Source organism: Atractosteus spatula, chromosome 4, assembly GCF_055471065.1.
Source record: "Atractosteus spatula isolate fAtrSpa1 chromosome 4, fAtrSpa1.hap1, whole genome shotgun sequence".
Taxonomy (NCBI): Eukaryota; Metazoa; Chordata; class Actinopteri; order Semionotiformes; family Lepisosteidae; genus Atractosteus; species Atractosteus spatula.
Genome location: NC_142709.1, coordinates 34,842,245 through 34,914,333, shown reverse-complemented (window position 1 = coordinate 34,914,333; position 72,089 = coordinate 34,842,245). Strand labels below are relative to the sequence as shown.

At 37.6% G+C, this 72,089-nt stretch overlaps 3 protein-coding genes across 6 annotated transcripts in view; 1 reads left to right on the top strand and 2 right to left on the bottom strand.

Annotated features, from left to right (window-relative positions):
• The window catches only part of LOC148836288 (interleukin-20 receptor subunit alpha-like), a 9,765-nt gene extending 6,564 nt beyond the window's left edge, over positions 1 to 3,201 (bottom strand). Inside the window, exons 1-4 of one of the 2 annotated variants that reach the window (XM_088914069.1) lie at positions 3,160 to 3,201; positions 2,928 to 3,033; positions 1,748 to 1,845; positions 11 to 137 (exon numbers count right to left, since the gene is read on the bottom strand). In XM_088914069.1, the coding sequence (XP_088770195.1) occupies positions 11 to 137; positions 1,748 to 1,796 (176 nt within the window). In that variant the 5' untranslated portion in view covers positions 1,797 to 1,845; positions 2,928 to 3,033; positions 3,160 to 3,201. Of the gene's footprint in view, positions 1 to 10; positions 138 to 1,747; positions 1,846 to 2,927 lie in introns of both variants that reach the window. The other variant, XM_088914068.1, reaches the window with a different exon arrangement.
• Positions 3,202 to 17,805: 14,604 nt separating this feature from the next.
• On the bottom strand, positions 17,806 to 45,522 carry LOC148836287 (exosomal polycystin-1-interacting protein-like). The gene is made up of 2 exons (XM_088914531.1): positions 45,367 to 45,522; positions 17,806 to 20,622 (listed from the first exon to the last, which is right to left on the bottom strand). Exon 2 carries the CDS (start codon positions 20,570 to 20,572, stop codon positions 19,931 to 19,933), a length of 642 nt encoding a protein of 213 aa, XP_088770657.1. The 5' UTR covers positions 20,573 to 20,622; positions 45,367 to 45,522; the 3' UTR covers positions 17,806 to 19,930.
• On the top strand, positions 42,080 to 61,939 carry LOC148836286 (butyrophilin-like protein 10). 3 transcript variants are annotated; one of them, XM_088914528.1, is made up of 9 exons: positions 42,080 to 42,219; positions 44,325 to 44,478; positions 44,747 to 44,810; positions 53,479 to 53,829; positions 54,519 to 54,845; positions 55,093 to 55,200; positions 57,373 to 57,423; positions 58,197 to 58,255; positions 60,474 to 61,939. In XM_088914528.1, exons 3-9 carry the CDS (start codon positions 44,759 to 44,761, stop codon positions 60,552 to 60,554), a joined length of 1,029 nt encoding a protein of 342 aa, XP_088770654.1. In that variant the 5' UTR covers positions 42,080 to 42,219; positions 44,325 to 44,478; positions 44,747 to 44,758; the 3' UTR covers positions 60,555 to 61,939. The 3 variants fall into 3 exon arrangements, with proteins under 3 accessions (XP_088770654.1, XP_088770656.1, XP_088770655.1); XM_088914529.1 differs by lacking the exon at positions 42,080 to 42,219 and having other exon boundaries at positions 43,763 to 44,478; XM_088914530.1 differs by lacking the exons at positions 58,197 to 58,255; positions 60,474 to 61,939 and having other exon boundaries at positions 57,373 to 57,607.
• Positions 61,940 to 72,089: the final 10,150 nt, after the last annotated feature.

Sequence of the window (72,089 nt, the reverse complement as noted above, 5' to 3'; positions counted from 1 at the left end):
CAGAACATACCCGCCCTTCATCTTCACTCTATAACGCACTCCTGCCGGAGTGCCTTCTCCTGGTCCCCATTTTAGGATGTACTTAAAGTCGTAAGACTCAATTGCCACATTGACAGGAGCTGGGAAAGCACAGCAAACTGAAAAACAGATTAATTCATTTATCATTCACTGTGGTTTATTTCAAGGCAAAGACAATTCAGTAATAAACTATTCTCAACTTGTCTTGGCCAAATTAAACAGACGGGCCAATCTGCTGTCAGTAGTTGACTGTAATTCCCCATGCAAACAGAATCTAGTTGTTTTTTTGCCACCAGCACTGGCTGGGCTTGAGGTGGTCAGAGGATCGTTGGATAGTAATGAATCCTGTGACTTATTGGTGACCTGTGATGGTTGCAGTTTTATGTACAGGGGTGACGCATGCCTGTTTTTCAGCCCCTCTACACAGCAGATCAGGTGGAGTAGTGAGAAAGTGCTTTGCCAAATGAATGAGAGGGGATCTTGAGGCGTGACTGTCAGCAGGGTCAGTGCACTCCTGCATTTGATGTTGACTCTGAGGAGGCTTGTTGTGAAAAGAAACAAAAGAGAAGTAGCAGCACATATTTCAGAGGGCAGCACCAGAGATCCTGGCCCATTCTGTGTACAGGAATAACAGCATTAATCAGGGTTGACTGACAATTGATTTCTTTACTTGAACTACTCTCAAAAGAGTTTTTTTCACTAACATAACACAATTGCATTTAGGTAGTATAAAGGCAAATGGCACTTCATACCATCCTCAGTTTAATTAATAAATCTTAAGAGCTCAGCTGGAATGAAAACTGGGTGTACTGGAATACTGCAATTACAGAATAGCCCATGGCTCTTCCAGTCCACTTGATTGTACAATTTTACTAGAATACTTTATTTATTTGACAATTTACCAGTATAATAATTGAACCAGCAGATATTACTGAATGATAGTCCTGTAATGGAGCATTAGTTGTACCTAAATAACCTGGCCAGGGAGATACTAAGGTCATAATTTTTTCTGCTTAATTATAGATCACATTCTATTATACCTGATTCATACCTGTGATGAGAAATTATTTACTCAAGAAAGGAGAACAAATCCTTGTGTGCATGTTGTACACAGAGCAATTCCTTGCTGGCCTGAGCCCCTGGGAATGGGGCAGAAGTGGAAACTTTATAAACATTCTGAGAGCTTAATTCCATTTTTCCCTGAGATTTTAAACATGTATTTTCATACTATTGTGTGTGTAATGATGTGAGATTACAGTAGTCAAAGGAAAACTTGCCTACAGTAGTAGTAATCATCACCATCCTTATATAGAGCTTTTCTGGAAACCCCACTCAAAGCACTCCACAGGTGATGGGGATTCCTCTCCACCACCAATGTGCAGCCCCACCTGGATGAGTCATAGTGCACCAGTATGCTCACCACACACCAGCTATCAGTGGGGATGAAAAAACAGTGATGAAGCCAGCTCATAGATGGAGATTATGGCAAAGTCCAGGACACCACGTTTAACAGCCCTGGGTGAGTGCTTCCTGTCACTGTTAGACTACCACCTCTTCCAGCAGCAACCTTAGTTTTCCCCAGAAGATGTCCAATCCAGGTGCTGGCCAGGCTCACACCTGCTTAGCTTCAGTGGGTTGCCAATTGTGAGTTGCCGAATGATTATAGCTGCTAGTTATACAGTAAGTTAAAGACAATCTTCTTGGTATAATAAAGAAATGTAATATTTACCCAGTGCACACAGCTGCATTAAATAAATTAAATTGATTAAATATCTCATCTTTTCAGAAGATCTTGCAGTTGCTTGTATTTTCTTCCATTTTGTAGCCCTAGTGAGAGGAAAAAAGAAATACAGAAGTGCAAGTACCCACCAAAAATTGTAATGAAAATTAAAAATAAGGTTCTGAAGGAGCCACACACATCTGTTGCCAGATTTCTTTTTAAAAGGGAAGTAACACATTCACACCAATATTTTCCTCTTCTTCAAGTTTGACTATTCAAAATCCACAGTAATTGTTTCTTGTGGTCCAGATCTTTAAATTGTTCTTGTGTGTGTGTTATCTGTCCATGGTGTGGTCCCACTTTGTACCCTGTACCTCTGAGTTGCTATGATCTGTACAATGACCCAAATAAGCAGACTCATGTGTTTGCAAAGTGAAAAAATCCAAGTCCAGCACAAGATGGATATGTAAAATCTGATAATTACTGTAAACCTTTCCTAACTATAATTGCCCTCCGTTATATTTGTATGTACTAAATAAAAAATATAATTGGCAATGGAGCTCATACAGTATGTATACTGTATACTGTATATTCATGTTTTAGCGAGCCCAAAACTTTAGAATTGGATATATAAGTAACATGTCCATAAATGTCTTCATTTAAAATTTAATTTTATCTTAATCAAAGATAAAAATCTTAATTTAAAATTCATAACTCTTCCTGTACCACAATTTCAGTGAAGTGGTGTATGTTACTAAAGTAAAAGCTTTATACCAAATCGAGAAAGGACGCTGCCCTGGCCTTTAAGGCAAAACTAGGTAAGCGCAGACCAGATATAAGACAAAAATACTCGTTCCACCTTTAATTAAAACTTTTACTGTCATTAACATAATATGAAGCTTATTGGTTTTGATATTCTTTCTTTTTAAAATCAAGTGTAGGAAACCGTCTGGGCTGTGTACAGAAAACACCGCGAAATATCACATTACAAAACTTGTTTTCTGTTAATATGTTAAACAGTTAACAAACATTGCACATCTGTAACAATTTTGGATTAAAGTAACTGCATCTGCATTAGGGACTGTTCTGAAGTGCGATTAGTTAACTCGTACTGTCAACGTCTACAAAGAATATCGTTAAAGTCCAAAACGCAATTTTACTTACAGTAAGTGTTAAAATATTGATTTACCTTTCCTCAGAGTCCAGAAGTTCACACGGAAGTCAAGTTCATTCTTCACAGGCACAGACAATAGCAGCACATGAAATATGAAACATGTCTGTACAACCACCCCACACTGTATAAAACAAAGAATCGAAAACAGAAATATCTAGTTGTCTATCTAGTTTTCTTGTAAATTGATATTCACACTATACAGGTGCACCTCTCCTGCTCCAATAAAATCGTGTTTTTCCGGACATACCCTGCTAGACGACCTCCTGATTTCCAAGAAGCGCTCCGGATCACGTGATTTCCCCGACGTAAGGCTTGGTGTCTGACGAAGTATGTGGCAGCGAGCAGTTTCTGCTTTTTATTAACAAGCGACTGAACGAAATCGCAGTGTATGTACTGAGCATCAAAAGAAACATTACTGGACTCGAAAAGCAAAATATTCGAATACGGAATACTGATTAAATGTTTTGGCGTTATTTCATTAAATAATCTTTAATGACTTACTGTAATACTTACTGTTTGCACAAGGACGAAATTCCTTCTTTAGTGAGTTAAGTGGACACAGGGGGTGAGACGATTTATATTCCCCACTTCTTCATCTTCATCAAGAGGCTAGGATGTAGGAGCAACACCTCTGCTGGACTTGCCTGCCCTCTTTAGAGATGAATTACGGATTTGTGTTGATCACCTTGACAGGTGTAAATGAGTGTGGTGCTGACGTTCAGAACAATACGGTAATTACAACAGGCCTGTAGATGGGGAGGTCCAAGTGTGATGGCCAAGGCAGGGTGTTGCTACACCTCCACTTGGAGTGATTGATGACAACCCGACCAGACATTGCTACACTGATTATGGATTGGGCTCATCTTGATGTGACAATATTCCTCCAGACAGGGGTGTCCATCAGGATACAATTCCTTCCTGGAGGGCCTAGTGTCGCCAGTATTTTTTCCAACCAGTGCCATAAATTAAAACAATGAACCTAATTATTTTCTTAGACATATGCAGTGTGTTACTTAACATTGTTTTTCAGTTGATAACTGCAATACCAAAATACCAAAGAGCCAAGCTTCAGGTGTTATGGTTATGCAGTTAATTAAATGTGTTAGAAGAGTATGTGACTCAAATCATTAAAAAAGTGTAGGAACTCAATCAGAATTGCCAACATGTAAAAAATCAAATAGTCTGATATGTCAGTATGGTATACCAGACAGAACCAGACCAACTGCAAGCATTGGCTTTGATGTTGTCTGGTATTTGGGGCTCAGAGACTAGTGAACAGCTCAGGCTTGCCCAGGCACTATGAGAGAATCCAACAAAACAGCATCTGAATCTCTTGAGAAGTATTGCAGATTTCACATTGCATTGCGGTGCCAGATTGCGTGTATTGTGGTGGCAGTGGCCTTTCACTGTAGAGTCCATGCTGATTTACCTTGTGGATGTCAGATATTAATCAATATAATGAATATACCTGTCAGGTCTGTTCAATAAAATGTCAATGCCCTTGCTAAAAAAGGGTCTTTCCTTAAATAATCAGCAAATAACTCAACTTCCTCGCTTGCACCACCAAGGACAGCAGTCAAGGGAAATGTGTACAGTACATGGCAGGCCTTTTGGGTAAGCTTAATTCTAGCAGTTTGTACACAAAGTTTAATTTTGCACTTCAAATAATGTCTAAACTTTTTAATTTAACACACTGCTTTAATCATGTTAAAGCACGATTTTTCTATTTTGTTATGAATTGATTTAACATGTTTGAACATGTATGGAAAAAGGATACCGATGGAGTCTGGTCTATACTGGTGGATTTTTATTCCCTTATTATTAAGGGAAATTAAGTAAGCTCAGGGACATAGAGTAAAAGAACATAAAAAAACACTAAGCAGACATGACAATTATTTCGAAACAGCCATATAACTCAGTACATTGACACAATTGATCACCATGCAGTGCACTATTTTTAAAACAAGAATAGTAAAAAACAAGAAAAAACACAGAAAAAGTCTAACATAAGAAATCTCAGAATGTTTTGGAGCTTTTCACTGCATCGATGGCCGTGGGTAAAAAGGATCTCCTTGTCAGGGAGCTAAAAAAGACCATTGAAGAGGTGTTTTCGATCCAAGTCACTGTGTGGAGAGGATGCCACACATTCCCCACTATACATGTGGCATTCTTCGGGATCCACTTTTGTCCTTCCACAGATTCAAGTGGCCCTACAAACATTAAAAGAACTAAGCTTCCTAAGGAAAAAAATTCTTGACTGGCCCAATTTACACACAATCCAAATTTGTGCCCCAGTCCAAGTTCTTACCGTAGGACTCTGCAATCTCTTCATCAGTAACCTGGATGTTAATGGGAACAGTTTGTGGTCTTTTCCTTCGTTTTGCAGATGTTAAGCTGTAAACAGTGTCCTTACCCCAAGTCACAAGTCTGTGAATCTGCTCTCTATACTCAGTATCATTGCCTTTGGTAATGAAGCCAACTATTGAAGAATCATCACGAAAATTCTGATGGAAGGATGGTTGAAATCCAGTATACTGGTACAGTATATAAGGTGAAAAGAAAAGGGCAAGGATGAGGCCTTGAGGTGCTCCTGTAGTATAGTGAAGCACATCAGAAACTGAGTTCTTAAGTCTCACTTATTGTGATCTTGCCTCCAGGTAGTCCAATGTCCATTTGATAAGAGCAGGGCAGACCTGCAATTCTGTAAATTTCCTTAGAAGTACACAGGGCTTAATGGGACACGTAATGTTCTCACATTGCCAAATTACTGGATTCATTCAGAAGGTTCATGTGATCCTCAGATGGGGTCCTATCAGAGATTGGTATAACAGGATCATTGAAATAAGTTATGGTGATATGTGCAGGAGCTCTGTAAGCCACTCCGAAACTTTATCAAAACCAAGAGATCGTCATAGGTCAATCACAGGTTCAGTACCCAACATCAGGAATAAAGAGACAGTGCACTTCTGTCTACCAAACACAAATCTTTAATGAGGATGACTGTTAAATATATATGGTTCTTATAACTGCATATGTTACTGCTTATACACTAGCAAATGTCTGGAAAACCTTGGAGTAAACGATCAAATCATTGTTTGCAATAAAATTATCCCTCACACTTTTTCTCCCTAAAGCAGAGCAAACAGCTTTCATTCCTGGAGGTGTAATAGCTGGGAAATTCTCTTGCCCTCCAAAACTCACTAACTCCATTTGGTTTGAATTTGCAAACCTTCTGTCTATATTATTTGAAAATTATGCCAGGATTTAGCTACATAGATGTTTTAGTCTGAATGTTGACATTGAATCATATACTCTGGCCATGGTTAATTTTTGCTATTGATTTTATTTAATCATTTTAAAGGAAATAGTTATCATACTTTAATTTTAATTACTTCTCTTAATTTCTGACTATTTCTACATCTTATTTTCTTATTTGAGAGTTCTTTGCCTTTAACCTGAGGGTCTCATTCATCTTGTTAAACATTGGGATGTCTCAATTGTGTCAATTGACAGTGTTAATTACCTGAAAGGAATGCAATCATTACCAATGGGGATGTGGTTTGTCTCTGATGTCACACTCAGATCTTTAACTACCTTAATCCCATGGGGATCCAGTCACATCATCCCAAACAGAACTCTTTCTTCTGAAGTTGCGATGGCTTGAAATACTCCATGCATTTTTTACTGAAAGGCAGGCAGGTCGACTGATTTGCAAAGTTTTACTGATTCCATTTTAGGGTGCTGAGGTTGAGAAATTCCATTCCCAGTGTACCCTTTCGATACAAAAGGCAATCATTGCAAATGGAGATGAAATATCCAAACAATCTTGAGCAGGCTACTGGCTGTATTAGTCATTAGACGGAGGAGTTCTTTGGGAGGTGGGTTATCTCCTAATAACATGTAATGTGCAATCTAGTAAATTTGGGTTGTGCAATCTGGTGAATGAGGATGGAGAGGACTACTTAGTTGCCATGCAGATCTCTATGAAGATGTTGCCATGGCAGTCTGAAGGGCAGAGATGTAACACCTTGTACCTTGGCCAAATGGCATCCATGATCCAGTGTGCAAGGTGTTTTAAATTTTACCTCCAGACGTGATGAATGGAATCATCATAGGATAAACAGATCGCAGGCATGGAGAGATCAGAGGAAGTGCAGAAACTGGTCTAGATTTGTGTCTTCTGGCCTATGGATTGTGAGAATAGTTTTACTATTTAGAGACAGAGGTGGAGGGACATGTGGACATGTTTTCTCCTACCATCAGGGTTTGAAATTCACTCACTTGAGAGGTTGTGATAACTGCAGTAAAGCAGTCTTTAAGGCCATGAACACAGCTGTGGAGTCTAGTGGCTTGAAAGGGAGTTGAGTTGTGGTGGGCTTCTCTAGGACTGAGGGAAGGTCTGACTGGGGGCTGCTTGTTAGGCAGGTGGGAAGCCAGACGAGCCCACAGTGTCACCAGAAATTGCTGTAGTAAATACTGTATATATTGCTGCTAGGAGGAAATTTGATGTGATAAGTAAAGTCCCAACTGAAAAGAGAAGAAAAGAAACATAATGTTTGGCTTTCGGGTGACACCCGAAGACAAATCCACAGCCGAAACATTGTGTTTCTTTTCTTCTCTTTTCAGCATGGAATAAACCTTGACTTTGTTCCTTTGCATATTCTACACCAGTTAGTAACAGTTACAGACTGGTCCAAATACTCTTTAGTAGGATACAAATAGCATGATGTATAATACAAAACACAGCACTGCATTCAAATAAAAAGATTAAAATAGACATGACATTTCAATAAGTTCAAGTAAGCAGCTGCATCAGCATGCGTAGGCTGCAAAGGAACAAGTAAAGGTTTATTCCTCACACCTGAAGAAGGCTCCACAGCCGAAACGTTGTGTTTCCTTTCTTCTCTTTTCAGCATGGAATAAACCTTTACGTATTACAATTAATGTATATCACTGGGATGCTTATGCAAAACACAAATTAGTGGCCTTTAACTACTACTGGCTAGACTCAAAGCTACTTTTTCACTAATTACAATTTTAAAAAGTCTATTTTTTCACATTCTCAGTCACCTCTGGTGGGTACTACTGCTGGGAAATGTATCTTTAGTTCTGTAATATTGTATTGTAAAGAAACCTTAACGGTGGGTCAGTGGCAGCTGTAGGGCTGGAATTATACAAGTCAGGGTAACAAGCCTTAATCTTTTAAAAGAACACTGTGCAGAAGTGAAAATAACAGAGATATCTGTCATTATGTCATGTAAGAGGAACAGAAATTCAGTTTGGTTATGTACTTCTTCAAATCAAGATTTCTACCAGCAAGAAAAGACATATGGATAAAGACATATGTAACAACATGCAGCAACACATTTCAAGTCAGTATATAATTGAATTAATATACAAAAAATTACTAAATGCTTATTACAAAATTAGGGGGAGTGGTTAAATAAAATATAGGGGCGGAGCGGTGGCTCTGTGGCTAAGAATCTGGCCTGTGGCTAGAAGGTTGCCGGTTTGTATCCCATGGCCAGCAGAGGAATCCTACTCCGTTGGGCCCCTGAGCAAGGCCCTTAACCCCAACTGCTCCAGGGGTGCTGTATAAATGGCTGACCCTGTGCTCTGACCCCAAGCTTCTCTCCCTGTGTGTTTGTCTCATGGAGAGCAAGTTAGGGTATGCGAAAAGACAAATTCGTAATGTAAGAAATTGTATATGGCTAATAAAGTGATCTTATCTGATCTTATCTTATCTATCCAAGTGGTAAATTCTGAGGCATGTGTTTTTTGTATTCTCTGTGAAAGTGTAATAAAATCATTGTCAAAACATGTCAAACAAAACAAACAATAACAGAGCTACATAACACAAAATGTTAAACAACATGCACCAGTTACACTCTAACATGTACATCTATATAGAAGTCTATGTCTCAGAGCCCTGCATTCCAAAGACCCAGAAACACAGAATTCTGTCCCTGTTATCTGTGGCACTATGAAATACCTTAAAAGGCCAAAAAGACAAATCCAACCTGTATCAAAAAAAGGAATATGAGTATGACTCAGAAATCTCCTTTCTAGACATTGATGCCCAAAGATGAAAGGGAATCAATCTCTCTGTCCTAACAGTGCATCACCAAACTAGGAGAGAGTGATTTTAATTTCCTAAAATAAGTAAGACAGCAAGGGTAGCACCGTGGCACATTCTTAGTATTACATAGTGGTTTCCCCCCACAGTCCAAAGACATACTGGTAGGCTAATTGGCTTCTGGGAAAATTGGCCTAAGGTGTGAGTGTGTCTCAAAAACAAACAGGGTGTCTATTTTGGTGTCTGAAAAGATAAAATCTATAGATATAATAATATCATTGATCATGTAATCTTAATAGCTGATCAAGTGTGCACATGTACAGTAAATGCTGAATAGTAGGGAGCTCAATATCGATCTCTGAAGAACACCAGATTTAAGAAATCCAACTTCAGAACTGAAACCCCCAAGGGAGACAAATCAGTAAGAGTTGACTCATTTAAGAGCAAGGTCAGAAACTCTAAACACAGTCTCAAGATGTGAAAGTAAGATGTCACGGTTAACAGTGTCATAAGAAACACTGAAGTCAAGGAGAATGAGAATAGATAGAGAATGGGAATCAGAAGCCATAAAAAGATCATTAGTACCCTTAATCAGAGCAGTTTGTTTAACTGTGTGAAACCAGAATGGAAGGATTCAAAGAGGTTATTTGCAATGAGATGGCTGTTTAATTGAATTCAAAATTTGAACTAGATAAGGTAGGTTGGATATAGGATGGAAATTTGTTTTGATCATATTTTTTATGGCACAGGGGTAATTGCAATTGTTTTAAAGGCCATTGGTACCACTCCAGTGCTCAAGGAGTCATTTATTAGATTGAGGACAACAGGGAAGAGGGCCAGAAAACAGGATTGAAATTAAACAGTAGAAATGGGATTTAATAAACAAGTGGTAGGTTTCATATGCAATACAAATTCACAAAGCATGCAGTGTCAATTTTAGAGAAACTGGAGAAAAGGGAATGTCGTGGAATTTTATCAAAGAAGAGCCAGGAGAGGTATTCTCATTCACTCAGTAAGGTCTTTTTTCATATTGCAATATGGAAAAAGCCATCACCCGTCTGTGCAGAGAAGTGAAAGCTGATTCAAAAGCAAGCAGGGAGAGCCCTTGTTTTATATCTTTTTTAAGCTGATGCAACACTTCAAGGACAAGCAAAGTAGTAATTTTCCATTACTTATAGGTTTTTGCTTTTAGCAAAGAAGAGCAGTTATTCAAATAGTTTCTCATACTCCCTTCTTCAAGCAGCAGAGATAAACATTATTAAAACACCCCTTGCCCTTGACGAGTTGGGTGCTATCACACTTTGTTCTAAGTATCCAGCTGCTTCTCCTTTCCTTAGGACAAAACAGATTACATCATAAAAACAAAAGAAGGAGCACCAATATATATTTTTGCAAAACTTATCAGTTACCTTCGGCTAATCTAATAACCCAGACAGTACATACTATGTTGATACACTGTCTTCTAAAAGAAACCTAGACAGTGCGTACTTTGTTGACACACTGTCTTCTAAAAATCTGCACGTAGCACAGCAGTTACATCCTTGTTATATATTTTCCTAAAGCTCTCTACATTTTAAGAATCAATTTACTTATTAGATTTCCATTTCAGGAATCAACAAAACTAAGCATGCAGTGAGGAGGTGTGGTACTGACATGCATTGTACAGACAGTGATGTCCTATGTTGTCAATCTCAGAACTAAATAACATTAAGAAAGTTGGGAAGAAGCAGGTAATGTAGTAGGGTACTTTGGCTTAAGCAGTATATTGATGGCTGAGAACAGGTATCTAGGATTGTTCTCAATGATAAGGGAGAAATAACTGGATCTAGCAGACTAGATGCTCCTTCCAAGACTGAAGATGTACATTCAGGCCAGGAAGACACCACCTATATTCTAGTTTGTGGGATACTGCCTTCATTGAGAGCAAGTGGTCAGTATTCCATGTGGCAGAGCGGGTAAATGAGATGGTTCATGTTTTAGGAGAGGGTAAGGTGTCATGAATAGTTAAGAGAGAGCCATTAAACACTTATACCTTGCCTTCCAGAATAACAGAGTTAGAAAAACAAGGCAATGAAGACCAAGCAGAATCAGCACATCTAGTCTGGTCAACTGATCACCAGTTGCAAAAACTTACAGAGTGTGAGACAGGACATTCTAAATCAAAGAGAATTGCATGGTGATGAGATAAAAAAGGCCTAGTTCCAGAAAAGATGGGAAACAAAAGAGTCATTTGTAATTACTAAGTCCAGGGTGCGGCCTTTGTTAGACCTGGGGGTTCTAGATTGGGGAACAGGGACATTTAAAACAAGACATACAATACAAGAAGCCATTCTCTGGATACACAGTGACTTCCAGGAAATGCAGGATGGCAACTGAGGAAAATCTATGACACTAGAAAGACAGATGAAGTCCAGGAAAGACTGGTGTGGGTGTATGGGATCAGCAACCTCATGCACAGCACTCACAACAGGGCACCAGCAAGGTTACAGAAATTGGGGAATATCATCAGAGTCTCTCAAGAGGAAGAAGAATGAGAAATTCTACAAGACAAAAACTATGGTGAATGCAAGGTATGTAAGAACATCAGTGGGTTGAGGATACATCAAGCAAAAACCAATTGTGGGAAAGTGAAGGCACAGGTCCAGCACACGGTTGCAATAATTACTGGTGAGATGACGGAGGACTCCAGTCAGGAAGCATCCCACAGTATTGGAGATCTCCCAGCACCTATGCCACCTCCAAACCATGAAAGGAGGTCGATTGATGCTACATTAGAGACCCATTTCCAATCAGGAATCAGAAAAAGGATCAACTGCCCCAAGGTGAGCAACATCACAAAATGGCAACAATTGGATGAAGACCCAACAGGATACTGGATGCAACTCTAGGGGTTAGTTGAACATCAAGTTAATACACTTACAACAAGTCTTACAACTTGACAAAGGAACGCTTTGGTATAGAAGTAAAGAAAGGTAAGATTGGAATAGGAAGGCAAATTAATAGAAAGGAGAGAGACATATGAAGCTTGAGATCAAAATCATGAACAGATAATTTAAGAGAATTGCAGGGAAGTTCCAAAGGAAGGAAGTTTAAGGAAAGAACCCAAGGATTAGTAGAGTAAAAGAACCAACAAAGGATTAAAACATCAGTGAACCGTCCTGGAAAGAAGTCCAAGAAGTGGTGAAAGAAGCAAGATCAGGATCCGCCCCAGGCCCAAGTAGGATCCCCTTTAAGGTATATAAGAACTACCCAATGTTGCTTTGAAGGCTGTGGAAACTATTTCCATCAATATGAAAGAAGGGGACTGTCACAGATGTCGGAAAAGACGAACTGTGGAATGGCAGGAGAGTGGAAAAAGACCCATATGTGTAGCGGCGGAACGTGGAATTAGCCTGGGCTCAGCAGTTCAGGGGTCGTATAGAAACCAATGCACTCAGGCAGCGGACGTGGGGCGACCTGGTGCTAGGCGGGTCTCAGGACATCCAAACGTCAATGCTGAGCAAAGGTGAATGAGAGACCCGGAAATATATAGCCCCAGACAGAGAGACACCGGAACGACAGCAAAGCACAGGAAACTAGGGACAGGACAGAGTAGGAGCGCCCTATGGCTGCAGAGTGTGTGACAGGGACGATACATCAAGATGGAAGAGGGCAGAGGGCTGCTTTGTTCTAAGGAGAAGGACTCCTCATGTATTGGACAGTCTACAATGATCTCACTTCTTGGCTTGGAGGGGAAGATCTTCTTCTCAATGTTAGCCACAAGGTTGTCAACATACATAACCAAGAACAAGTATGTTGACACATGTATACAGAAAGGGGGAATCCCAGGCTTTTCAGGAGACTTGGAGCACCTAAGTTACATGATCCAGGAGGTGCAGTCCAGTAGAAGAGACCTGACAGAAAAGACAGGCTAGACCTGGCTAACGCATATGGATCCATCCTGCATAGTTTGATTTGGGTTGCATTGGAGCACTATCATATCTTACACCACATCAAGGAAATAATTATCAGCTACTAGGGAGGAATCAAGTTATGGTTTAAGGCAACACATTTTACAACATGCTGTACTATCTCCCCAATCTAAATCATAATAGGAATGAACCTTATAATAACAACAGCAGGAGATCAAGCCTTGGGACTTCAATACAATTGGGTACTCACTTTCCTGCCCTTAGGGGAATCATGGTTGATCTTATGGTAAAATTTACATCAAATTTAAGTCAAGATGTATGGTGATCTGGAAAGGTGGAGTGACCAATAGATTCAAACTCCAGATCCAAGGTGAAGCCATTTATTCAATAGAGGCAGATGCAGTCAAATGGTTGGGTAAGTGGTTTGGCAAGACATTATTGGACAGGGTAAATGTCAGCAACACAAAATCGCAGGCAAGTGAGTGGCTGAGGAACACTGGGTTTATCAACATGGGCTACAACATAGACTCCTGTGGCTGCTAACAGTACATGACATACCCCTGACAATGGTGGAAAGAGTGGAGAGAAAGATGAATAAGCACCTCCGAAAGGCTGGGAATCTGTCCAAACTTCACATCAGTGGGGCTTTATATAAGATCAGGACAGCTCTAACTCCCCCTGTCTTCAGGTGTGGAAGAATTTAAGGTGGGATTCAAAATGCAGGGTGGAGATGTCCTTTAGAAGCTCCAAAGACAGCCTGATCAGAGGGGCAGGAATCATTTCAGATCAGGAAATAAGTGGGCTGCTGTGGACTCTTTGACCCAAGCAGAGAATACATTAAAGCTTCAGGACATCTTTAGAAACCCATGTCCTGACAGGCAAGGTCTGGGAACAACACATTTACATCAGTGGGGAAAATCTAGATTAAAAGAGAGGAGAGATATGGTACAGGAAGAAGTGAGGAATCAGGAGAAGAAGAGCTGAAGGTCCAGATCAGTGGAGATGGGAGTGCAGGAAACATGGACAAAGTGGAATCTTTCTGAAAGAAGAGTGACGTGGACAGAATTGTGGAGCCCTTTTGCATCTCTTTCCTGGTGGTCTTAGGCAGTCAATGACACCCTCCCATCACCAACAAAGTGGGGTATGAAGGAAGATCCATTGTGCAGGCTCTGTTGAGAGAGGGGTACCATGGCACATATCCTCTCATGATGGTTGGATGCTCTAGATTGACGAAGGAAAGCATCACCAGATGTACAGTATACAAGAAGCAAATATGCAACATAAAGCCACTAATAGAATGCATCCACACAACACATTCACAAACCATCATAAACACACACCAGTAATAAAATAAATAACAATGAGATAACAGTGATGCTTGATATTGTAAGAATATGCTATGCAAACATTTCAAAAGTTAAAGTGCAGAGTTTATGCATCTCACAGTGTCTGGGTAGGTGTTGTTACAGAACTAAGCAGTCCTTATCTTAATAGACCTGAGCTGCCTACTCGAGAGGAGAGAAGTAAACAGAGATTGGGCAGCGTGGGAAGGGTTGACGAGGATCTTTAGAGCTTTGTGTTTCAGTCTAAAGAGGTTGAGTGTATCCACATAGGAATATACTCTCTCTGTGTGCTTCTTGTCCTTGACAGAAGTGTTGCTATACCACACACTGATGGAGTGATGGAGAAGGTCAAAACACTCCCGATGACAGATATGTAGAAGGTCATTGTTTCCTGTGACACTCCAATCTTTCACTGTTTAAACTGTAATGACAATGAGGTGTACCTTAAAGGCATTATGGTGGAATCCAGGATGACACAACAAAAAATGGAAAAAAAACAGGATATATCAAATGGTTTTGAAGTGCACCTCGATTCCGAAACAAAGCAGATAGGCTGTCAGAAATAGAATTAGAATCATGGTAGTAGTCCGATTCCAGGGAAATAGTAATAATTAATACAGCTACAGTTAGTGGAGAACATTATGATTTAATCGTAGGAAAATGAGAAACAAAATAAATGAATACAGTAAGTAAAAACAAGAAAACTGAATTGGTGAGAGGAGCCAAATGCACCAGTTTCACCTTCAACCAGAAAAGACTTGGGAAAACCAGGTCCTCCTGTCTTCTTTGTTAGAGAAGCTAAAAGTTCAGTTCTTTTAGGTTAGCAGTAATTTATAGATCTTTACAACACTTGCCATTGCTTGCTTTGGCATCAGGGATAGTATAGCATAGCATCTGTGTCTTGGAGTTGTTTAAGCCACTATAAGGAGAGGGAGAAAGAAGTTAATTTGCCATAAATAAATAAATCCCATTCTTTTCCAATAATCCCATGTACATTGGGATTCTTATTCTCACTGTTTTCTCTGACATGCACAATACAATAGACAACACAACATAATGTACACAGTACATTACAAAACAGTAAATAATAAGTGATGAGAATCACACAGAGATAGTACAGAACAATTAACACACAGTACACTAGATATATGACAGCCAGTAAAAAGCACAGAGTGCAGAGGTACACTGAATTCTGAAGCATTACACAGCTGGCTGATAATTATGTGGTATCACTTTTCAGAGTGTAAGAGGGAGAACAGCTTGTGGCTAGTATTTTGGGATCCTGAATGATAGATCGGGCAGATTGGTGGAGATCTGCAGTCTGAGGAATCTGAAGCAGCTGACAGTTTCCACTGTTGTGCCATTGATACTGATTGGGGCGTGACTCCCTCTGGGTATCCTGAAGTCCACAAGTCCACATTTTTTTTCTCTCGTTGACATTCGGGTTGCTGTCATGGTACCACCTTCTCAGATGCTCTACCTCACTCCAATATGTATTCTCATCGTTGTGGCTGATCAGCCCATTAACTATGGTGACTTCAGAGAACTGGTTTCTGCTGCAGATGGCTGGACAATCATAGGTGAACAAGGAGTATTGCCTAGGTCTGAGACAGCAGCCTTGGGGAGCTCCAGTACTGAGGATTACAGTAGAGGAGATATTGTTGTCAATTGTCACAATCTGAGGTCTGCTAGTCAGGAAATCCAGTATCCAATTGCTGATGGAGTTGCATGAGCCTAGATTCCTGAATTTATGGGCCAACTTGGCAGAAACAATTGTGTTAAAGGCCAAGCTATAATTTATAAATAACATAGTTGCCCTGTTTATCTAAATGTTTGAGAGCAGTATGTAGAACGAAAGATATAGCATCAACTGATCTATTTGAGCAGTAACCAAACAGAAGTGGACTTAAAAATATCTGTACAGTACATACAGGGGATAAGTAATCTGATCAGGTTTTAAGGACACAAGGGAAACAACATATGGACTGGCTGCTTTGCAGGTTTTCACTATCTTAAAAGCTCTGTACACCTCATGTTTAGAAAGCTCTAACTCCCCTGGTTTGCTGGCAGCCTTGATAGTAGACTTTGTATCCTGAGCCTCAAAGTGGGTGTAGGAGGTGTTCACCTCATGCATGATGAATCAGTGGAGTTTGTGAGTCTTAAGTCTGATGATCCTTGGTGATGGCTGCACACATATTTTTTTACATAAAAATTGAAAAATATGAAAATAAATAACATAAACAAGAGATACACATGAGGTGTTACCATGCATTGCTGCCATCTTAACCCTAGAAGTTGGATTTGAGACACTGTAGAAAATTATGAGTGCTAATACCTGCACAAGGATGTAAGAGGAATCTAATGTAGCTGCTTTTCATTAGGTTCTCTATAAATATGTAAGTCTTGTGAATAAATCAGGCCAGTCTGGTCTTGTGTGGTTAGAGATTAGTTTTGTGTTGTGAGTCTTTGGTTGGCTAAGTTTCACAGTTACTGATAAAGCTTATTTTCCCATCAATCTTAGACTACCACTGTCGAGGTCACTCTCTCTAGGATCTGCTACAGGTAGTCAGTCATGGAACCTGGATTTTTTGCCAGGACTTTCTTTTTTTCAATCTAGAAATATATCCAGCAATGAAATTTAACAAAATATATTCCAGTACCAACTCTTTCACTGTCAAGTTTTTTCATAATTCCACAAATGTATTTTCCATAGTTTTTTTCTCCTCTTTAAAGTGTGTCCATCATATTTTAACATATTGCTCAGTTTGTTATTAAATAATAGCATCAGTCAGGACAGGAATGGTGGGAGGTAAAGTAAAAGAAGGAGAAAAGTGTGATAAGAACTTACAAAGATATAATTTATATACCAGGAATGCACATATATAATATAAAAATTGATATAAACTCTTGCCATTTCACAATGTTGAAGGTGCAGAACTTTATAAGGAGAATTCTAGTGCTGTCACAGACAGCTCCTGTCGGGTACAGACCTGACTCTTACACATGTGTCCCTCTAAAATAAATGTAGTTCTATTGCTGAAGGACTCAGCAACAGTAAGCATTTCAAAATTATACAGTTTATTGAATCAATCACCACTTGCAGGGCCTGTTTTCTTACATTTCTGGAGAATACCCAGTGTTTCCCGATATAGCACTGCAATTGTTATTACACTCAGCTCTATTTAAACTTTAAGTCAACTTGTTTCTAAACTCAGCTCTGAGTTTCAAAAATATATCAAGTGTTTTGTTTCCAACAACTTCAGCCCTCAGAACTTTAAGCAGCATCCCTTCAATCTGCTTGCCCTTGTTTCTGGTTAAACAGCTATTAATGTTTACCGTTAATTGATTACCCACATTATTAATCACTCCCACAATGAAAGTAACTGGCAAAAGGTTACTCGTCAGGCAACACACCTGAATAAAGGCATTTTAGGACAACTCAGAAACTGGTACAGTGTTGATACTAAGTGCAAATCCTATTTAATTTTTTTTTAATTAAAGGCTTTGGAAGCTGTCTGGTTAGACTTTGTCCCTTTCAACTTTGTCCTTTTCAAACAGTTCTCTGTTTCATAAGTTTATTGTTTTCCATTTCAACAGATTAGTAACATGTTTTGTTCCGCAAATTGATAACATTTACAGTGGTTATCAAAAGAATTCAACACCCTGGATTTTTTTACATTTTATTTGTTTCAATATGGAATCATGATGTATTTAACTGTGTGTTTTTGCCACTAACTGACAGAAAACACTCCATAAAGTGTCTCCAAGTCTCTTGCAGGCTGCCGAAGGTTTTCCTCTTAGATGAAGCAAAGCATTCCATAGCATGATACTGCCACCATTATGCTTCACAGTAGAATGGTGTTCTCAGGATTATGTTCACTGTTATGCTTGTGCCAAACATAATGCTTACCATTGAGACCAAAAAAGTCCGTTTTGGTCTCATCAGACCACCGCGTCTTCTTGTACTTGGTCTCAGATTCTTTCACATGTCTTCTGGAAAAGTGTAGTCAAAATTTGATGTGACTTTTTTGTGACTGTCTCATGAAGCCGAAATTTGTAAAGCATTCAGGCAATAGTCATATGCACAGTGTCTCCCATCTTAGTCATTGTTCTTCACAGTTTCACTGTTGTGTCATATTCTCTACATTTTTTATAATGTACCTTACTGTGCTTTGAGGGATATGTAATGCCTTGGACATTTTCTTATTCCCCTCCCCTGATTGGTGCTTTTCAATGACCTCGTCCCAGATTTACTTTTAAAACTCCTTTGTCTTTGATAGTTGTTTTAGGAGCTGTAGTAATCAACTGTGGGACCTCCCAGAGATAGGTACAGTAAATGTATCCTGAACTCATGTGAAACATCTTTATTGTGCACAGGTGGACTCCATTCAACAAAATCATGTGACTTCCAAGGACATTTGGTCTTTTTAGGTGTGTCATAGTAAAAGGGGGGAATACTTAAGCAATCACTTATTTTCTGTTCTATATTGATAATTAATTTTGTTTTCACTTTAAGATAATAGAGTGTTTTGTGTCGATCAATGGCAAAACTATCTCAAATAAATACATTGTGATTGTATTTATCACATTGTAACAGAGTAAAATGTGAAAAAGGCCAAGGGGGGTGAATACTTTTGATGGCCACTTCAATGCATGAATCAGTCCCGTTACTTGCTAGTTGTACTGTGACATCTCTGATACTTTTTTTTTTTTAATTTAATAGACCTCTATATTGTTATAGTGTTGCTAAGGTTCCAGTACATCATGCATTTACTCAGTGTGTTACTTTTAATATTTACTGCACAGCAAAAGTTAAACTAAATTGGTAAAATATAGTAGATGATTGAAGTCAAATGATTTCCAGTTGCTTCATTTCTAGTACAAAAGATAGCAGTTTGGATTTCATTACTTATTTTTTACAGTATTTTGTTTTTATGCAGACAATTTGGTTTTCAAACCCAAAAGCAAATACATCAGTACATAGATAAAGCAGTAGTACAATTTACAATATTATAGATCAATGCTTTTGGCATAAGACAATAAACAATCCTAACATTTCCAGTTAGAAAAATAACTGATCTACCTAGAAAATAGTAAAGGTCAACAGTCAGTGTTCACATTAGGTTCTATTGTCAAGGGATCATGAGCTGGGACACTAGCTAATAATTCAATAAACATCTTACTGTAAAAATTCCACTGTATCATATTATGAAATGTGCTAGATCATCAATATTGTCTGTAGTAAATCCCATAGGAATTCATCAGCCTGTGAACATGTAATTATTTTAGTCTATGAAGAGGGCCTAAAATAGGTTAGAGTACCATGTGGTTTAAGTATAAAAAACACTGAAGAAACAAACACATTTCCCATAAAGTTTGGTTGTATGTCTACAGCCTAATATGTTTGTATTTCCTTCATAAAAAAATATTATGGTCAGAGTAGTCTGGATCTGAACCTGCAATCTCCATGCAATCTGAAATATCATTAGCGTCTAACTCTAATTCTGCAGCATAACAGTGTCCAGGTTTTCGAAGTAACGTCAATAATTCATAATTGATCAAACTAATCATTGGTTTGTTTAAATAATAGCTCATCAGGTCCCCTGCTGTGCAACATCTGCATTCAAGGTGTTAAACAGTTCACTGGCTGCTTCCAAACTACTGAATCTTCAAGCCAGTTTAGCCAGGCTAGTAGATAAAGGTCACTTGACAATGCTGACTTTCAGCTGGTTCTGTAGAAACAGGTAGAGGGAGGTTGGGGAAATATTCTCCAATGGTAGGCAGGTTTTTCACACTGTATGCCTTCAGTAAGGAGATGCCATTTAGCAAAGCAACGTTGAGGAAGGAAACCTGAAATGGAGGAATATTGGACATTTCTTGGGATCTTTCCAGGGTGGTGATAGTGAGGCCCTGCTCAGGAAAACGGACGCCCGCGGCGTTGTTATAAATGTGAAGTTTTTTTAGGTCAAAGAGGGTGAGATACTCTGGAGGCAGAGGGCTGCTCCCACAGGCTGCCAGCCGGAGATCCTGCACACAGCTGTGGTTCACTAGGTCCTTGAGCACCCAAGGGTCCTCCACCCAAACCGTCAGCCCACCCTGGTAGGTCAGGCCCACATTCACTGAGCTGAGGCTGGAGCGTGGGATGGTCCTGCAGCTGCACAGAATGTTGGCCTGAGCGTGGCTGCAGTGCTGGATCTCTGAGGCACAGCTGCAGTTGCGGATGCTGTTGTTTCTGTCATACAGTAGGGTGCTGTTGGGGTGCTTGGCTACAGCAGGACGTCCACACAGAGCAGAGATCAGCAACAGAAATGTGAGCCCGACTGAAGCCATTTTGAGAATGTTGTCTCACCTACATCTCAAGTTAGTCAATGGGCTGCTGCCTGACAAAGAAAAAATAGATATTTATGAAGTTAAAATATGTGTTTATGTTTGTCTCTGTGAATGATTTCATTTAAGAAAACAAAATTTTCTATTCTGTTCTTTCATTTGCAGTTTCTAATGAACTATAGAACAAAAGGGATGTGTATTGTCCTTGGTATTAATATTGTTATATTGTTAGATCCAGCATCAGATGATCTTTTGTGCTACTTAGGTCTCACTTAATTTCAATTAGCTATCATTTCCTTAACTTGTGAAAACAATTGAAAATACACTATTTCTTCCAGCTCTTTAGCTATTGATGATTAGATATCTTTTAGTTATGAAATCCTTTTGAAATTACTACAAAGGGGCTAAACAAAAATGAGTTCAAGCAGAATTCACTGAGTCAGAAGTTCATCCATCAAGCAGACTGTACACCTGGCATTGTACTACATGGGGTGGAAAAAATAATGGATACATTAACAAAAAAGGACTCAAATTTTAGAGTAACATAAAAGTCATAATTTAAAAGGATTCTATATCTGTTTCACAGAAATACTCATTACCAATATGTTTCTGTAATAAAAATCAATACTTTAATAATTGAATTTCTAAAGCAATATCAGATGTCTAACAGATTTTGAAAGAGGTCAAATAGTTCTTGCCCAAATTGCAGACACAATTCAGTCACAGAAACAACAAGCAGCAGTCGTCACAAGTCAAATATCATTCACAGGGATACACAGATACTTGACAGGATAGCTACTAAAAACACAAAACAATGGCCTCAGAAATTATCACAGAACTGAATCTACACCTCTGTGAGCCAGTCTTGACAAAAATTGTGCATTGTAAGCTTCACAAAACTACTATTTGGGCTTCTATTCAGAAACTGCTTGTAACCAAGACCAATGTGTACAAAGCATAACCTGATGTAATGAGCTCAAAACCTGGACTTCTGAGCAGTGGAAGAAAGTAATATTTTCTGATGAGTCATCTTTTACTCTTTTTCCTACATCTGGATGGGCTTATGTTTGGAGGAAGCCAAAGTAAGCTTCCAAACCACAATGCCTAATCCCAACTGTTAAACATGGTGGTAGACCTGTTATGGTATGAACAGCCATCTCTTGTGAATCATTGGGTCTGATTATTACTCTACATGGCAGAATTAAGGTCAAGGAACATGAAGTCATCTTAGGCAACCAGATGCACCCTGTGGTGCAAACACCGTTTCCTGTACTGCAAAAAGGTGCTTTGAAAAACTACTTATTCCACACATTAAAGCCAGCACTCCAAAAACACTTGATCCTCTCCAGTTTGCCTGTCGTACAAACTGCTCCATGGAGGATGCAATCTCTATAGCTTTACACACCACACTAACCCACCTGGATAAAAGGAACACCTATACAAGAATGCTATTCATTGACTTTAGCTCAGTATTTAACACCATCATACCCATAAAACTTTCTACCAAACTCAGGGCTCTAGGTTTAGATACCACCCTCTGTAGCTGGATCCTAGACTTCCTCACCAGCAGACCCCAGACTGTCAGGATTGGCAACCTCACCTCCAACACACTCACCCTTAACACCGGTGCCCCTCAAGGCTGTGTGCTCAGTCCACTGCTTTACTCCCTGTTCACCCACGACCGTACTGCCAAGTTCAGCACAAACACCATCATCAATTATGCTGATGATACCACAGTCGTGGGCCTGATCACTGACAACAATGAGACTGCCTACAGGGAGGAGATAAAACAACTTGCAGACTGGTGCCGAACCAACAACCTATGTCTCAACATCAGCAAAACCAAAGAGCTGATCGTTGACTTCAGGAGACAAGGAAAAGTCCACTCCCCCATCTACATCGAAGGGTCTGCGGTGGAGATGGTGAATAACTTCAAATTCCTAGGTGTTCACATCTCTAAGGACCTCACATGGACACTAAACACCTCCAGTCTCATCAAGAAGGCACAACAGCGGCTGTACTTCCCGAGAAGGCTGAAGAAGATACGCCTGCATCCACAGATCCTCACCAACTTCTACAGATGTACGGTGGAGAGCATACTGACCAGCTGCATCACAGTCTGGTACGGCAACTGCACTGCATCTGACCGTAAGGCACTGCAGCGGGTGGTCAAAACTGCCCAACACATCATCAGCAGTGCCTTACCATCCATCCAGGAAATCTACATCACCAGAAGTCTGAAAAAAGCCACCAAAATTATGTCTGACCCAACTCATGCCAGTCATAACTTGTTTGTTCCCCTACCATCTGGCAGAAGGTTCCGGACACTCCAGTCGCACACAACTAGACTCCAAAATAGCTTCTTCCCCAGAGCCATCAAGCTGGTGACGCCCCCACTCCCTCCCATCATACTATGATCTCTCCTAACTTCTTCCTGTACCCACAAGGACTGTACTCCAACACCACTACATACAGTACACGACAACTGAATGTAAGCCGAAATTGTACTTAAAACTGTATTAGTTACTTTTGCACTGTTTTGTCCTGTTGTATTCTTTCTCTGTTTGCATATTTGCACAGTTTTGATTATCTGTTATGTTATTACACTGTTATTGTTATTATGTTACTGTCTATTGTCTTATCTTCTGTTCTATTTATATACTGCACCTGAGTGACTAATGAGAAACACTTTTCACTATACTATGCACCTGTATAAGTATAATGACAAATAAAGTTGAATTGAATTGAAATAAATAACACCCCATACACAGTGCTAAACAGATTCAGGAGAGGTTTCATGAACACCAGGATGAACACCTTCCATGGCCTCCCCAGTCTTCAAATCTAAATATTGAACGTTTACGGGAAGTTCTGGATTGCAGAGTGTGGAGTAGTTTTCTACCTTTCTCATATCTCAATGAACTGGAGACTTTCCTTCATGAAAAAGGGTCCAGTATCCCACAGTTCAAAATGTTGTAACAATATTCCAAGAATGATTGAAATTGTTCTAAAGGCAAAAGGTGGCCCAACTCCCTGTTAGTTAATAAGTATTTATATATCACTTTGTGCTTCCATTATTTTGTCCAGTATATTTAATATAGCATACACTTTATTTAATGGATTCTAAAAGGCTGAACTGGATTCTAAAAGGCTGAACAAGCTCATCAGGAGAGCAAGCTCTGTCATGGACCCCTTGGAGGTAGTGGCTGAGAGGAGAATGGTGTCCAAACTAGAGGCCATTATGGACAACATCTCCCATCCCCTCTATGACAGGCTTGTAGAAATGAAGAGCATGTTCAGCAATAGACTGATTCATCCACGGTGCGACAGGGAGCTCTACAGGAGGTCATTCTTGCCTTCTGCCATAAGACTGTACAACGCATCCACCTTGCGTCTGGGCAGAGGCAACATTGACAGTGACCTGTTTCTGGACTGAACGCATCTACACATCTACTGCTACATCTGTTCTCTATCTTTTCTTTTCCCGTTTACAACCATTTTTTGTGCAATATATGCCAGGGACCCGTGCAATACATTTATATTTATATCTATATCTATATTTACATCTATATTTATATTCATATGTGTGATACGATTTTTCTGCGTACTGTTCTGTTCTAGTTTGTCTTGACACTAGTCCTTGTGTGTCCGGACTGTGAGTAACTCTTTTAGTGCACCCCTCACTGTACTGATTGTATTGTATGTATTGTACTATTATTATTATTGTATCTGTTGCACTGCAATTTCCCTCACGGGATCAATAAAGTATCTATCTATCTATTTAAAATTTTTAGTGTTGTAAAAATCTTAAATCTTTCATTTTAACCTTTAACCTTAAAATTTCTTTAAGGTTTTTTTTTACAAAAATGCAGGACCATGTACTAACTACAGATAACTGTATGAAATTCAAGTTTGTAAAGAAATAAAACAGCTGTCTCCTTGCTTTTTTCAGCTTTTGTTCACTTCCCCTCTGGTATGAACCACAGACTACTGTCACACAAGCCAAATCCTAGTCAACAGCTGCCCATCTCTTGCTAGGGTAAGGCGGAAGGCTTTCAAGTGACAGCTAAGCAGCAACAGAAACCACTACTCTGATGACATTTTCCGTGGAAAAAAGGGGTATAAATAATAATGTTCTAATAAAATCTGTGAATTGTTCATTTTTAGAGCAAGTATGAATGTATAAACTATGTAGCTGTTATAGTTTTCCTCTGGTTTAATCTAAGTTAATTCTTCTGTCTCGTTTCCAAAGCACATTTCTTTCTTAAGCCAAAGAGTACTTATACAGCCTTATTTCAAGGGCAAAATGCAGACGACCCTTACCTTTCACGCTTACTTGAGACATAGTGTCTGCTCAGACAAAACAATAAATGTAGTGCCCAGTTTTTTCCTGTCGTAGTTGTTTTCTTGAAAGCACCAGAGGAACCAGACTTCGATACTTTGCTGCCACCTCATGTCACTAGGTCATATTGCAATTAACTGTTATGAAATCTTAGGCAAGCTGTCAGAAAAGGATCATCTATAAGAAGCATAGCAAACTTTGCAACACAAACGTAAGCACACAGAAACACTCACACCAAGGGCCAGTTTCCCCAGAAGCCAATTAATCAACCAGTATATGAGTGGACTGTATGAGGAAACTGGACCACCTGGAGGAAACTCCTGCAAACACAGGGAGAACATACAGTATAAACTCTACACAGATAGGGCCCCTGTACTGCGAAGCAGAAATGCTAACCACTGCTCCACTGCCCAGACAGAATATTTTCTGTTTTAAATACTAATTAAATAGTATTTAAAGATAACTATGTAAAGGGCAGACATATGCCCCAGATCTTGAAGTGAGTCTTGAGTTCTGTATGTGGACTTCAAGCAATCTCCTGAACTGACAACCTAAAACCTGAACCTTTTCAGTTTTGAAATGTAGTGTGAAACCAAAACAAATAATCAGGGTAAAAGTTAAGGTCCAGCAATTTTTTTGGTTACATGGTGCCAAAATGGTAGTTTTCTAAAAAAAAGTCTTACTAATACAATTGTATTATTTGTAATATTTGTTATAAATTTGTTGAAAAATGTATAATAAAAATTGTACTGCAACATCCCTAGATTGAAATTATTTTGATGTGACATTTGGTTCTAACATTCAATTTGCCATTTGATTGCTTCCCCACTTCTTCATTTAGCCTAGAAGATGGAAATGATGTGTCAACATAAATACCCAAGTCTATTTTTTAAATAGCCTATTTTTCCTTTCTCTACAAAGGTGGAGCCTGCCACACAGTAATGCTTATTAGCGAATCTTATTTAAAATGAGATCCCTATGTCATGGCAACATTTTTTCCTTTGTAGAAAATCTTGGTCACTAGTACACACTGTAGGAGAGTTTAGCACTGATATATTGGTAGACAAAGTAGACATTACTTAGGGGTGTTGGAGACCAAGCCAGTGTTAAAGAGAATGAATGATATCTAAATATCGGCTGTCCCCCAAAGCAAACACTCACAGGAAGGCCTTCCCCTTGCTGAGTCCATTATACACAAAGACTCTCCCCTATTATTCAGTCAAAAAAACATAAGACCAAAAAATTCCCCTCATTAAAAAACAACAGAAAACTTTCATATACAAATAATCTGGTATTTACCTTTGTCAACAACAATCAGAAAAAATATCATGCTGTCAAACTGCTAGAAAAGCTGCACCTCATGAAAGCACACCTAAACAGAATCAGAATGCAAAGGGGTCAAGTGTCACTTTCAAAGAATAAATAAATGCAGAAGAAAAGTAATGTCTATAAGATCTGTTTCCAGTAATATCTCACTACAAAAACTCTGAGCTGGCACCGTACTACATAACTAATAGTCAGAAAAATGGAATTTGGTACAAAACAAGACACCTACTATAGGTTTGATGTGGTTGTCCACATTTGTGGCTACAACATACCATAGGCTACTTCACTACACACAGCTACACAGGAGCTTGGAAAACCTTCCCACCCTGAACTCACCTACTGTACATGTAAGCTCTGCACCTGGTTGATGGCATCTGTAACAATGTCTTCTCTCACCTAGAGACTAACAGATGTGTGTAAAGCACATACAGTAGATGTCTCTTTTGTATAAAAATGTATGTGCATAAAGTAGACTTTCACATTACAGTGAAATTCTTATTCACAATGTAGATACAAAAGATTTTTGAGGAAATCAACAAGACCTTGAAACAGTAAATAAATATGCCATACCACCACCTTGACACCTAATAACCACAGAAGAATTTTCTGAAGAACAAGAATTTCAGTAAAGAGTCTAAGCCTGACAGCCTCACAAGAGCAAGGGAAATACTTCATTAAACTGTATCATACTGTGTTGTACTATTGTTTATTCCACTGCATTATTCTATAATGTGACACTGTGTACACTCATATTCTCCAGTACCATTCTGTTTTTAGAATAGTTTTGGCAATACTTAAGAAATGCTATGCAGTAAGTCTTGTATTGAACATTGAAATACTTCAGTTCAAGAATCTTACACTTGTTTCACTATGAGAATATTAAAACTTTTTTTGAATGTAGCTACTGAATGGAAATCACTTTGATAGGTGGTCACCCAGGCCTTGATAGCTCAAGTCCTCACCTATCAGAGCAAAGAGTGAGCTCACAGCTGACACCTCATTTTTGATTAACTCAACCTGCTGCACCTTTAACTCTGAACAAATCAACAATTTCCAACAATTCTGGAGTTAAATTTAGTTTAACGGGGAGGAAGCAAGTAAAATTTAAAATAAAAAAATGAAAAGAATATAGTAAAGGGCATCGGCAAGCCGTGAAACAAAACTGACACAGTGAACAGAGCAAAAACAAAAGATCAATTCAGGGAAAAGAGGGAAGAAAGGTTGTTACGATAGGGAAGGAAATGTTTACTAGACCAAATCAACTGAAACATTGCTAATGTTTTCAGGTTTCGGGAATTCCATGATATGCTCGATGCCTTGTGTGCAAGAGAATGGAACTGTAGATTTCCAATGAAGTAAAAAGCAGGCAACATGCTAACACAGGGGAAGAGACATCCAGCATTTTTAATAACTACATTGAGAGGTTTCCAAATACTGACTCTCTCACCTCACTTTAATGTTTCAGCTAATAGCTCTCCTGTCCCAGGTGCTGTCTTTATGCCGCACTCTTTACTTCTACCAGAGCTCTTTTTAACATCCACACATCACTCCTGTGTCATCACACTTGCTCATAGGCATCTTATGCTCCATCACATCACAAAAAATGCGAAATATTTATTCCATCCCTCAGATACTGCTTTCTTTGCTTTTACTTTTCACTATGTTCTGCTTTGACAGTTTCACAATTTCTTATTTCTTGCACAATTCTATAGTTTTCTCTTGTGATAATTTAAAATCCATTATTAGAAGCTGCTTCCCTGCCTCCCATACTTCCCTGGGAACACAAGGAAAAGCTGGGGCTTTGTCTTGGATTAGCTGCCAGTGCATAAGAGGGCACTCTGGCTCACAACCAGAAAGGGGCAACTTAGAAACTCCAATTAATCTTGCTACTAAGCCAAGTCTTTGAAAGGTGGGAGGAAGCCAGGGCCGACAGAGAATGCCATGTTAATAAGGGGAGCAATAAGGCGGTGTGGTGGCTCTGTGGCTAAGGATCTGTGCCTGTGGCTGGAAGGTTACTGGTTCGCATCCTGCAGCTGGCAGAGGAATCCTACTCCATTGGACCCCTGCACATGGCCCTTAACCCCAAGCTTCTTTCTTTGTGTGTTTCATGGAGAGCAAGTTGGAGTATGTGAAAAGATAAGTTCCTAATACAAGAAATTGTATAGAGCCAATAAAGTGATCTTAATGCAAACATCACAGATGTTGCCCATCTGGAACAGAACCTAGTACTCAGGAGCTGTGAGGCAGCAGCACTAACTGACATTCCTGGATAAATTCTTCTCAGTATCTTCAAGCAGAGGGGTTAAACATTATAGATACAGATGTATACGGATATTCAAAACTGTCAAAAAGCCAGTTAAATGAGAATGCCTAAGCATGTATTGTTCACGCAGATCAAGTTTGATTTGATCTGAAAATATACAAGTACTACAAAGTCTTTTAAGAACGTCATGTCATTTGCCAAACCGCTTTACAACATACGGCGTCGCCAGAAGCTGGAGCCTACCTGGCAAGCAACGAGTGCAAGGCAGGGTATACTCTGGACGGGGCGCCAGTCCATCGCAAGGCAAGTACAAGCCAGGATCTTGGTTTAATGTCTCATCCGAAAGACGGCACCCACTACAGTGTAGTGTCCCCTCCCCTATACTGGGGCATTAGGATCCACACAGACTGCAGGGTGGGTGCCCCCCGCTGGTCCCACTAACACCTCTTCCAGCAGCAACCATAGCTTCCCAGGAGGTCTCCTATCCAAGTACTGACCAGGCTCAACCCTGCTTAGATTCGGTGGGTAGCCAGTTAAGAGCTGCAGGGTGTTTTAAGAATGTGAGGCAAGAAACTATATTGATATAAAATATGCATCACAAGCTTATCTACACATGTAATGATCTCTTCTTTATCACAATAATTAGTTGAAATCATGAGCTGTTCAAGATCAGCCTTCCTGATTAATGAGAAAATGAGAAAATCTGAAAGTTAAAAGAATGGGAGGGACAAGGAGATTTAGAGGGACACAGGTGATTAATATGTTTTGAATGGACAGCTATGTTAAGATCACAAGAAGCACCTGACTTGGTATAAATTTCAGACTAAAATGACTAAATATGTGAGGTTGCAGACTGTCAAAGCTGGTTAGTGATTTTATTTTTGAATTTATCATCAGCAGTGATTTTTAAATACCATTCAGTTTGGAATCTGCTCAGGTAAGAATAAGATATGCACTCCTCTGATGTGTCTACCTGCAGATCACTGATCAACGTTGCATCTCCACAGCATCTGATTTGCAGAGTAAGTATTTCTAATGTCCCTGCGAATCTGCAGGTCTCACAGGAAACTAAGAGAGCCTTCTCTGTCCCTTCACTGTTATTTGTGGTTTTAACATGAGCAGCTTGATTAGTGCGATTACGGCATGTGCAGCTCTCCCTGCCTCTGTCTGGTTCTGAAGCTCCAAGCACACACAGCACCACTCCCTAAATAGCGTATAACTCCACCACGCCAAAAGACCAGGTCTGCTACACTGTTTAGATTTCAGATTAGGGTGATGCCTCTTCTTTATCTTGCTCAGTGCACTGAGCAACTGTTACACAAAGAAAGTTAAATTGAGTTAACAAGTAGTGTCTTTATGAAGGTCAGTTATGAAGGCATAATGATCTATTTGTTGCCTAAGATCGACTAATTCAGTTTGGCGGTTTAATCGACACTTGTATATTTGAGCTGTGTAGGCTATCATGCAAATTGAGATTTTTACTTTAAATGTTAAATATACATGCTATGTAAAAGCATGAAGATAAAATTTATTGGTTTAATTATTATAAAGGTCTTGTAACTGACAGACATGTTTTGATGATATCTCACAAGAAAATTTCAATATAGGATATTTTAAAATCTGAAAATAATTCACATATTCTGCTTCTTTATACCACATGTATCATCATAAATTTACTTACCTGTTTCTGTTAGACATTTTTAAAAAGTAACCAAAAGTTAAATTGATATTTGAAAAAAACATTCATTGATTCATTCATATTCATATTCTATATATACAGAAAATTTAAGAATCCCCTAACTGAGACGTGTGAACTGAAATATCTTTCTGCAACAGTGCAAAAATTTGTGACTAAACATTCACTGTGTGGAAGAGTTGTTTTTCTAGGGAGATGGCATTCACCTTTCCTGAGGGCTTTGAATTCCTCAGATACACTCCCAACAATCCCTGGACTGTTTACGCTCTCTCACTGGCCTGAGGTTAACAATGCAGATTTATGGCAACAATATTTGTACAATCTCTTTGGGAGTAACTCATTCGAGCACTGACTTTCAGCTCTACTACACACCTGAAATGTGAGAAAGAACCATGCAGCTTTATGCATGAAGCTATGACAAGTTAATATTGTGCAAAGCTAATTCGGTTATTATTTATCATAAGAGCAAAAGGTCCAGAACCAGAAAAGAGCCCTTGCTATACTTGTGCTAGTTAGTTTTGTAGCAGGCCTGAACAAAAAAGCTATTACAGACTGGAAGAGAGAAAACCAGGGAATTTTCTATTACTGTCATTCTTCTTTATTGGGAAGTCTATTTCTGGACTGCTTTTTTATATGTTTTCACTAATCCACCTCTAAAATTTACTTGAAAAAATCTGGGGTCAGCATAATTCTTTTCTGTAGGTCTTATCTAGCACATCTCACAACACACCCTGTTGTAAAACCAGAGGCCATTTGTAAAATGTTTGAACTGCTGGTTACCAGTTCTGTTTCATTGCTGTTTTTAAATGTTTGTATCGTCGATTTTGGAATCACGTTTTTCTTTATGTGTCATCTCTCTACGACAGGTTATGCACCCAGACAGTGGGAAGGTGGCATTGTAGAGACTCTCCTTTGAACCCCTGTCCATCTAGCCATTCCTGTTCTGACACATTACAAGATCTGCAGTGATGACAGGAGATTCACTCGCACTGATTGGAGGAGGAGTGCATCACTCATTAAGTCGTCAAAAGCTCACTAGAACTCACAATTTCTAGATCATTGATCCAATCATCTTGATCACGCCCAGTCTGGCACTTGGAGTCTATGACCATTTTATTAATTTTCAGTAGATGCTGGTTTTATGAAAGCCTAATGAGATTTTTTGGCCTTTCATCACAGAAATCAATTTGTCTGGGGACCACAATCTAAACAGACAGAGCCATCTTTATGACCCAGAAAATAGTGTACTAATTCATATATGTAAATTGGTTCATTACAGAACTAAAATGCGTATTATCCTCTTGAATGAAATACAGATTCTAATATAGAATATGACATTAGTTTTAGAATTAAATAGTTTTTTAAAACTTTAGAATTTCTAAAGTCCTGCAAACATTTGACTTATCAACAAACACAAAACAAAGATTTGGTTAGAATATGGGTGACTGAAAAAAGACAAAGAACTTTGAATATTAAATTAGTTCAAGTAGGTACAGTAGCTGCGTCAGCGTGCGTAGGCTGCAGAGGAACAGGTAAAGGTTTATGCCATGCAGAAAAGAAAAGAATAATTATCTGACAGTTTCCCTTTATCCCTCACAACTGAAGAAGGCTTTACAGCACAAACATTGTGTCTCTTTTCTTTTCCTCATGGAATACACCTTTACTTTCACTAAATGAGTTATCATAAAAAGAGTTACAAATGAGAAGAGCCCCATATAGCTTGAAACCACGAAACTGTGAGCCACCAGACACAACCACATTTACTGCATGTGGAATAAAGCTACATTGATTATATCAGTTAAAGAAAGAGTCACTGTAGTTTTTGAAAAATTAATTAAGAAAAACAAAAACATCCTGTTCCATTGTAAACTGCGGTGAGCTGATTCATCTGCTACAGCAACACTGTGATTTAACAGTCTGTACTACAGAATCACACAGATAGTTTAGCTTTAACTCTTTTTAATACAGTGAACTTTCAAGGCTTTATTTATAAAAGGTGTGTGAACCTTCATTTTCAGTGTTACTGTGTGCATGAAGGTGAACTCCTGTAAGTACTTGATGTATGCTTTATGGATTTTGATTTCCTCTTAAACTGAAGGATTCCATCAGAATATTTGGAATTCCATGATAACTGGAAATTCATTCCAAACTGGAAACTGGAATTCATTCCATTAATTTTCTAAAAAATATAGTATCGGGGCAGAAATTCTAACATTCTGCTTGCTTAACTAGTTGTAATACAAACTTCATTTAAACAACAACTCCCAGTAAAGAAAGAATCACATTTAGAAAGAACATTTTAAATATTACAAGATTACAAAAATGATAATAATATTATATTTTAATATATAGTGGAATACATAACACAAATACATATAATTTAAAATGCCAAATATTATATATTATTAAAATCAATTGCATCTTAACTTAAAAAATAAAACTGATAAATTAAAATGCACTACTGTATTTGTATTGTCATGCAGATTCTCCATAACTAAACAACAATCTGATAAATCCTAGAATTTATTTATGCAAATATATTTTGTATAATTTAACAGTCACAAGTCTGCAGTCTTGGTATGTGTTTAGTTATGCGTGTATTTCTTTCCTTTATATATGTGTACTACAATTTTACACTAAATCCTCTTCTCCCAGTGCAATCACTATGCTGTAGCCAGGCTTTCATTCTGTGTCACTATTTAGGGAGGTAGGACTGGTATCAACAGTTTCTCTTCAGCTCTTCATGTCAAAATCGAAATATTGTTTTTAAAATATGTGTAATTTTACTTTCATAATATTTTAACATTACCCAGCCAAAATAATAGAAAAAGGACATTTCTGTTTTGGTCCACCTGTTAATTACTGTACAGCTACAAGGCTAAATGATGTAAAGTCAGCTAGATGGTCTAGCTAGAGACTCAGAACCTTTAGTTTAGTTGCTCCTTTAGCATGAACTGCAATGGTGTTTATTTATATTCACCAAACCCATGAGGCTGTCTGAAGTGCTACATTAGCCAGGACTGATGTTTAGCAATATACCAGATGCACATACACCAGCAATCATCCTTTTTTGAGTTGATTTACATCTGTCACTTTTCCAACAGAATAGCTCTAGACTCTATAATTTAGAAGGGGAGGGGAATTTTTTAACAGAAAGAAAGAACCAGTGCTGGTTTAGCTTAAAAGATTAGAGATCATCCTTGAATCTTGACTAAGGCTCATGTTGATTGTGACTGTGATTCCTTAAGTGGATGGGCTTGAGTTAAGATATTCTCAGGCCACTCAGATCAGAGCATGGAGCATGTGATGTGCTGAGCTGTGAGCTTGATGGGCTATCAGGGTGAGCTGCACTGCGAGGCCTTGCAGTTTGGAGAATGTGGGGTTATCCTGACAGAACACTTTGGAGAGGAATGAGCACTTTGCTCATTCATTGACCAAACAAGTCGAACTGCATTAAAAAAGTCCAGATGGAGTAATCACATTTTAGAGGCCAAGAACATACTTGGACACACCAGATAGGTAAAAAATAAAAAGTGGTCTGCATACTTTATAGTTAAGGTGTCTTATAGGTGCTGCATTTTTAGGTCTTATAGGCTGTTGTAGCACATAAATCACTGCAATTTCCAATTTAATGTAATTCCCCTTTATATTTATGGAGCTGGTTGTCACAAAAAATATAACTTTTTTCCATTGGTGTTAATAAAGCATGCTGTATTAAAATATGAAACATCTTTAAAAATCGGGCACTCTGGGTTAAGTTAGCGGGGGGCATCATCCTGCTCACTTGTGCTTGATTGTGACTCCAGCTGAATTTTTAAACTAGGGTCAAGCTCTCATGGCTCTATACAATGCCTTGCTTAGCACTGCAGTATGATGTCTATTATTCATTGCTCAAAGCAGTGAAAGGCTTAGTGACAAACCTTTTTGAAGGATTATGCATGCTGGCATTCCAGACTTTTCCTGAATACCTGTTGTGGAGTGATGGGTGGGGGTGGGGCTGAATTTCCATGTCTACTAGCCTTCCATGGGCTGTGCTCACATGAGTAATCATTTACAGATTTGTCCCAGAAAACCTGCTGTGTACAGCCTTCTACAGGTAGGTGATGACCCAGAACGCAAAAGAATGCTGGGTAATTACTCATTAAGAGTATCTGTTTAAGCCGTTTAATAAACTGGAAAATGAGCTATTACTAGTTGCAGTAGTTTTTTACAGATGTCTTACATCTTATTTACATATTTACAAGGCTTACAGTATATTAGGTATTGGAATGTAAGTACAACTATGCTAATCATGACAAATGAGGTTCTCTAAAATAAAGTGGCACCAAACATTGAAATGAGAGTAGTAACGTTTTAGTATATTTTTAAAGGATCTTATCTTGTTTCTTTCAGAGGAAACAATGAGGATTTTTTTTCTTAACTATAACTTGATCTGAGTTCTTGAGGCATTTGTTTGTATTAAACAGTACAAGAAAACATAAGGAGGATAATGATTTATCTCTTACTATTCTCATGTTTTGAGGGTTAAGAGTTATGTATTCCAATTACAAGATTTAGCCTACAGAATGTGTTGGACAGAAAATAAAGCCTAAGCACATGTTGAAAGGATGAATACTGGTGACAGAAGTAGACCCCAGAGGACCCAGACACTGCAATGCAAGAAGTCTTGAGGTTGGACAGAATGTGAGGTACTTAAATGTGAATAGTACAGTACTCATAAAAACTGAATTTTGAATCCTAATATTCATTTTTTACAATGTAAATTAAACTTTGTTAATTAATCTAAATTCAGATTTGTTGGAACTGATTTATGGACAGTCCACATTCTCTATCAGTGCCAGGTTCAGACTGTTTAGACTGTCCTAGAACAGCAGTATAGCAGAAATTGAAAACTGAAGTTACCTTTGTTTTCCCTGGCATTTGCAGTTTAGAGGGAGGGTTAATCAAGAACTGTCATGACATTTTTACACTCTGTAGAGCTCAACTCTCCCTGTAGATAAAAAACGTCTCACGGTTTTAATCTATGAGATTACAAAATGTTTATTTACTGTATATATAGGATAATTTAGTTACAGTTCAGGCAGTGAAAAGCAGCACCTGTTGAAGAAATGTTTTTAATTACAGTATGTGGTATCTGTACATACCTCAGGCAAAGCTCTGTCTCATGAAACTGTTGTGGTCTGGATAGCCAAAAGCAATCAGTGCTTTAAGCACTTTGATATACTGTACCATGTCCTGTTTCTGGTCTGCTCGCACCTTTACTCGGGTCATTTTCAAGGCTTTAGGAATGCATATTAATCCATTCCGAATTAATTTCACTACACTCACTTTCCTCTTTCCCCTGAAGTGTTTGTGAGAGGTGCAGTGAAAAGAGGAGGACAGCATGACAGCACACTAGCGAAAATACAATGTGCTCCTCCTTGGGTTTATTAGCATAAAGCCAAGTACATGCACAATGTTCATAGTTGTGGCAAATCTGAACAATTCCAACAAAAGTTCCAGGATCTAACTACATTGTCAATATCTCGAATCACAGTCACAGATTTAGAAGAGTCAGCGTTCTTTGCTCTAAAACTTCAATGGAACGAAATGAGGAATGAAGATTCGCAAAGGACGAGTCTGCTGATGTTTTCATTGAAATGTTGTGATAATCCATAATTCCCGGCCTTCAACTTGTGCCCAGATCAGATGCAGTGAGGAAAGTGGCTCCAATTTAATGAGTTACACACAGACGCCATTGAGGTTCTGAGTTCAATGTCTGGGCAGGAATTTAAAAGTAGCAAAAACATGACCACACCTATATGAATTTCAAATAAGAATAAATAACATACCTGTGAAAGAGCTGTAGTTCTTTGGTCCAGCAGACAAATTTTAAAAAAAGACTTTCTGGTTATTTCTCTGGTTAATTCTTATGATGTAAGCTTGAAGAATCTCTTGGATGGAATGCAGCCTCTACATTTTCTCAGCTCATGCTTTTCTGGGGCCAGCAACTACCACCCCCCTATACACACACCTCTCTCTCCAGCCCTCCTTTTTGGTATCCATAGCAACCACAAGTGCAGCTTGTGGCCTACTCATTTCATTATTAAAACAGCAGGACAAGTAGTCTTTGTACTCTTAGACTCCCGGAGAACTATTAATTAATTTTGTCACAATAGTGGGAGAATTTAAACATCTTGCTACTTTAATTTGCTCACCACAAACAACAGCTAATTTTAAAGTACATAACACTATATTACACATATACACTATATAAACTTTCCCCTGTTTCTTTTACTCCTGATTCTTATGCTAGATGGAAAGAAAGATTTAATTCCTAAGGAATTGCAAAATAATGGTTGCTGAGTGCAATATTTCCCCCTGAGTTTCTACTAGTGGATCTGTACTTTCTTGTTGAGTTACAGTACCACAACTAGACAGCTTATAAAAACATTAAACTGAAGAGGCTGGACTACAAAACTACATCCGCATAAGTCCACTCTGAAAAGCCTGTTTCGGGGGAGAACTGGAATATGATGCATAGGGGTGGAGTGAGGAAGACATGAGAATCTGAGAATGGGCAGAGGGTATTGCAAATGATTAAGCCCAAAATATTAAACAGCCTTACAATCTTTGTATATAACAAACCAGTCATGTTTTTAGTACTCTATTGTGATTCAATGTCTGTGTTTTCTTTTCTGCTAAAAATGTGACAAATTGTCTAGCGGTGTTAAAATAAGGTGGCAGAATGGGGGTGCTGCTCATATATTTAATCTTTAATCGAGGTCATTAAACTTCTCTTGGCAGTGTTGTAAGAGTAGTTGTGCAGCTTCAGCTGTCACGAAGCGTTAATCAGGACCCTGTGCAGATGGCAGAATCCGGAACGGAGTGAAACAGACACGGGGAAGAGACGACAAGGAACTGGGCTCATAGATGAACAGGGGTGCACTGGTGCTCTGGAGTGTGTGGTCCAGGCGAAAATCCAAAGGGAGTCCGAAGGGAAATCCAGAGTGAAAGCAAAAGTCCAGAACCAGGTAATCCATCCTCGACAGATATGACAAAAGTTAAAACTGGAGCAAACTAAGGTGGAATGATGGTAGTATGGGGATGCATAATGAGTGAAGTTTATGTTTGTTTTGTTGTAGCCCACTTGTAGTTTGGAAACAAGATTCTGCTAACTAAGCAAAGGACAGCAGGGAGCTGGCTTGCTCCTCAGAATTTTGCGAGTAGAGCACTACAAAAATGCTGATTTTGTAATAAATGCTTAGAGAAATGCAACTTGTCTGCATTGATGCTCTTTTTGAGCTGTTAATTTAACACTTCAATCAAAGATCTGTTACTCATCTTTACTGATCAAACCTCTAAACAATCAACCATCTCTTCTCTACATAATATTTATTTTGATTAATCAATCAATCAATTTGGTACAGTTCCCTTAGCAACACTTTTCCATAGAGTGCTTTACAGATTTCTATAGCAATGCTTAATTCATTCATGTGGAGCCTTTACTGCTATATATAAACAAAATAGTTATCAATTGTAAAAATAACCTTAACATTTAGGGAATATGTAAAAATGTAATAGGTGGGTATTCGGAATAGACAAAATTCACTGAACTGTTTTACTGCCAAGAGTAACTGGAAAAAAATCTGTTGTTATTTCAAGAGAATTGAATTCTAAGTAAAATCTTCTCCTGTGTTTGTATGGGTTTCATCTGGGTGAGTGTGTGTGTCTGTGTGTGCCATGTAACAGACTGGCGTCCTGTCTAGGGTGTATCCGACCTTGTGCCCAAAACTTCCCTGGATAGGCTCCTGGCCAATTGTCACCCTGAACTGGATAAGCAGTTATTTTTAGTTAAGTGATAGTGACATTATTACAAAATAAACATTCTCTGTGAATCTTGATGAGCACATGACAACCTGCAATATACTATATACGTCACAGACGTATAGTATGCAGTGGTCAATTGTGATAGTGCTAACTAGGTCTTTCTGTTAATGGATTGCAGTGTTCAGCTCTTTCAAGAATGATTATACTGTAGACTGGAGTTATTCAGGTCCACCCACACAGAAAGAGCAGGAGGACTTGCTCTGGCAAATATTCTGTTGCTAAAGGGTAAACAGTTAAGTCAATAAATGGAAAGCAGAAAGTCAATAGGCATTGCTCTTACAGTTCCTAGTAACAGCTTGGCTGGGAAAATACCTTTAGTTCTTTATTGGTAAAAGGTTATTTGTTGCAAAAATACTCCAATCTATATTTGGGGAGTTGACTTACAAAAAAGTACATTTTGACAAGATATTTTTGTTTTGACAAATAACCTAATTAAAAGCATGCAGGATGTATTTGTAATGTATTATTCCATCCATCCATCTTCTAACCACATCGTCCAATTCAGGGTCAGAGGGGAGCTGGAACCTATTCCAGCAATGGGCACAATGCAGGGCACAGCCTGAATGGGATGCTGGTCCATCTCAGGACACACACAGACACAAATAAAAGCACACACACACACACACACTCACATCTATGCCAAATTTTCCCAGTAGCCAGCTAATGTACCAGTATGTATTGTGGACGAAAACCTGGAAGTAACTCATGTGAACACTAGGAGAACATATAAACTCCACACAGATAGCAAACCAGGTCTGAAATTAAACGTAGGGCCCCGGTGCTGTAAGGCAGCAATGTTAACCACTATGCCGCTGAATTCATTAAAGCAATTTATTCACTTTTATTGTACTTCAAAAATAATAAAAGCATAAGAAATAATAGAATAACAGAGGAAGAAAAATCCTCTATATCAAGCATGTGAAATAGATATCAGATTGTACAGAATCTGTGTGGGGGTCAACTAATGTGGTCAACTCCTTTTCTTACCAAGAAGTGCATTCATTTGTACAGGGCTTTGTTCTGTTGTAGATGTTTGAGTTGTATAAAATCAATTCACACAGTCCATCCTTAAGCCATTCCATGCCACTTGAATTCTAAAAATAGTCACTTTAAACCTCTGTCAACCTTCTAAATATCTGTTCTTGTTGACCAGCATTGCCTGGACTAATTCCAAAGCAGAAATATCTTTTCTGTAATGTTGTGGCCAAAATTGTATACAATATGCTAACTAGGCCTAACTAGTGTATTAATCATATTTAACATAACCACCCTAGATTTAAGTTCTATACTTTTTTAAATAATTTTTAGATTGTGATTAGACCTGTTCTACTATATGGAGCTGAATGCTTGGCAGTTGGAAAGAGGGAAGAGAACTTGATGAGAAGAACTGAAATGAGGATCTTGAGATGGATTCTGCAGATTTCAATGAAGGATAAGATCAGAAATGAAGAAATCCTTAGACGATGTAGGGTGGTTGATGTGGTTGAGAAGATGCGAGAGGGGAGGTTATGGTGGTATGGACATATCATGAGGAAGGACGTTGAGGAAGTAACAAAGAGGGTAATGGAATTTGAGGTGGAAGGTAACAGGGGAAGAGGCAGGCCTAGAAAGAGATGGATAGATTGTGTGAGAAAAGATATGGAGGTATGTGAAGTGAGTGAGGAAGATGTGCTCGACAGAGACAAGTGGAGAAGAGCAACCAAAGCAGCTGACCCCAGGACAGTCTGGGACTAAGGCTGTGAAAAAGAAGAAGAAGAAGAAGAAGAAGACTTTTTAAAATAATTTTATTTTATAATTTTTGTTTTTTGCTCAAATTTGTTTGCAGTTTGTATTGCTTCCCCTATTAAACTAAGGCTCTACAATCTCTCTGGATAACACATCTTGAACAATGGTATTATTTGACAAGGAGCTCAATCTGCATCTGACCAACTGATCAAGCCAGGAAAAACAGCAACCTTATGTTCAAAGCTGATGGTTTACCAAGTGTGTGATATTTCAGTATTGTACTGTATGGATTAGAGATGTAAACAACATTCAGCAATCATGATGATTTCTTATCAGCTTTTGCCTGAAGTTCACCCCTTTTTGAGGTCTTCAGCCAGGCACAAAAATCTCCTGAAGTGACAGTGCTGCATATCTGGTCATTTGCATAGGATGCACCTGTCACAGTGACAGAATGAGATTTGCAGACATATCTTAATTTCTGGTCACATCTTATGAGTGTATTTATGTGCACGTGAACTACAGAAGACTGGAGTCCAAATATTTTTAAGGATCTTAAAGTGAACAAAAATTTCAAAAAATCTAAAAAACATTTGATCTTTAAGGGATAAATTTTACAAATTGAGAGTGTTTACAGTAAGAAATGGAAAATGGCTTTGAATTGGCATGTGCAAGAAGGAGTTTTTGAGGATTAAGTGTGTTCGTGACAACACCCTTACTAGACGGTTATTACTGTGGTTTGATTTTTTTTGTAAACCTTGTTTAACAGAGTTCTCAGAGAATGATTACTAAATCTGAAACCTGGGTATCAAAGTTTTGCAAAGATCGGTGGTTGGTTAGATAAAAATAGGACAGCTCACTTATCTGAACAAAACAAATGCCACCACCAAAATGACTGGCATGACTAGTACACAAGCCATGTTCAGCGTGCCGGTGAACAGACCTCAACCACATAAAAACAAAATGCTTCATCTGCTCCGGAAATAAGACAGTTCCCCATGTAGCATCACTATATTAGCTGTAAACGCTAGCTTGAATAATCACTTTAGATAGATAACTTACTGTATTTACTGTAGATACATTAGGTAAGATACATTTACCAACTAGGTAGAGTAATGTGAAAATGTCTGGAAATGTTGTGTAATTGTCAAGAATTGAGATCTAGGCTCTTAAAATCCAGTCTTCTGGTTTCTAAACCAGTAATAAGGCTCTTGTTACATATTTTTTTCAAGGTATACAGTAAAAGATTAATTCGATCATAACTCATCACATTTTTACCTACTGACAGATATACAGATATCACATTCATCTGGATGGGCTGCCCTGCTAGAATGAACCTTTTCTTGGTCAAAAAAGCAATGATCAGGGTAATGAAGGCACTGTGTTCAGATATTACAGGTGCTTGGTGGCCAGATACAAACACACACACAATCACACCTGGGCCAATTTTCACAGAAGCCAGTTAAGCTACCAGTATGTCTCTGGACTGTGGGAGGAAAGTGGAGCCAATGCAGAAAATCCACGTGAACAAGGTGAGAACATACAAACTCCACACAGACAGCACCCCAGGTCCAGATGAATGAGCATAAAAAAAAACTTTTTCTGTACAGTACGGCTTAGGGATCACAACATTTTTTTAAAAACCAGTGAAGGCTTTAGAATAATCATTAAAGTATCACTTTTTACTTTTCGGTTTGAGGTTTTACTATGTCACATTTAGAAACACAACTACGAAAAATGTTTCCTGTGTAATGAAATGTCAAATTTAAACTAAGGGTGAATATTAATTTAAAGAGTGAAGTCATTTTTCACTTTAAAAATAAACACATTTGTAGAGAGCAGTGTCTATTTTCTGTTCTGCTTCCTGTAAGCCACGTGGAACTGGGGGGAACTTTCTCAAATGCTTGGCCCACTTTAGAAACAGTTATAGAAACCAGAGTTCTCTTAGCATGTGAATTCAAGCACATATGAACATACTAGCACCTTAATTTGTAATTGCCAATTCCTTAATTTATTTAAGGAAGCCTTAATTCTGAATGGATATTGATGATTAAATAAGTTTCATGAAGGAGGATGACTTAAGCACTCTGGATATTGGAATTTCCAATGATGTTATAATCTTTGGAATCTGAGCCAAGACTGCAGTAAAAATGCGGAAAGTCCCAGTTTGATCACTTTAGATTTAGGATAGTGAAGGAAAGGAAAAAGATCATTCACGCTCTCCACCTCTGGAATTACACAGCAGAAACTTTTCTACTGGCTTCTTTTTTAAAAAAATGAGATTTCATTTAAAGATATCTCATCTGCTACTCAGGAGGCAAAACTGAGAGCTTTTTGATTTGGCATTTTTTAATCTCATAGATAATTCCTATTTTTCCAGTTGGCTGAGTTCCATTGGGACTTGAAACACCTGGGTGAAAAGCTGAATGAAGGTGAGTTGGAATTTGTAACCCATTTTAAACCCAGCCCTCTTGTACAATCTAGTTGTAAAAAAGATTCATTGTGACGATAATGTCAGATGACATCAGGATTTTGTTCCTTTGCATTTATATTGACGCAAAACTGCTTTGCATCAACAGCTTAGCCTTTAAAGTAAAATTGTTAGTTCCTTAAAATGTGTTCCTTTTTCTCTGTGTTCTCAGTACAGTAGGCACAATTACTGACGTGATATGGTCACAGAAAGATGCAATGATAATTCTGAACTGTTTGCAGATTTTTAAGCTACAGTATTTGAATTACTGGGAACTCCTTATTTATAAAATATATTTTGAAAACTTACTTTTTTAACTATGTTATCACAATCTTTCGGATGAGATGTTATACCAAGGTCCTGACTCTCAGTGGTCAATAAAGATCACTGATACTGATTCTGAAAACAATACTGATTACATACTAACAATTTCTTAATTATAAAATGTTACTAATTATAAATGTAAAACATGCAGTAAGCGCACACCTACAGTCCTCGGTGGCCAGGCTCCAGCAGGTTGCATAAGTCTCTGAATAATTGGGAGCTGAAAATCCCTGAATAGTCCAGTTATGGTAAAGATTAACTTAATTACTATGGATCGTTAAGAGCAGAAGTTGAATGAAAATCTGAAGACACTCCTGTCCTCCAGCACTGGACTTGAACTGCACTGAACTGCTGTTACATCCTCACATCTATGTGCAGATTCATTCTAACAATCGGTAGACTAAAAAGGCTAAATAAATGGCAAAGCAATACAATTAATCATTGAAAAAATTTCAAACAATTGTTGTGAAATCTTTTTATTTAATTTCCTGCTTGGTCTGTACTCGTCAGTGCATTCAACATGATTCCCTAGACAGTCGTTGTTTATTTTACTAGAATTATCATTTAATTACTAATATTTATGTGTCTGAAGCCTTTAATAAAGTCCACTTGTGTTTAATTACACAATAAAAAGACAGAAATCATGGGCAGCACAGTAGCATGGTGGTTAGGGGGTATTGCCTGTGGACTGAAGAGGTTTCTGTATGGAGTTTGCATTATCTTTGCAAGTTCACGTTGGTTTTCACCAGATTCTCCCTTTTCAGAAACATGTGCTGGCTAGGTTAATTGGTGTCCCTAAATATTGCCTGTGTGTAACTCAACAACCACACACAGTACATGGTAGACTGAGTGTGCTGCTTGAATAAAGTGGCCTAACACACTGCAGGGTACAGCACAAATCTTACACCCTTTATTACAAAGCAAAACAAACAAATTTGTGCAAAACAGAGAATGGAATCACAACAGATAAGTGCAAGATTATTTCACAATACTAATGGAAAGTAAAACATAACAAAGCACTGTCATAACACAGAGGAAACTTCTGTACATGGTAGTGCTTTTAAAACAGAGAACAGGAGACACTTTTTTTACACTAAGGTCTGTGGCAGTATGGAACAGACTACCCAGCTATTTCATTGAAGTCGAAAATCTTGCTTCTGTTAAGAATGGCTAGATGAGATCCTTGGATCAATTAGATACCAACTACCAAATTGGCGTTTTACGTTTATATATGACAAGGGATACATAAAAAAGATATGTGGCATTTTTTTACCGTAGTGCACTACTGGAGAATTATAGACTACGAGCTGAGAGACAGTCCTGGGTCCTGCTTGAATCAGACATGTTTTGTGAAGGTGCTTAGAGTCCAGTGCTCAGGCCTACAGGCAGTCGGGAGTAAGGAGACCAGGAACTAGTCGTCTTTTCAAATAGGTGTCTAAGAAACAATGGGAACATCATCCAGGTAACAGCACTCGTCTGTCTTCACTTGAGAGGAAACAGCCTTGCCTCGTCAAGTCCCCAACCACTAACTAATAACAAAAAATGTTACTGATGATTTTATTTACTATTCTTCACTTTATTTTCTAATGGTATTCGACTATGTTCTCATTTTCCAAGAGAGAGAAGGAATGTAGCCCTTGATTCATTCACCCTAACGCACATGAATGTGAAACTCTTCTGAAACTGGAAGTTATTCTTGTAACTGCCTCACCAGCTTCCCCTTTTTCATACCATCATTTAAAGCTATGTTTTCCATGTGATGGGCCACAAATCGAGAGTCTCCCAGCAAGAGCAGAAGGTGTTTTCTTGAATGGGAATTTCCTGAATTTCAGCAATTGGGAGGAATATAGGAAACAAAATTAAATCAGAACAACAAGGCAGCTGCGAGGACGCAGAAGTAAGTGACTTACATTGTACCTTTTACCCTACCCTGCCTTTGAAAATGTGTTTGGAAAAGGATCTAAATTTGCGTTCTTCGAAGTAGAATATTTCGTTTACATTTTCAAATCTGTGGTTTTCCCATATAAAGAGCATTATATAGCTTTAGTGTCAACAAACATAGAAAGTGTGATATGTATTTTGAGACTGATTGTTATTGTCATTGCTATCATGATTAGAAAGCAAATTTTAGACTGTTTTTAAAATCCATCTGGTTTTCATTTCAGAAAATAAAGAAAATGTTTCCCAGAATGGAAATAATATTTTCTTACCTTGTTCTTCTACACATCGGTAAGCCTTTCCATTTTCCTTTTTGTTCTAATAGCAGTAACATAAACAAGCAAATTGTTCTCTGTGTATTATTTGTTATGTGTTATTTCTCTGGTTGCTAGAGCTGCTTCAGGTCATACAGTACGTCAGGTCATAAATAACTAAGTGTTGGTTTATATTTCTAACTATATAAGTGTTGTATAATCTCAACACAGTTTTTTCCTGAGAAAGGACATTCTATTATATAACTATTTATATAAAAAATATTTGGAAGGAAACTTCTGTGCAAATAAAAATTCTGTGTGTTTCAGCTGTTATTATTTGAAAATAATATTTATGGGTTTTTGTAATTTAATTCACATATTTAAGAGCATGTTATTGTTTCTGATTCTCATCACTTCCCCTTATGGACACTCTGAAGTGTTAATGACAGGTAGAACTAGTTTGGAGCATTTGTGCATATTGCCAGCAAAGAGAATACAAATGTAAACAAATGAATTATTTGAGTCCAAAGCCCCACTGTTATCTGTTGTGGACAGCCATACAGGGGAAAATAATAAATGGTAAAACATCTTACCTGAGCACCTCAAATTTTCAGGAAGGAATTTTAGAAATCCAGTAGAAATCCTGTAGTGCTTTTTCTACTGGAGCTGCTCCCACGTCTGATCAAATGCAACGATTGGTTAGTCTAGAACAACTGTCCAATGAAAAGCAGCTGTATCAGTTGTATCCAGGAAGGTGGAATGTTTTTACAGAGTGAAACTCTGTCATATTTGTGGAATTTACTAACCTAGTGTTTCATGACCGAATGGAAAACCCTTTCCAAAAGAAACTCACTTCCACTGGCTATAAATTGAAGTATCTTTCTAAGCATAAACATAACGTACAGTATGTGCTGTTATCCATGACAGTCTATCTGTTGGTGTATCTGTAGTTTCTGTAATATCATTACAATGGACAATGACAGGAGAAAAAAAATGGACCAGTTTCTGTTTCAAAGTATGTCATATGGTTTTTCTAAGGCCTCACCCAGCCAAACCAAAAATAACCAAAACTGGACGTGAAACTATAGCAGCAGATAGAAATGGGAGGAGAAAATATCCTGCACTAGGATTAGCAGATACAGATTTATGTATCCATGTGCTTTGTGTTTATAGGCATCACGGCTGGCTTTAGTGTTGTTCCCATAATTGCTCTGATTTGAGGGTACAATGGCATCACTGCAGTTCACTGAACCATATTAATCAAGGATCACCCATCTAAGAATCCTAGCAATTGCTTATAATATAAAGTATATATATATAGGAACAAGTAATAGGTTTATTCCATGCTGAAAAAAAGAAGAAAGAGAACACAACGTTTCGGCCGTGTAGCCTTCTTCAGGTGTGACATCTCACACCTGAAGAAGGCTCCACGGCCGAAACGTTGTGTTCTCTTTCTTCTTTTTTTCAGCATGGAATAAACCTATTACTTGTTTCTTTGCAGCCTACGCATGCTGACGCAGCTACCCACCTGAACATATATATATATATGTGTGTCTGAAAAATAAACAACAATTTTAAACACATACTACTAATTCATTCCAAAATAATCCTGCTGTAAGGTTTGTGTGCCACCTAGAGGCTTAACTGTGAGTTTTTAAAACTGTCATAATTATTATATTATGCATTTTGACATAGTCGTCTGAAAATATTTTACAGCTAGTTGTTATGCGATGAAATAAGACATTCAAAACATCAAATGTAATTATCTAGATTGAAGACCTGGCAGTTTTTATTATTTTTAATTTAATGTGGTTTGTTCAAGTTGCAAGCTCTATGTTAAAAGTGGAAACCTGGGATGTGGGGTGTGTGACCCTATTCAGTTGTGTTGGGGGGAAGCACATGACATGTCATGTTCTTCTAGTCTTCATATTCTGATACATAAATTACTATTTTGATCAATTTAATCCTTCGTTAATACATCCACCCTAACTAACTCAAAACTCCAGCTCAAAACTCGATTTTCAGTACTTAGTAATTACTTAGTAATTTGGAGAGCAAGAGTTATTCATTCCGTTATCTAAAATGCCATATTGTTTCATGAAAAAGGTAGTTGTAGGTTTGGCTATAAAGAATTTATTACTCACTTTGGTTTCAGTGAATGAGATAAGTCCATTAGCTAGGGCTTTTTTGGAATCTTTGATCTCTTATTAATGGAGCTCGTATCTTTTGTAGTTTTTATTCTTATTAACCCTCATCATTATTATTGTATTTTTTATGTACGTAGCAGATTGTCAAATGATCCATGGCCAATTACAGTGTTTACAATTTTTTTCATTAAGGCCAAAAATGCAAACATGATTAGAAGTGAGTACAATAAATTCAGTGAAAAAATGTACAATAGGGCCAACATAACAATGTTGGAAACATAGTGCAACCCAGGTGAAATGCAGACTCCCTGTTGCTCTTTGTTTTGTGTTCACAGTGAATTAGTACAGCAAGCAGTAAATAGCATAACCTGACACAGGTGAGTCTTCAGGAGGCAGAGGGGGTTGAGCTGTCCTGTGGATAGCTATTTCTGTGCGAAGTTAACTCCAGCACTGAGTGGAGTGAGGGAGGACAACAGATGAGCTCTGGGTGTTAGGAGAAATGAGAGGCGTTACAGAAGGTCTGGTGGAAGAGGAGGATTTCACAGGGGGCAAAGGGAGAGATAATGAGGAACAGAGTGGTGGAGTCAGCAGTAGTTGGGAAAAAGAATCTTGAAACGTTAAGTGTTATTGATATCTTTTCTCTTATTTCTATCTCCAGAAGATACCAGTATAACATCATTATTGCCATATCAGGTCCAGTTGTTCTCTAATAATAATGACACATCTGAGTTGCGTCACCATTTAGACTGATGGCTTCCCTGCTTCAGTATTATCAACAGTCTTTGTGTAATGTGCTGGGATTTCTTTTGGATATTTGAGGATTTTCAAAGGTTTCAAAGGAGCTCTTTTGAAAACAGTTTTGGTTCTTTTTATTCCTTGTAAAACATGAACTGTGTAAGTCCCCCTCTCTTCCAAGATGAACTGCAAATTCCTTACCCTCCTGCATTTTATGGCACGAAAAAACAAAACAAAATAGAACTGAAACAGAACATAAAGGTCAGATATCCTGGAACAGTTTTTTTTTCTCAGCTGGGTCCAAGTTCTAGGTTTCTTGATATCTGAGATGCCACCTGTCTGTCACTGTGACTCTACCTCTCTGTTACTGATATCTGTGACTGCGATGCCAGCTCTCTGTTACTGATATCTGTCATTGCAATGCCAGCTCTCTCTTACTAATATCTGTCACTACAATGCAAGCTCACGTTTGTTGATGTCTTTCACTGTGATTCTAGAGCTCTGTTACTGATAACTGTCAATGTGATCCCAGCTTTGAGGCCCTACTTTTAATTTACAATGTTTTTTGAGTGTTATTCAGGTTTCCCTAATACTGTAAATGTTATTGACAACATTTTTTGGCTGTAAAATAATTTAAAAATAATATACACTTCCCAGAAACCTAAGGATGATTAAAGTAATGTATGAAAGTATAACATCTGCAGATTTAATGTTTAAAATATCTAATATGACTTTCATAGAAGAAGTTGTGATGTGAATGAACTATAGGAACACTCCAAAAAACGAGAAGTAAGGGTAATAGCATTTCTTTATTGGACACACTGTTGATAAATTCTGTCACTGTAAAAAAATAGAATATATACACATTGTGTTTAGGAAATATCTTAACTAAAGGCAAGAGTCATTGACAAAAAAGTGAGTCTGAAGAAGGGTTTCAATATTTAATTGTCAGAAGTTGGGTTGATATGGAGATTCCAACTTCACCAACAATCTGAACCAGGTGGAGCTCTTGGGTCTGTTGATTAGTTGCCCCTGGTTGCTAGGCTTTCTGGCACAACAAACAGAAATTCAGTATACACAATGGGTGTGGCTGTAATTGTCTAATGGGTGTAGCTGAAATTATGTCATGCTCCTGCTAGTGCCACTATGACAAACTCAGGATTTCCTGGGCTGAGTTTTTTTCTTATTTTTTAATAGACTGTTTTTAATATTTATTCTGATGCAAGATTTGTTATGTTGTCTTTTCTGTAGTTTTAATCTGTTAACTACTATAAAGAGTGCAATATTTATTTTTTTTAATTAACTTCTTTTTTAAATTTTTGTACCTGGAACATGTGGCACAACAGAACAACAGTTCCAAGTTCATTTGCTAAAAATCATTCAGCCTTTTTTGTCACAATTTATTTACTGTATGTAATGAGATTTTAAACATAACAATAAATGTGGATTATCTATCCTATAAACAAAAAATATTTAGTTGTTTTAGTATATTATCTGTTGTCATATTGTAACTACATATTCTTGTATGATTGGGTTCCTAGTTTTAAACTTTTCCAGTGGAAATAGTTTTGAAGACAATATCACATGAAACTCAGGAAACTATCTCAATTGTCAAAGTATATTTCTGATTTCATTTTTGGATTTGAGCAGTTGTCTAAACAACTGTTGGCACCTACTCCCAATTCTCCCATTAATTCATTTACAAATATACTATGAAATTAATATTAATGAGTTTTAGATATTTTTTTTTACTTTGAAACCACATCTCCTTAGGAACAGGTCAAAGTTTAGTCCATGATGAAAAGAAAAGAGACACAACATTTCATCTGTGGAGCCTTCTTCAGGTGTCAACCAGAAGAAGAAGGCTCCACAGCTGAAATTATGCGCCTCTTCTCTTTTCAGCATGGGATAAACCTTTATTTGTTTCTTCGCAGCCTACGCATGCTGACGCAGCCACCTACATGGACAGCTCCTTAGTTTTCATATACCGATAGTTTTAGATATTTTTGGAATTGGATTAGAGTGATGCATCTATTGTCAGTGTCCGACACAATGTATTTATACAATTACACAATAATTATACAATTTACAATCCAGCTTGTTCAGTAGAGAATAAATATGATGGGATCATGAAAACCTAAAACATCTATAAAAATGAACCATAAACCATCTACAGTTCTCTTGAAGAAACAAGACATGAAATTTTTCCAGAGTATTTGAATCATCATATAGGAAAAATCCGGGCTGGGCTTTCTTGGTCCTTTGAGAAAAGCCTTGCTATGTGGCTTTCTGTGTACCACAGAGGAATTAAAAGTTTGACAGTATTTTGTTTCTCAGACATTTTCTGTTCAGCTTTTTGTGTCTGCTCTGTGTAAGTTCCGCTTTACTGGTGTCCTGGAATATGAAGACTGCTGAATAATACAATTTTGAAGGTATGACAGGCCTCCTGCCTGTCCATTTCTGTCTTTTGAGAAGAATAAACCATTGTTGATTGTTTGGTTATTCATGTATGTTGCCTTGGTCAAGAAAAAAAAGTTTGGGAAGTTCCTCTGTTTCTGCTAGTGCCTGTTCTCAGGGCAGAGAGAAATTACCAATTTAATTGGTCATGAACTTTTTAATGAAGAAACAAATAAACACTTGACTATTTTGGTAGATTTCCGCCTCTATCTGTTGATTTAAGTTTGGATTTATTAGTCCCACAAAAACAGACACTTTTAAATTAGTGTCCTTCCAGACAACAATTTTAGTTTCATCTTCTGTGGAATGCAAATCAAATTATCAAAATAATTTACGCTATAAAACAATGATACCGTAAGCAGTCTACATTAAAACATGATTACAATACAGAATGTACTGTGTTCAGATTTGTATTGCTAAATATTTTAAGCAACTGTTTAAAAAAGGATATAGATCTGTGTGGATAAATTAATTGCAATCAGGAGATTAAATCCTACTAACCAAAAGAATTACTCTAGCTAAAACTGAGGTTTCTCTTCTGAAGGGAACAACCACACAAATTTTGTCTTGCAGGAAGTATGAACCTATTTTTGCATTTCTTTAATGAAGATATGAGCAATTTCTTTTAAATCATATGCTTTAGAAGCGTAAAAGGCTGAGGCTAGGCACATGAGTGAGTTGAGTGAATATTCAGATTTTGAGCAGGGAAACTTTTAATATCGCTCATTTGGGACTTCCCTGACCTTTTGAAAATAGAAAACAAAACCTAGCACACAGCCATTTATGAGACAAAGTTTTGATGACACTGCAAACCATCTTTTTCAGAATCTGGGAACTTCTAAGCTATACTTAACATTAAAAAACATTGTGATATGCTACCTTGTAAACACATGAAAAAATACCTTTGTGTTTAAAGGTCAAATATCTACCCTATGAAAGAAGGAATATTTATTCTTACACATTAGTGTCTACATGTTTGTAAAATCTTTATTTCTAGGTTATTTAATGTTGTTTTACTTTAGCTTGTTCGGGACGACCTTTTTGTTATTAAGTGACCATTATAAATATTAATTGGAAGTTAAGAAGATAGGTTTTAATCATGATTTTTAAAGGGGATGAGAATTGTCTTTTCAAAACCTTTGCTCTCTTCTGCTCTGAGCTCTTTGGAGCCTTGGAAGATGGTTTCTGAAGCTGCAGATTAGTTAGGAACATCTTGGGTCAACACAACAACAGAAAGGCTTCTACCAGCACAGTTAAAAGAAACGTGCCTCTTGAATGAGGATCTACACAAGAGAAGACTGTTTGATGTAGAGGAATGGTACTGTCTAACACAACTGCTAGCCACCACTTGAAGCATCCATCCATTTTCCAACTGCTTTATTATCAAGGGGGGGATCTGGAGCCTACTACAGCAAGCAACAGGTGCAAAACAAGATACACCTCAGATGGGACACCAGTCCATTGCAGGGAGCACACTTTTCAAGATAGAGCTGCATCATGTTGTAAGAATTAATGAACACACTTAGTCTTAGTCTCAGTTCCCCCGTATGGTATGTACAGTATGTTATGTATGCAGATACCTGCATTGGCTCTTTTTTCACCATATCCACGTTATTTCTATATTGGCATCCATTTACAGGTTAGCAAGTTGGTCAATAGTTTATCTTCCTGTGCCTAAGGCAAGGATCTTTAGAATAGATGTTACTTTTTGGTGACAAAACCTTTCCTGAAACTGCTTTTTTTCATAGAAAGGCAGGGCAGAAATATCTCCATTACATTCTGGAGCAGTTGTTCACTTATTAAGGCGGTAAACTGTAAAACTCCCTCACATAACACTGAAAGTGTCTTTTTTTTCTAGCAGTGACTTTCTTTCTCTTAAATGCTCACTCTGTTCGTAGTGTTCTTTCCCTTTCTGCGCTCTGTCATCCCTCCCAATAAACCACTTGGGAAATCCCAGTTTCACCTCTGTCTCCTCAATCCAAACCACAGAGGTCTGAACACAACACTCTACACTGATTTTCTGTAATCAGAAATCAGGAAGGTGTTGCTCAGCTACAGAGTCCTGGAGAACAGAGTTTAGTTCACATGACCTATTATTTTGAAACTAAGTACTGTAATGCTTAATTTCCTGGAGTTTACATAACTCTGACTTGATAAGGGTTCTTGCCAGGGTTCTGGTGCCATCTACATTATTAATTATAAGGGTCTGAATCTCCTGACTTACTTCCTAGCTTAACAGATTCAGATTTTAATCAATATTTTTTTCTTGCTGTTGTCACCCATAAAAATAAAGTCCACCATTCTGTTCCCTAGACAGAATCCACTCTGTGTCTCTTGTAAGCTCACTTCTGGAACGAATATCAAGATTGTGGGTTAGTGTTTGTTAGTGTTTTGATGGCATGTCTCAAGCTCTTTCTTCCATACCTGTTCTGCTACCTGTTCACATCACAGATTCATCCATATTGTAAAGATTTTGTAGGATTCAATTAATCATACTACATGTAATGTGCAGAGTTAGAGTGCTGCACTGCTGGTACCTCTCTGCACCCAATAGACCAAGCAACATAGCTTCCTGAACAAAAGCCTTGGTCCTTTTAAAATATCAAAGCATAATTTAGAATTAATAAATATCTGTTTCTTGTCAGTCCTTAAATATCTGCTTAATATCTGCTAACTTCATTGTGACAGAATACAGAGGTGGAAGTGTCAACTGAGCAGACAAAAGAAATCAAGCACATCATTTTGATACATGTCAATACATACCACTTTTAGACATACAACATTTCCCTGCATGTGTTGACATCCATTTGTGCACTGTGGGTAATGGATGGCAGTTTTGCTGGAATTATAAAAATGTTTTCTCTTTGTGCCACATTTTTTTTTTGTTTTTACTGGATGAAAAAACCTCCAGAAGAAATCATCATCATTGTGCGTTTGTATCACTTTTAGGATAACTGTAAAAATATACATGTCTTAGAGTCAGCTGTAAGATGAAAATTCACAAACCCCGGCTGCAAACTAATAAAAATCATTTGAGCAAAGCAAGCAGTAATATGGTGAGAAATATGTATTATATGCAGGGAAGAGTTTTGACAGCATGTTCAGAGAGTGCTCTCTATAAAGGATCTAGAGACATGCATGTGCTTGTGTGTTGTATATTATATTGCGATCAAATTTTGTTTTGTTTTCAAAGCATTTAAACTGCATCGGGTGGCATCGTGTCCATGGCAACTCTTGTGCCCTAGGTTTGCTTCTGAAATTGGGCGTCTTCTATGTGGAGAGTCTCTAAATTGTTGTTCTTGTTTTCACACGTGCTTGTTAAATATATTTGTGTTAACTAATTGTTTTGTATTACTTTATCCAAAGCTATGTGCAACATACATGAGGAAACCATCACTGGAATCATCGGCCGACCAGTGATCATCCCCTGTGTTTACAAGACAGAAAAGCCCATTGACTTGAAGGAAATGAGGGTCTATTGGCAAGTGGAAAAGAAGGACAAAACAGTCCATGTGTTCAATAAAGGACAAGAGGAGATGCAACATGTTACTGAAGAATATAGAAATAGAACAAGCTTCTTCCTGAAGGAATTAAGGCAGGGAAATATTTCTGTACAGCTATCTCCTGTCAAACCAACAGATGATGAAGTGTATATTGCACTCACTCAGGAGAAAGGCAACATGAATAGGTTATGCAAAATTAAAGTTCGTGTTGCAGGTAAGTTATTTTAATGCGCCAAAATGACATAAACTAAAACTAAAACATTTGAAAACAACAATCAGTGTGCAGTACTTAATTATGAGAGGACAGAGTGAATTGGGCTTGACAGCTCTGACTGAGTGATCCTGCAGAGTTGTTAGAAATCAGGGGTGTCAACATTAATGTAAACTTACAGTATACATTTAACTGCATTTTGAAATATTCCAAATTGAAATATATGGAAGTCATATTGAAATGCATTTTAAATTGTTATAAAACAGTTGATAATCAGCCCAAAACACACCTGTTATGTTTGGGCTATTGTGTATTTCAGTAGACTTTTTATATGCTTATGTCCACTACAACAGTCCTCCGAGATTACTATTTGACTTCATTGATATGTTCATTATTTATTATTATTATTATTATTATTATTATTATTATTATTATTATTAATAGTTAGTGGTTGGGGACGTTTCTTAGACACCTATTTGGAAAGATGACTAGTTCCTGCTCAGGAGTGCCAGTGGCCTTCTCAGAGTCTCTCAAGATATTTGTCCTTGCCTCTCACTCTGTCTAATCCACCACTTCTCACTGTGGGCTCCCTCTGCTCCTCTGACTGCACCTTCCCCTACTCTCCTTACTCCCGACTGCCTGTAGGCTTTAATTAAATTAATAATACTAATTATGATTATTTTCCTCTGTAGGAAGCTTCAGTGTACCAGCCTTAAACGTAAAGACCTGCACACAAGAAGAGGAAATAAAGTTAGTGTGCACTTCCCAGGGAGGGTATCCCCAGCCCTCTGTCAACTGGACCATTCACAGCCAAGGAGCCGTGCTACAGCCAGAGAAAACTGAGACTCAGTTCATTCAAGACCCAGAGAGCAGCTTGCTGTCGGTTATCAGCACTGTGACTATCAATAGAACAAAAGCAAATAATATGACGGCCAGCTGCTCCATTATCAATGAAATCCTGGAAGAGAACAAGACCTCTCCTTCCAAAACATGTGATGACCCCAGAAAGGATACACGGGGTGAGAAGAAAACTTTGTGCCCATCTGTGTTCAAATGCTCTTTCTTTTTCATTTACTTTTGTCCATTCTCCCCTAACTCATGTTCCTGTTTTTTAATTCAGAAAATTCATTCAAAAATACAAGATTTGTATAAATAGTATTGTAATTTTAATATATTAGACATGTTTAGAAAAAATAGCAGAACTGAAACTGGATGTAATACTCTAATTGGATGACATTATGATTTTTTTTTATTACTTTATTTTAGAGACGCCCCCTGAGGATTCCTCACATTCCAAAATCTGGATAAGTCTGCCTGTGATTCTTTCATTTATAGTTCTTGGATTGATAGGCAGCAGAAAATACTTCAGTAAACGTAAGTGATGGACTTTCCTGTTTGAATGTATCTGAATGATGACAGAGAAACTGATGGAGATGTTCATTAACGTTTAAAAAGGAGACAATACAAAAATGTGTGATGTTTTAGGGGATTATAACTTCTTTACACTTTAATTGTGAAACACTAGGGTTGTCTAAGAGTTTCAATGCCTTAAGTAACGGCCTTTACAAAAATAAACTATAGATGACATATAGGCCTCTTAAGAGAACTGGAATATACCTATAGGTTATTGTTGAGGGTGGTTTTATGATTATATAAACAAAAATGAATTCTAATAATTCTTATCAAACCTTTTGGTAATTAGGAGACTAGGATGCTTAGATATGAGCCATACTGTATATAATAACAGCATTATAACACCTTCCAAAAGATTAGAGAATAGTATGTCTATTAGGAATGACCCACCCTCTTCAAATTAAAGACTCTGGGAAAGGCCCAGCACTTAGTATGTATCATATTTCTTGAAGTCTGTAAAGTCCACTCCATAAATGTAGATCTGTATTTTGGAAAAGGTCGTACTAACCCATACAGTTAGTAAACAGTTAGCATGTTAGTGCATGAGACAATTCAGACAACATCACGGGTTTACAGGCAGGGATAAGTAACTGAAAGAAGTAGAGTCCATAATAGGGCGTTCAAGCTTTCAAACCACAGTGATGGAAGAAAAATAGATAAATACTTTATTGTCCACTACTATGGAAATGTATCTTTGGCTTCTACAAAACACACAAGCAAAACATAAAAGTCACGTAAAATCACATAAAGTAAATGAAATCACAACAACACTATGTAATACTTAAATGAATAGGTAGTGGGGGTAGATGTTTACATCCATTCATTGTGCAGTTTAATTGCACAGGGGACAAAGGGGCTGCTATTTCCTGCTGAGCTGGGGCTGCTATTTCCCAATTATTTTTCTTGCCATTTTCACAATCCTGGACAGTTTGGTTTTGCTTTTCAACCCCAGGTTTCCATACCAAACTGTCTTAAATGCAGGATGCTCTCAACAAAGCTCATATATGCCATCTCTAGGACAGAGATGTGTCCTATGTGATTGTTGAAATGTGATTCCATATTTTGCATAATTACCACTGAATTATTCCATATCTTCATGGACGTACAGTATGTGAATATCTACAAAAATCAATGACACTGCATTTTACAGGAATCTATGTTCTGGTCTCTTTAATATTCTGCTACAGTATCTCAGTAAAAGATTTATTAAAAAAATACCTTGAATGTACATTCATATTTAAGAATATTCATTTTTAGAACAATACCAGTTCAATTTTTTGGCAGAAGGCTGTGAGTTTTATGTTAATGTCAGCCTTTTCTGTGGCTGGACATTGGTTTTCTCATTCAGACTGTAAGAGCCTGCCACCAGGAGCAATGAGAGACAAACAGACATGAGAGACAGGTCTCTGTGTGCCACAGAGCTATGGCAACACCTCCATCAGGAACACAAGCCACCACACACACTGTGAAATCGCTGGCACACTTCTCAGTGCTCTGTGCCCTTACGCTGTGCTGATAGCATAATCACTACAGCACTTTCAGTTCATTATTGACTGAATGGCCATTGCCGAGTTGAGTTGTACCATGATGCTCACCTAAAACATCAATGGGCTGGACACATACAGGGACACAAATGAATCAGTGAAGCATTTGTAGTTGATTCAAAGAGTGAAGAATAGTCCTTAAAAGGACAAGATGCAAATACCTTTGCAGAAACAAAATGAAGTTCATGTATTCATCATCATGAATTAAATCATTGGCCGGACATCTTTTTCTTGATTATGTCCACAACCAAACGAAAACAAACCAAATAACCACAAATAAAACTGAAAGCACCAAAAGCATGATTTTACCCAAGTACAGTATATATCAATAAATGCCTGAAGTAATTTATGATGATGGAATTAATGCATTTTAATTGTATTCAATTTTCTTTTTCAATATATTTCACTATAGTACGCATTTTATTTTTTAATAATGCTCAGGTGGTCCAAACTGCACTTTACCAATATTTTTATTCTTAGGTGCTGCCTTCAAAAGATATTAATCTTAGATGGGGAAGCAGGCATTAGGATATATAAAAAGTTAATTTACAACTTCATCCTCTCACTGTTATTTACTTTTCTTTTCTAGAAAACATTTTTCAGTGCCTCAGAAAATCAAATGATATGAATCCTGATGAAGGTATAGATTTTCATTTTTAAAATGATTACCTCAAATATGTTGCTTTGGTATTTTTGTGTATTTTTTAGTGGAAATCCATAGGCCATTTGCCATCCCAGAACACTAAAAAAGGATAACCCCTGCAAAATCTTGGAGCAGAAAACTATCAGCCAGTGACAGTTTTTATCTGTAGTATTTTACTGTAGCCACAACTGTAGATTTATCCAATCCCATTGGATATGTGGTGTGGCATTGCTTTTTACATGACATCTGGGTGTCATCAGTGAGGTCTGTGATATAACTTGGAAAGGCTACTTCACCTGTATTTGGTGTTATCGCAATGCACTGCTCTGTGTTGAAAGTGCCTGAACATCTGAACATGTATCTCTGACTTCAGAGATTTGTGGTGCAGAGAGTGAAGTTAGTTTGAAAGTTGTTCTCTCACAGGTCTTCCTGTTCTCTGTGGAGGCGGGTGCCAGTTATCCCCTTCTGAATTTTTACCAGCCTTGGTGGGCTTCAACATCCAGAAATCAAACAGCTGACCTCTGGACTTGGCTGACTTACTGCCAAGCAGGAGAGTCCCTTCCATCATAAAAACATGTTAATGAGCGTTTCTGTCACTGGTGATTGATTCATTATGGGGTGTACATTTTTAGTGAATATTATTTAACTCCAGAATGTAATATTTTGCAAAAAAGTGTACAAACACAGTACTTCTTTAATCCCAAAACTATATTTATAAGAATATATCAGATTAATTAATTTTAATTTGATCATTTTCCCTCCCCATTTAGAGTCTGGCCTCCCGCTTAACCACACATCTCAGCATTTAATGAAGACACCGCCTAATCAGGTAGGTTTCTTACTAGATTTCATGTGAAATATATGGGAACCATTTAGGGTTCTTGTATTGTAGTTGATATTAAACCAACCCTAACACTTTAGCACTTTCAGGCTTTCAGTATTTTGTTTCACAGTGACATACTTCCATTATAAATGTAAGAAGTCAATGCCTGTTCAATTTAGAAAAACAAAACAATTGCCTTCTTGGTGTATTTTTTATCCTTATGATTATTTAAAATATCATAGATATGACTTTTGCACACTATGTGCATCTCATTCATCTAAAAACAATGCTGTTCTGATGTTTTGAGAAAAGTAATAAAAGCTGATAAAAAATAATGTGCAAACATACCACATCCTCACATCACATAGTGTAACCATGTCAGTTGTGCATTGGAGCAATAATAAAATGCAAACTGTGTTACAGTGACTGTGATGTTCAGTGAAAACTTAGTACATCGAGGTGAGAGCTTAACTGTTAAAGCCACTTTAAACTTACAGTTTTAGTAAACATCTCTTGATGAATCATTTTTGGACTGGTTCCACCTGCTAAGTTGGATGAATGAAGTCAAACAATTATTGAATCTCAGATTCCTAAAGGGCATATTTAATATTATTTAATATTACCTTCCTTGGCCTGCCTTGTTACAGCAGTGGCCTACCTGTCTCACCCCAAATCCCTGTAGTGCAAGTAAAATTATTTAAATTTCAATTTATTTCTTTACTGTTTTTTAGTCAGTCTTACAGAAAGAATTGCCTAATTAAATATATACTGTATATACTGTAATCAGCAAAAATGAGATACCCACTGTTTATAGTCCATTTTCACAAATTATTAAGGTTACAAGCTCTCGTAAATGTCAGGTGTTAAGTAGCTAATGTAAATTAACTTGTTATTTTCGAATTATTGGCTTGTGGGGATTGTAAAATCATATTACTGTATTTTGCTCTTTCCTTTGTCCAATATTCATTTCTTGAAAACCTGAAATGTAAAAAAAAACATTGTGATCAGGAATTTTATCTGTTTATCAGAGGCAATGGGAGGCAATGAAAGTCACAGATATACTGTAATTTATATTATATAATTACATTATAATTAATGTATTATAATGTATATTTATAATGTCATACATCATAAATAATGTATTAACAGGGCGGAGCAGTGGCTCTGTGGCTAAGGATCTGCGCCTGTAGCTGGAAGGTTGCCAGTTCAAATCCTGCAGCTGGCAGAGAAATCCTACTCTGTTGGGCTCCTGAGCAATGCCCTTAACCCCAACTACTCCAGGGGTGCCGTACAATGGCAGACCCTGTGCTCTGACCCCAAGCTTCTCTCCCTGTCTGTGTGTCTCATGGAGAGCAAGCTGGGGTATGTGAAAGGGTTAGGGTTAATAATTAATTATTTATTAAAGGGTTAATAAAGTGATGTTAATTTCCATTTATTATTTTATAATTTCTGTAGTTAACACAGAGCACCTGTTTTAAAGGCGTGACATTAAATAGAACAGCACAATAAATTACCTACAAAAGAAGATGTCATACATGAGATTTTATGAAAAAATAAGAGGATATTTGACTCTTTTGAACTGTGGTACTAGTAGCTATGTGATCTGGGGAATTCGTCCAAGTTTTTCTTAAAAATGTGAAGAAATCAGCTTCAGCAACATGGCTGGTGATTGTTCCATGTACCTACCTATGTCTGAAGCAGTGCTTTCTATTCTTTGTAACAGCATTGCATGTTAATTTACGTTTGTGCTCCCGGGTTCTAGTTCCATGCTGAATAAGTTCCTTTGGTTAACTTTGATATGATAAGGCTTTTTTATATCCTTTGAAACTTAAGAGGGTGCATTCTTTTGGACTGTCGGCATATTACATGCATTTTAGATAATGGTAGCAATATTCTTTAAGCACCATGGTGACTAGAATTCTACACAATATTGTACAGTAAGTAAGACTTCCTTTTAAATTAAGTTCAACACATTTGAGTACGTAGACACATCAAACAGGCAGTGGTGTGGAATGGAAATACATCATTGCAGGGCTGTCTCTTAATCTGTGGAAGAAGTGATTGGTAGATTCTGCTAAGGCAAATAGAGAATGGAGAGAGCTGATATGAAGGCAGCAGACAAAACAGAGATAATGCATACTTTACTGATATCAAATAAAAACAAAAACCATTTTGAGCGTTAGGTATTGATTTTTTCCTTTTTTTTCTTTTCTTAATTCCACAGAAACAATCACCTCCAACACTAATAGCCTCTGAAGAGCACCCTTGGATGAAAGAGAACACAGAAGAAGAAAGGAAAACCTAACCCTTAACTCTTGATGGTGAAAATGAGGGACAGCTGTGCTGAGGAAAAAAACCACATTGGATATGCAAGCTCAGACTGTGCAGTGTTTCTCGAGGGGTTAATCTGGAAACTGAACAAAAAAGCTGAAGTGAACAACTGGATAATGTTTTTGTTTGTTGCAGACAAATGTTGTTCTTTTTATATATATGGCACTCCTTCAAATCCTTGACATGGAGCAACATTTGGCTTGCAATCAAAACTGTTGTTTCCTCCATTGAAAAAAAAACATCAGATTGAGTTTTCAAGAGACTTTCACGGTGCTCTGCACAGTTGCACAGTTTCAGTGGTGAGTGGAGGAGATTGGAATTTCTGTTCTCATAGGTTCTACTGGAATGTGGATTGCCAGGAGAAACAAAACAATGGACAGCTGAGAGAGTTGAGTACTGTCTTTAAATCTTGTAGAGGACCAGGTGCAACAAGTCTCGACTGTTACCCTTTTGATGTGGAATAATGTTGAAGGGAAGGTCTGCTTTTTCTTCTTTGAAGAAATCTAATACTAATATGAAAACTGAAGAAAGAACCTCACCTCAGGGTGACAGAATGACTGATTTAGTGAGAAAAGAAGAACTACACGGCAACAGAAAGGTTATGGGAAAGCTTTGGTTATTTCACTGGATAGAATTCTGGATTGGAAAACCCCAAGGGCCTGGCGGGGTAATTTCCAATGCCGGAATGATACAGCAACAAAGACTTTTCAAAATTTGTACTTCTAGTCAACAGACACCTATGTGGGGCAGGCTATATACTTAGGATGCCAATTAAACATGAAGTGTGTGGCAGATTATAATGTGTTTAATGTGCCAGTTTTCCGGCAGGTCAAATAAGACATTGAAAACATACACTTAACTCTAAGAACCCTTCTTAGTAATTAATATTGAAACATTTATATTTTTTCTATTTTTATTGCTCTAATTTATTTTGTGTATGTGTTAGCTACACGTAAACAAATGCATTAACAAGTGAAATAAGATTGTCATCAAAATGAGCAAAACTCTTGGTGTAATTTATCTAGTCTAATAAACTGACTGCAAGGGAGCATGGAACTGTGGAATATGTTTCTTGCTGTTGCACTTGTCTACTGTCCTTTGGTATTCTGTGTTGTGCTCATCCTGATGGCTGTCTCTTTCTATTATGTGTTTGCTTTTTTGGGGCATATTGTGTGCAGTTTTAATGTCTGTTCCAGTTTCAAAGGAATCTCTTTAATTTATCTGTGAGAAAGGGTTGAGTTCTTACATGAGTGTGCATGTAAGGAGCAGCAATATCAAAGATATAAGCTAACCTCTCATTGATAGATATAACCTCTCATATAAGACAGAAATTTCCTTTTAAAAACCAAAAGAAATTCAGTTTTCTGCATTTGGATTTTGCTGTTTGTTTAAATGTCAATAGAAAAATCTTTTTTACTGACCATCAGAATATTTGAATTTACAGTTTGTTATTAATAAGCAAGACTGTTGTGGGATTTACTTTAGCAGCACAAGATCCTTTGTGCTTAAAAATAACCACATATTTATTACAGGTATTTGTGATAGTTCTCAGCTTTTCTTTTAAGCTAATGTTTCCACTACTGGTTTTACATTTGCAGGTTTCCATAACTCATAGGTAGATCATTTCCATATCCCAACCACATCAGCTTATGACCTAGAGCCCATCCTGGTCTCCCTTGGTATGAATATATTTTTATTATTTTAATGTTGTAATTGTTGACACTTAGATAGGGCACCCAGGATTACACTCCAGTGCTGCTGGTGCTCCAACTGGGTAGACTGAATAAGTAGTAAATACACAACACATATCCAATGGTTTCCAGTGAAACCAGTGTAACATTTAACAAAGTTGGGTGCTTCTGTATCCTTCTCCACAGGTACGCACAGACAGCCCATTCAATTTAAATGAGTCCCACTTTAGTAAGAAGGACAGAAGTGATTAATCTGTAGGATCAGAAGTCATCAGGATCAGGATATGAATATTGTGGGGTGCTACTTTCAACCTATAGTTAATATATCTGCTTTGTCCAAATGTGTTTCACTTGCTCCATAGGAATTTAGTATCTACCTCCTATTTATGAATATGAACAAAGTTATTTGAATATTTTAGTTGATTTTATAACAATTTCTATATTTGTATATTTTAGAAATCATACTACTGTATTATTGTTGCTGAGGTCTGGCTTTTTAGGTTGTATTCCATTTGAGTTTTTAAAAAGGTAATTAAGGTAGTTTTCACTGTATACAAGCCAATTTCACTGTACTGTATACATTATTAACCTTAACCTTAATTTCAACCTTGGCACACATCTAAAGCAGGTTTTGCATTGAGGAGACTTGTAATACCATGGAGAGTGCATTGATCAAGAGCACTTTAAAATCCCTGAAAATGATATATAGATTATATATATATAGAATATAGAATGTACTGTATGTAGAAAATGATGTTGGTGTGCAGAATGTGGAGTACTTTAATGAACAGAAGTGGAAGAAAATAAAGCCGTTACCCCTTCTATTAAGTACAGTACTGCAATTTGCTAAATGAGAAGCACCACTAATAATTGGAATTTGAAACTGTTCATTGTCAGTGGTTAAAAATCAAGTAGTGTGGTCTCAAAAAATAACTTTGCTAATTTGTGCATGCTGCTACAAATTTCTCTCCTAAGGTGCCTGAAGTGAATCTTTTCATTTTATTAAGATGCATTTTTAGTGACTTTAAAGATGTGAGTTTCAATTAAATGTGTCTGGGATGTCTTTGAGAACTGACTGTGCTGATTACAGTCCTGGTATCTTGACACTTTTATAACAAATGTTGATGTTTTTGTTTTAGTAGTAACTAATATCAAGTCTATGGGAAAGTAAATTTAAACCAGAGATCAGAAAGCAATTCTTTACACAAAGTGCTGTGGGTGTATGGAGGAAACTATACAACCATTCTGTGGAAGCTGACTTTTTTCAAAAAACAACTAGATGAGACCCTGGTATGAATTGTCTATAAGCAGCCAAACAAGCTAGATGGGCTGAACAACTTCCTCCCATTTGCATTCTACCATTCCTTCGTAAGCCATACATTAGCCACACAGATGCACACCCCATGTCACTGAAACTTTAAGAGTAAGTCTACATGGCTAGATGTTTTTCAAGTTATAAAAAGGCTCGTCAGTTTATTTAAGCTGTAGCAGTATACTGCTGGTTTTTTTGGAACAAAAGATATTGTCTCTTTAAGGCATTCAAATAGTGAAATTACTGTCTCCCCCTCTGCCAGTCAGAATCCAAATCCAAAACATCTCCAGAGAGGTGCTTATTTCACTGTATCTAAAATACCAGGTAGGCCCAGTCCATCGAGTCTCTGGACTTTGACCCACAAGGCTAAAAACAAATTGAACACCCAGTAGTTAGTTAGTTCCTATGTTCAGAGAATTCTTGTTCCTAGCCAATGCAAAAGCATCAACAAATTAAGACTATGGGGTGGGTAAAAGTGTGAATTTGTACTTGAATTTTATACTGGAATGTATACTGGAACAAATGCAAAAGAGAATATTTTGTACATCTGTCAGATCAAGACAGTCATGTTTGTTTCCAACTTGTTTCATAATCAATAAAAAGTTGCACAAAAATATCTCCCCAGATCTTGTTTATTTTAGCAATAAGGCACGAGAGGCCATGCCATATCATGAATATAGTCACTGTTAAAAGGTGCCATTAGGCCCGACGCAAAGCGTATTGAAGTATTTCAAAACCTATAATATACACGATAATCATACACAAATCTTTTAATATTTCAGTACTGATGTATTTTTACTTTACATTTATTACCATACGTGTGTTAAAAAGGAAAAATCAATGTAGACGATGGTGTTTATCTTGAAAAAAAAGTAGAAGAGGTGAGGCAATAAGAGCCAATGAAAATGTAATTATATTTAGTATTATTATAATTCATTAATACTGTACATGATAGGACGGCGATGAAAACAGGAAAGGCACAAATACAATACACAAAAGGAGGTGAGGCACTGGAAATATAGAATACATTTTAAATCTCTGAAGATAATAATAGACAAAAGATAGCTGTATTAATAAAAAAAAAAAGTCAGAGCATTTTATACCACTAAAGAACATAACGTTTCCCACATTTTTAATATATGTGTGCAAGTATGAAGCAAAATCATTGACCAGCTACAGATCTGAAGTCACTGTGCTTATTTGTTATGAACGACAGGGGAAAAAGTACAACTGGTCCAGAAGACTTCTGCATCCTCAGAGAAGGACAATGAGCCCAGTTAAAGAGCAAAGCACAGTGCAAAGACTTCACAGCGGATTACAAATACTCTGGAAGAGAAATGAAATGAATAAGCATCTGAAGACCCAAGAGTTGCAACAAATCCATGGTGTTGTGTTCCAAGGGCTGGTGTACTGTACCTGAAGTACTATAGTACTATAGCACTATAGTAGTGAAACAGATTGCAAAGCTAGTTGTCCACTCCTTGGAAAACCCCAGTTACACTTGGAGAAAAAGTTTGGGAAGAGTTAAATAAAACAGAACACTTGGAAGTGACTGGTGGTTTTGCAGAATAAAAAACAAACCAGGAGAAGATGTGAATATGTGTTGACTCAGTATTCACCTTTTGGATGCTGGCACGTGCAAATGGACAAAGAAAGCTCAGAACTATCTGTGTTAAAAGATATCAGAACAAAAGAAAGCCATTTAGCAGACCTCATTCAGCACCAGAGATTTTCCAGAAAATATTAAAATACTTAAGGACCTAGAAAGTGGGGATGTAATTATGGCATGGGGAAACAATGAAGAGATGCAAGGTGCAAATCAAGGTGAAGTGCATCACATGCAGTTTATTAAAATGCAGTTTCTGAAGTATTTTACTTGAAACCCTAACAGAAGAGGGGCTTGAATCAGACTCAGAGAAGGTTGTGGCAGTAAAGATTGACAAAAGAAGTAAGAAAATAGAACTGCTCTACTATCCAGGAATGTCCACATACTTAAAGGAAATCTATCCACCATTACCAGTCCTCTAAGGAAGCATCTGGAAAACTAAATTGCATGAATCTGGATGAAGTAACAGGATAAATGCTTTGATGAGCTGCAGAGATTGGTGACTGAGGCTCCAATACTAAAATATTGTGCTGCTCCAGACCATTGAGGATAAGCGTGAATTCTTCCAGCAAAGGTCTACCTGCAGCTCCATTCCGGCACTATACCCTTACCATGTGATTCGACAGCATTCTCAGGCTTCCTGTGCAGATATTTCCAGACTGCAAAAGAATTTACTGGAACAGTAGTTTTGTAGAGAATATTAAGTTGAAACAGACCATATACACCCCATGAAGCCCAATTAAGTCACTATCTGAAACACAACTCTGCTTTTAGAAGATGTTCTTAAAAATTCAGAAAATTCAGGCTTCCCATAATGTACAAAGCAAGCACCAGCGATGTGTGACTAAGAATGTGAGGAACACCGAAGACTGAGTGGAGACCAAGGATATCAAGCATGAATTGTGGTACATCTGCCTGGAGCTCTGGAGGGAAAAGGACTAGAATCAGACCTTACAAAGTGTGAAGTCACTGATTCAGGAAAACCCCACCAGCAACCAAAGGAAAAGTACCAAAAGGAAAAAAGTAAGGAGCCCTTGGGCATAGACACGTTTGCAAGTCTGCATGTCCTGTGACTACAAGCATCACTCTGATATTCCTGGGCTAATAGAAGGGCTGAGAAACTAGTGTAAGTCACAAGTTTTTCAAAGAAAGAGAAAACTAATGGCCAAGATCCACAACTAGATCACCTTATGTCACTAATTACTAATGCGAAAAAGAACTAAAAAAAGAAAGGAGACATAGGATGTAACTAAAGGTGTACGTCCTATGTCTCTGAGGCTCCTACAGGCAGAAATGTAAGTGGTATAAGAAAGAGGATCTAAGCCTTTGCTTCCTCTGCTGCCAGGAGATACTCTCACAGGGACGAGAACGGGGCGAATGTGCAGACCAGATGTAGGAACATGCCCCCTGCAATATATTGTACCAGAAAATGGAGTGTGATATAGCATGACTTGAAACCCATGCACCATGAGAGGTGAGTTCCCAAACTGAGAGATCATATCTGACTTGGGTTTGGAAAATAGGAGTGAAAATGGACATGCAGGAGTAGTTGTGCAAAAATTCCAGAATCATTCTACTAATACTTAAAAGTGAATGGAACTTAAATGGACCTACTGTAATTTATTAAGTCTTTCTTAGAACATCCGTAGGGAAGACATGGAAAAACAGACAGAAACAGACCGGAGGAGAAGAGAGTAGGAGAAAACAGAAGAGAGAGAAACTGTTGTGAAAAAGTACCTCGTTCAACATTCCAAGAGACCAGAATCTGGCCAGGTAATTTGTGTAATTTGAGGACTGGATTCTTAGGTCCTCAAAAAGCATTGGTTGTTTTACAGTATGTGGAAATTACATTAAATTAAATTCAGGAAATATTTCCTAGTTGTCTTATCCTTCAGGTTAAAAACAATCTCTTATGCTCTGTTTTAAAAAATATTCTAATTTTTAGAGGATGATTTAGTATAAATCATATAAATAGAGTATAAATATATATTTTTATTTGGTAAAACAGAAGCTCCACTTTTTTCTCTTTTCTGTATTTTTATCTCAGTTGCTGGGAAGAGTTCTGTGTTTTCTTTATAGAAGTTGGAACTCTGGAACGCATAAATATCTAAATACATACAGCTATGATATGTTTTATGTTGTATATTTTTATTATCAATACATCATTGTCTTTTTAAGCTTGCAGAGTAAGCTGATGTGAGGACCTAAATGAATTTGATATTTCTTGTTTTACAATTTTAAGTTCCTAATTTGTAACACTAACAATAACAAACACAATAAGTATTCCTTTAAATACAGTTCAGAGTAAAATCTACAATATTCTAACAGAAATATATCTAAAACGTTTCTAATCCAGCCTTTCAGCAAAATAGACTGCTAAAAGATTAATCTATAAAACTATGAATGTGTATTTCAGATTTCTATCATCTCAATTTCATTCTAGAATTCTCCATTGTGCTGGGTTTTAGTAATATGGTAACAAGCTCCGAAAACAATGTTATTATCCCTTTCCATACTTGGAACATTATATTCATGCAGTCATGGATTTTCCCTTCTGATTTGTAATCTTCTGTGCTTTCCAAAATCTGTTGCTGACTAAAGCCTTCTCCTGTTAAGAACATATTCTGTGTACATCACACAAAGTTCAGGAATGCAAATCTTTACTTTTCATTTGTGATAGGCTAAATTAATGCATGATGCTTTTTACAGATCTAAAATAAATCTGAAAGTGAAATGCTTCTCTGTTCGAAGAATACATTTATATTAAAATAAACAAATAGAAAAACATAAAATCAGTTTTTCTGCTAAAAATAATCCCAAAACCAGACTTTTCTGTTCAAAACATTTTCTGTTATTATAATGTTTCAGATTCGTTTTTGTCATTGGAGTTCAAAAGACGTGAATAGTGTTACTCTTTAGTTTTGGTAACATAGATGTGTAATATAACTCAATCTAACTAATGTGTAAAATGGTGAAACAGACAACAGAATGACACTGCAAGTTTGGAATTAACCAAGAGACAAATACAGTTGACATTTTATACATCTCTGGAATTTTTTTTGCCAGATATGTCAAATTCTACAGAAATTTCAAACAAAATGGTAAAACAAGATATGTACAGTAAATAAACTCAGTTGAAAAGGAAAAAAATCCACTGCAAATTCTTTAGGAACTTCATATAATCGCACTTAGGAAATTACAAATAACTCCACTTCTCACACATGGTAATATGAGATTAAGTTTAAGTAGGTCAGCATGCACAGGCTGCAAAGGAACAAGTAAAGGTTTACTCCATGCTGAAAAGAGAAGATAAGTATGATAAGTATGGTAGAGATGAAATAAGAAACTTGGAGACTGCTTCAGGGAACATGTCAGGGCCGTGAGGATCAAAGATTTCTCCAAGCCCATAGTTTCTCATTTCACCTCTGACGACCATGATCACACTGACTTCTTCGTCTGCGTTCTCAAAGAGGGGTTTCTTATCTCCTATTGCAGAAAGACAGCCGAAAATCCAAATTATCCTGAAACTAGGATCACACCTTCCCGCTTCACTCAATGACAGACTCGCTTCATCCTGATCCTCTCTATTCATCTGCAGGTTTTGACTTCACACCTCTCTTCACCTCTCTCGACTTCACACCACCCGAGTGTCCACTCTGCTTCTCTCCTGCTCTCGCCTCCTCTACACTCCTTTTTCTCCCATGCTTTATCACCTGCCTGTTTCTCTCTCTCTCACAGACCTGAAGAAGGCTCCACAGCCAAAACATTGTATTTCTTTTCTTCTCTTTTCTGCACGGAATAAAGCTTTACTTGTTCCAATATGAGATGAATTTTGCTTTGCTTGTGTAATGGTTGAGCATTGTTGAGCACTGAGATCAAGTTACTAAAAAACAGAGTAGCATACTTTTTCCATTTGTTTCTACAAGAGTTGTTCTCTCCATGAATAGAATCCTAATTATCTGGACACTATTAGATTAGACTTAATTAATAACCATTCCTTGCATTCATATTGCACTTATCATCCAAAAGCACTTTACATATAGGAACGTTCCCACTTCATTCACTCCTGAAGTTCAGCTCCACCCAGGGGATGTGTGGCAACCATTATTCACCAAGAGCCTTACAACACTGGAGATCAAGTGGAGTAATGAGAAATTATTTCTATAACTAAAGCAAGGTAAAATTTTAGGGAGGCCAGATTGTACAAGGTAAGAGCGGAATACAGCCTGGACACCAGGGTAAACCCACTATTCTTAGAAATAGTGCCATGGGCCCCTTGATGACCAATTAGTCACATCCCCGATTTGACATCTTATCTGAAAAATGGCATCTCCTACAGCACAGTATCCTGACCATGATACTGGGGCATTGGTTTGGAAATTCTGGTCTACAAGGCCACCTACTGGCCAACCATCACCACTTGCCATAAGCAACCTGGAGTTTCTTGGAGGTCTCCGATTCTAGTACTGAACAGGCCCAGCCTTCTGAGCTTTGATGAGACCAGACTACGAGGTGCTGTTTTATCTATTTACAACTGGGTCATGTCATTCACTGACTGTGTCTCACAATGTGAATAAACCTCTACGATTCCTACATAGCCTACACATGCTGACGCAGCTACCTACTTGTAGCATCAGCATCTTCACTTTTACAGAAATATTCAGTTTGTTATTTGTAAAACTCTTTAAAATAAACTTTATAAGACTTTTAAATAAAATATGATTTCATTAAAACTTCATGTCCAAGTAGTCTCTAGTACCAGCCTTGCATAGTGTGCAAGTTCTAATATGATCAGGTTTCAGGGTGATGAAGCTGTTGGCTTAAGAAATCGATATCTCAACTAGGAGAATGTTAAGATTGCTAATTACAGCAATGTTTGAATTATGTGTAACAGGAACTTTGTAGTCTGGTGAATTTTCTAATTGATAAGTCTTTGTGCAATCTGGTAAGTTTTATCAAACAAAGGCCAGCTCCTACTGACACATGGCATGTTGTTCTGTATTTGATTATCTAGTGGACAATAGTATTGAGCCTTGGGAGTGCAATCTAGAATGGCCAATGAAACTCTAACGGTGTCTTTCCCACTGAGTAATGATGGTTTTCTAAGAATTCCAAACACAAATATTTTTAAGTGCCGACATTATCAGAAATCTATTTATTTTGATTCTCTTGCACATTTTTCGTTATCATACACCAGTGTTTGGACACCACAAAATGATTGAAGTTTTGACCTGTTATGTGTGAGCTGCTGTGATATGGGAATTGTATTTCCTATCAGAAGGTGAAGGGCAGCAATGTGAGACCCAGCAGCTGACTCACAAAGAGACTGAGTGCTTGGCATGTATCCAAAGTGCACGTGGGGTTGACTGAAAGACTCTTAAGTGACAAACAATGAACCATCAGATCAGTGGCACCTTCAGATGGTGCTTGGTATGCTGCAGACGTCTTGCAAGACACTTCTAAACAGAGGAACAGCAGTGTCAGAAGGCTCAAGCATAGAGAAACAGCGAAGACACAGCATGTGAGCAGTGGGGTAGATGGTTTTTACTCGTGCAGAGGCTCAGTAGTGATTCGATCAGGAGTGAGGCACATGTAGTAATGAGCCCCTGCTATTCCAACATCATGAAGAATTAAAAAAAAGTAAACTTTTAGTCACTTTTTGAAAATTCAGGCTTTTCAAAAACAGGGATCTCATACAAAAATTGGGAAAAGATGGCTAATCAAACAAGTTCTAAAGATTCAACCAAGACGAGTGCTTTTAGAAGAAAGAAGCTTGAACTGGGTACCCACCCCTACAGCAGAGATGATTCAGTCCTGCAGTGCATGACACTATTTCAGGTGTAGATGGTCACTCAGAACAAGGAAATATGTAACATTCAGGGATAGTCTCTGTTCACACCAGAATGTATTTTTTTTTTCATTTTAACCTGTACTTAGTTTACAAGGCCATGTGGGAGTAAGGCTTAGAAAATTCCTGTGCTGATTTTCTATCTTTCAAAATGTATTATAGGAATTGCTTGTTCAGCTTACAGAATATTGCATGACATGATTTCCTTCCCTACTGATCCAGGCAGGTGAATGAACTATGTGATAAGCAAGTGAGTAGGATGTGGAGATCTAAGAAGTTTGGAATTATAGTATATAAAATGAATACATATATTTTGAACACCTAACTTGTTCTAAATTATTGTTTTCATTCTTGCTCTTTTCACTGCGTTTTACATTACCCCAACCAAAGACATTGTGTGAATTCAGGGAGTATAAGGTTTTTAAAAGCAATATGTTGTGTATCATATTTGCATTACCATTTTATTTCTACTACCAGTAGTAAATGAGACTATGTTTTGTAGTTGTACTGGTTTTAAAGTTGTAAGCAGTTTGATTTATAGAGGTTGTTTAGAAGGAAAAGATGGAACTCTTCTGATCTGCTCTATAGATTTGTGAACATATTGCAACTTGCATATTGCAGTATTATAGACAATGTACTGTAAAATAAACTCCAATGGCTCTCATCCCTGAATTCATTAATGACATATTCAGATCAAAGATCAAATTTGAAATCTGTGCTGTGGAAGAACAACCCCAACTTAATTCCAAATCTTGAATTATTTTGGGGTAATCCACAGGAATTCAGTAATTCAGTAATTCAGTTTTCTACAGCTTGTCAAAAAAACACAGTACACTATCCCTGCTTCAGAAATGTAGAATGTAGATCCATAGTGTGGTACACCTAGTCCAGAATTTGTCAAGTCTCATAATGGGATTCAGAGGATTAAACAACCCACTGTTTCTGAGTTCAGTCCACAAATCCCAGTGAGTGCTACGTTATTTAGAAACCTGGATGTAAGATCAAGAGATCATAAGAGTAGTGAGGGGAAAGAGTAAGTGGCTCTTCTTCTC

Bases quoted from the DNA above. Each gene is read 5' to 3' on its own strand.
- LOC148836287 (XM_088914531.1), bottom strand. From the start codon at position 20,572: ATGGCTTCAGTCGGGCTCACATTTCTGTTGCTGATCTCTGCTCTGTGT.
- LOC148836286 (XM_088914528.1), top strand. From the start codon at position 44,759: ATGTTTCCCAGAATGGAAATAATATTTTCTTACCTTGTTCTTCTACAC. The intron at 55,201-57,372 runs GTAAGTGATGGA...TTTCTTTTCTAG, and splicing joins CAGAAAATACTTCAGTAAAC to AAAACATTTTTCAGTGCCTC. The intron at 58,256-60,473 runs GTAGGTTTCTTA...TTAATTCCACAG, and splicing joins TGAAGACACCGCCTAATCAG to AAACAATCACCTCCAACACT.